At 28.6% G+C, this 72,089-nt stretch overlaps 4 protein-coding genes across 7 annotated transcripts in view; 3 read left to right on the top strand and 1 right to left on the bottom strand.

Annotated features, from left to right (window-relative positions):
- Window positions 1-31,418: 31,418 nt before the first annotated feature.
- LOC124918231 (protein FLX-like 3) lies at window positions 31,419-35,266 on the top strand. The gene is made up of 4 exons (XM_047458433.1): window positions 31,419-31,509; window positions 33,440-34,014; window positions 34,645-34,787; window positions 34,878-35,266. The coding sequence occupies exons 2-4, from the start codon at window positions 33,482-33,484 to the stop codon at window positions 34,982-34,984; spliced, it is 783 nt and encodes a 260-aa protein (XP_047314389.1). The 5' UTR covers window positions 31,419-31,509; window positions 33,440-33,481; the 3' UTR covers window positions 34,985-35,266.
- An 885-nt stretch (window positions 35,267-36,151) lies between these two features.
- Window positions 36,152-37,017, bottom strand: LOC124918240 (ethylene-responsive transcription factor ERF118-like). Its single transcript, XM_047458445.1, has one exon. It carries the CDS (start codon window positions 36,897-36,899, stop codon window positions 36,468-36,470), a length of 432 nt encoding a protein of 143 aa, XP_047314401.1. The 5' UTR covers window positions 36,900-37,017; the 3' UTR covers window positions 36,152-36,467.
- A 13,120-nt stretch (window positions 37,018-50,137) lies between these two features.
- LOC124918227 (ubiquitin receptor RAD23c-like) lies at window positions 50,138-55,515 on the top strand. Its single transcript, XM_047458430.1, has 12 exons — window positions 50,138-50,333; window positions 50,866-51,027; window positions 51,314-51,367; window positions 51,522-51,571; window positions 51,974-52,036; window positions 52,119-52,293; window positions 52,702-52,851; window positions 53,709-53,777; window positions 53,884-53,931; window positions 54,355-54,464; window positions 54,546-54,624; window positions 55,108-55,515. The coding sequence occupies exons 1-12, from the start codon at window positions 50,268-50,270 to the stop codon at window positions 55,222-55,224; spliced, it is 1,143 nt and encodes a 380-aa protein (XP_047314386.1). The 5' UTR covers window positions 50,138-50,267; the 3' UTR covers window positions 55,225-55,515.
- Window positions 55,516-69,656: 14,141 nt separating this feature from the next.
- LOC124918237 overlaps window positions 69,657-72,089 on the top strand; it is a 4,844-nt gene continuing 2,411 nt past the window's right edge. The window contains exons 1-4 of one of the 4 annotated variants that reach the window (XM_047458443.1): window positions 69,847-69,970; window positions 71,178-71,243; window positions 71,473-71,543; window positions 71,659-71,751. In XM_047458443.1, coding sequence (XP_047314399.1) covers window positions 71,481-71,543; window positions 71,659-71,751 — 156 coding nt within the window. In that variant the 5' untranslated portion in view covers window positions 69,847-69,970; window positions 71,178-71,243; window positions 71,473-71,480. Of the gene's footprint in view, window positions 69,971-71,177; window positions 71,244-71,472; window positions 71,544-71,646; window positions 71,752-72,089 lie in introns of all 4 variants that reach the window. The other 3 variants (XM_047458442.1, XM_047458441.1, XM_047458440.1) reach the window with 3 other exon arrangements.

The raw sequence follows: 72,089 nt of genomic DNA, 5'->3' as shown, positions 1-72,089 counted from the left end.
TTATCCCGTCATGAGGCACAAATCAATTGTAAGAAGAAGACAGTAGAACTAACCGATCAGGATGGGAAGGCCTTTCTATTCCAAGCAACACCCCAATTTGATCGTTCGCATGGAACCAGATAAGAGTTACAGGTGTGTTTGCTACTGTTCATGCAATGATAGGTGGGCAGCAACCAAAAATGGAGGATATCACGGTGGGGAGGGATTACCATAGTGGAATTCAACATAACGTTGAAGGTTGGTACTTTGACAATTTCAAAAGCACCTTACTATTTAGCACCCACAAAAATGAAAGAATTAAAAGACCAGTTGGAGGACTATTTAAGCAAAGGCTTCATCCGCCCAAGTGTGTCACCATGGGGAATGCCAATACTTCTTGTAAAGAAGAAGAATGGATCGAGACGGTTATGCATCCACTATCGTGAGTTGAACAAGGTAACCATCAAGAACAAATACCCTCTCCCAAGAATTGACGATATGTTCGACCAACTACAAGGGGCTTTGGTCTTCTCCAAGATTGATCTAAAATCAGGATATCATCAAATTCAGGTTAAGAATGAAGATGTAAAGAAAACGACATTCAGAACTCGTTATGGGCACTATGTGTTTCTTGTGATTCCTTTTGGGTTAACAAATGTACCAGTTGTATTTATGGAGTTGATGAATTGGATATTCCACTCCTACTTAGATCAATTTGTTGTAGTCTTTATAGACGACATTTTGATTTATTCTCGTACAGAGGAAGAACATCAACATCACTTGGCATTAGTTTTGCAAATCTTGAAAAAGAACTATCATTTTGCAAAACAAAGCAAGTGTGAATTTTGGCTCACTAAAATTTCTTTCTTGGGTTATATTATTTCAGCAAACGGTATAGAAGTTGATCATTCTAAAGTAGAAGCAGTGAAGGACTGAGAAACACCAACCAACATATTTCTAGGACTAGCTGGTTATTACAGAAGATTCATCAATGAATTCTCCAAGATTGCACTGCCTCTTATAACTTTGACACGCAAGGATGCAAAATTCATGTGGACTGATCAATGTGCTAAAAGCTTTGAAGAATTGAAAAGGAGCTTGATAAATGCCCATGTGCTTACAATTCCAGCTGAGTTAGGAAATTTTATAGTTTCCACAGATGCTTCAAAGAATGGCTTGGAAGTTGTACTCATGCAAAATGGGAAGGTGGTGGCTTATGCTTCAAGGCAATTAAAGACCCATGAGAAGAATTATCTCACTCGCGGCTTGGAGTTAGTAGTTGTGGTATTTGCCTTAAGAATATAGCGCCATTATCTATATGGAGAAAAGTGTCAAATCTTCATAGATCACCAAAGTCTAAAGTATCTATTCACCTTGAAGAAGCTCAACATGAGGCATAGGCGCTGGTTGGAGTTAGTAAAAGACTATGATTGCGAAATTATTTATCAACCAAGGAAAGACAATGTCGTACCAGACACTTTGAGTTATAAATCAAGCACCCTAAATCAACTAACTACTTAGTCAAGCTTGATTCTGGAATTTGAAAGGCTTAACCTTGTGGTGTTAGAGCAGCAACATAAATGTATTCTTGTAACCTTAGCAATTATTCCGGACCTGATAGAAAGAATTCGGTTGGAACAGGCTCAAGATCCCCAACTATCCCTATGGAGGCAAAGAGATGAGAAGAAATGTACTTCTTTATATACAACCAAGAACAACATGGTGTAACACAAGAACAGATTATAGGTACCTTCAGTGGACTCTTGAGACATGAATTATTGACTGAGGCACATACAGCTTCTTACTCTATTCATCCAGGAAGTACCAAAATGTTTAAAGACCTGCAAATGTTATATTGGTGTGGTCATGAATGAAGGACATTATGAAGTTTTTTAGTGAGTGCTTAACTTTCCAACAAGTAAAGATTGAGCATTAAAGGACCTCTAGACTTCTATGCCCTTTACCCATACCTACTTGGAAATGAGAGGATATTGCAATGGACTTTGTAGTTGGGTTACCCCAGACCCTACCAAAAATTAAGGCCATATGGGTTATAGTGGACCACCTCACCAAATCTGCTCATTTTCTACTAGTTCGAACAACCTTTTCAATGATACTGCAGAGTTATACCTACAAGAAATTGTTTGACTGCATGGCATACCAATAAGGATAGTTTCAGATAGAGATCCACGTTTCACTTCACACTTTTGGGAAATTCAACACAAGAGTCTAGGCACAAAATTGTCCTTCAATATTGTATTTCACCCACAAATAGATGACCAATTTGAACGTGTGATCCAAACTCTAGAAGATCTGCTACGAGCTTGTCTAATTGACTTTGGAGGCAACTAGAACCCATAATGTCTTTGATAGAATTCGCCTACAAAAATAACTTTCGGTCTTCAATTGGAATGAAACCCTTCAAAGCTTTATATGGGAATAAATTTAGGACTCCCCTACATTGGGATGAAGTAGGGGAGAGAGTTGTTATTGGGCTAGAGATAGTGACTAACAATATGGCACTAGTAAGCAAGATTAGAGAAAGGTTGCTAGCAGTTCAAAGTAGACAGAAAAGCTATGATGACAAGAAGCGCTGTGATCTGAATTCAACATAGGTGACCATGTTTTCCTTATGGTATCTCCTTGTAAATGTATTATCAAATTTGGAAAGAAATGCAAATTGAATCCTAGATACATTGGACCCTTTGAAATCTTGGAAGAAATAAGAGAGGTGGCTTATAGACTGGCCCTACCCCCCGAATCTTCGTACAGTCCACAATGTCTTCCATGTATCCAACTTGAGGAAATACATTCCAACCTAGATAATTCAAGAAGTTGAGGAATAAGGAGATTAAAATGGTGAAGGTTATATAGAGTAATAATTTTACCGAAGAGGCAACTTGGGAAGTAGAGAAGGACTTGCAAAGGGATTACCCCCAAATTATTTAGTAAATTTAATTTCGAGGTCTAAATTCTTCATTAGTAGGGTATAATTATCACACCCTAAAATTCATTTTTGACCAAATAACTTCGGTCCTGGCCAAGACCAAGGACCAGGAAAATCTGAGACACAGAACCAAAGAAATCTGAGTAAGACTAAGGGGTCCGACCGAGACTTCTGCCCATGCTTTGTCATTCCACCTCATGCTTAAACCACCACATTCTTAACCACCTCATGTTATGACCACCTCATACTATGACCATCTCATACTATGAACTGACCATGTTATGACCAACTATCTTAATTAGCAAGTTTATCTATCTCATGTTATGAACTTCCCATGCTATGACCAACTATCTTGACTAGTAAGTTACCCAGCCTATGCTACCTCAACCGACCATGACTGAAACTCTATATATACTTCACAAACTAATTCATTTCATTATATTCATTTCTCTCTTCACTAAGAAACATAACCATCCATATTTTAGAAATAATTGAAGAGCATCCATCCTTATAGCAAAGATCATCCTAAAGTTAAGCAAGTATTTTCTAAAACAATCTTTAAAACCCACATAGGGCTATATAGTTCATATAGTTTCTATAAGTGATGCATACTTTTTTTTAAACATGGTTTTATTACATATTCATATTTTTAATGATGAACTGAGTTGAAAATCATGTTTTCCAAAGTATGATATGTTTTCTAAAGTATGAAATGTTTTTATGGAATCATAGTGAATACTGATGAAGGAATTGACGGATATAGAAGAAGGGCTAACCAAGATGAGCTTTGGTAGTCTGATTCCAAAATACGGGTTGGGTTCTATAGAACTTGACTTCTGAGATGAGCTCTAGAAGATCTTACTCATACAGAAAAGAGTCTAAACAGGTTGTGGGCTTTAGAGATTCACTCCGAAAAGTTTCATTCTAAATATGTGCTCAAAAGGATTCCTCACCTTCAAGATCAGCTCTAAAGATCTATGGTCAAAATATGTGCTCAAGATATAACTGTACCTTCATTATGGATGAAAACTCTCAAAACCCACATATGGAAACAAAAAAGTTTTGAATATCTTTTATATAATCTTTTCATGCATAATTAAAACATCACAGCATTATTTTAAACTCTTAAATGTTTGTTGAGTCTTTAGACTCACTATGCTTGTGTGGTGTATGTACACATCTATAGTTTTCATGTGACAGGTGAAGGGAGAGACCAATACTGAAGACCGAGTACTTTGTAGGAACTAATACTGAAAGACTGTATTTTGTAGTAAAAGGATTGTATTTTGTTGTAGAAGACCGAATTTTGTAGCACCATTTGTTTATTAATGATAAAAGGAACCCTAACGCTTCCGCATATGTGACTGATTTATGTGTATGTATGTTCATGTTTTACCTATCCCTAACACGGTCTAGGAAATAGGATTAGGGAATGTTTCAAGATGGCTCATCAATCAACTTCTAGGACGAGTTTTGGTGTAGTGTCAAAAGTCTTGTCTTGTCATTCACAATCTTTGCTTCGACCAAGATATGTAGAAATGATTTGATCAAGGACATGTTCGATCAACATTTGAATAGTTTTACGATTAGAATTAAATACAAGAGAATACTTAATGATAAAGTGGTAACCTTACATGAAAGGATGTTGCTCTTTGTCGGGCATAAGACGACAATTTCTTCTTTGTGTGATATCTTACGTTGACATAATATTATTTCTTTTAAGGTTGATCATTATTACACATTATATGCAGAGATTTCCCATATGACTTCCTATGGGAGAAGTTGTGAGATTCTAAATTTCCTTCAAACATTTCGTTTTTTAGATTGAGTGTCATGTATTGAAGGTTCTTGATTGATGATAGATACATGATAAAATTGTGCATTATGGTTAGTTGCTACAAAATGTATTGTGAAAAGGTGGAAACGACACCTCACTTGTTTTTGCATTGCAAAGAAGTAACTGTGATTTGAAGCCTACTTTGGAATATAATTGGCATTGAATGGGTGATGCCTTAGTGAATCGTTGGTAGTTAGGATATTAGGATATAAACTACAAGCTCGGTTGGATTGAGTCATGGGACCCTATCCTGATTATTTTCTAGTGGACTATTAGGCTCAAAAGAATTGTAGGATAATTAGTGATCGTAGTCGATCGATGTGTTTATTTCATTACGCTATTATTAATACGATAGATGAGATCTTTTCTGGAAAATCAGTAGAGACGGTCGGTAAACTCATTGATTTTCTTGAGAATTTTCGCTAGATTTTATGTTATTGTTGTTTGTTGTTGATGAGCATTTTTTACTTGTGTTTTTAATATTGTTGCTCTCAAATGGTTATCTCATTGTGTTTTGAGTGTATCTTGTGACATGTTGAACATTTGTGTTTTTGTATTGTTTTTATTATTATGCTTAAACGACTATTATTTATTTTATATTGCATTAAACGTTTTAAAAAAAGTTCTACACAATACAATGAGTCTGATAAGAGACGTCATTCTTGATAAACCAAAATAACGAAATGATCATGAAATTATAGAAATTGTTAGCTACATGAGATAATTGTGGATCCTAAAAGTAGGAGCTTTTGGAAAACATCATATTTTTTTAAATACGTTTTTTTTTATATGTCCACTAACTCTTATTTGGTTTCCCTCAAATTACATTCACTTTTCGTCGTCCTAAAATATTTTTTGATAATTTCATTTTATGTTGTAACATTCACTTTTCGTTATGTTTGGTTAGAGTGAAGAACCTATGTAACAGTGGTCGGGAGTGCCTATCCATCGAAGATCGTGTACTCGGATTAAGCTAGCTAAAGCTTATTAGATAAAACGACTACACTTTCTTCACCTATGACACGATACCACCACCTCTTTCATCTTGCCCTCGCTAGAAGAATACATCTTTCTCTCTACCTAGATGCAGCCTCTGCATCCAGATCGAAGAGACTATTTTATGATCGACTTAGGTAGGCCCAAAGGATGTATCTCATCTGACCATACGCCCCCATTCCAGGGGGAAGATATCTTGTTGCGTAATGACCGTACCCTTAATGTACATCTTAACTGAACAAGGACTAAGATTAAGAGAGTCAATTGTGCTCAAACAAAGGTAAAAGGACGTTATTTGGTTGCTCGCAAATTACGTTAAGCAATTTGTGAGATATATTCATCTTTCGGAGATAGAAAAAATTTAAGTTCCTTAAGCCACAAGTATGAAAGTGTTATAATAACGGAGAAATTGATGTTCCTTAAGTCATAAGTGTGAAAGTGCTTTAATAACGGAATTAGATATTGTTGAATTATATAAAGATAAAAAAATGTCTTGTTACATTATCATTGTTAAAGGTTAAAGAGTGGTATTCACCTAAGAGAGTTCTTCCTGAACTTTCTCATGATTTGATTTGCATTCCATTATGATACAACAAGTTATCAAGCCCAAACTTTCTAAATTAGTTAAAAAAAAATATACCATAGTTCTCAAATGTGAGAGGACTGGGTTAATTTCACCTCTTGCCTAAGAGATCAAAAGTGGTCTTGGGTTCCATAATTAATAAAAATGTTTTAAGTCGAATAAGAAATCATAATTGTGTAGAATAATGTGAGATTCACCTCATATTGTTATAGACACTACCTAAGAATTGGTTTATAAAATCTAAAATTAAAATAATAATGAAAATATCAGTAATATTCATGAGATTGTCCCATGTATAATCTCATCCCAATAACTATCAAACTAATAGAAGCCAACATGTATGAGCAAGGGATGTTCTAAAAAATATCGCCACTAAAAGCTTAAAATGTAAGTAGAAACTATAAATGACAACATCGAAAAATGTTTCTTAACAACAAAACTTGTAGTGACGGTTAATAAAGCCACTAAACCTTTTAATGTAAATATCCAAAATATTTATAAATGCGGTAAATAATAACCGTCGTTAAAAATGGTTTTAACAACTTCAACTTGACACTTTTAACAACATAAACTACCGTTATTAAAAGTAATTTTTAAAGCAAAATACCATTCATTAATATATTTAACGAATGTAATATATATTTATTGTTAAAATTGGTTTAATATTATCTAGATGAGATCTTTATGGACGAAACATATTGACGCTAAAGGTGGCGTAACAACTTCAAAATAAGAATTTTAATGACAAGAATAACATTGTTAAAGTCATTCTACTAAAAATGACGAATAACAACAGTAAATCCATTAAGGGCGGTATATATTTACCATCATAATTGTAAAAAAATGCACTAACAACAATATTACAGTCATTAAAACATTTTAACGATAAATTATTTTCCCCAATTTTTACTAAACTTTTTATCCAGATTTGTTTCAACATTTTCATTATCTACAAGATTTTCCTTAAATTTGTTAAGAATTAACATATTTTAATGATATTTAACAGTATTTATACAAATTATTTTTCAAGAAAAAGATCAATACATTGGGAGAAACAAAAATCCACAAGCTAAGCTAAAGATCAGGTCGACCCAGTGCAAGGCAATTTATGCAGCCGATTACGTCCTCCTTTTAGAGCCCAAAAGGATTTAATAAAAATACTTTATCAATGTGTTAAGCTTGAAACTATAACTTAACTTTCTGAGTTCTTGATTCAAGAAACGTGTTCTTAATTAATAGGAGCCAGTATAGAATTCTTTAATCAAGCGCAGCGGATGTAATGTGATAAGAGAATTCGAGGTTAAAGAGAGAAGAAACCGGGGTGAAAAGAGAATACTACTAGAATACACCTAGTAGTCCAAGAAACAGGTTCAAGGCCGAGAGAATAACTTAGAGTAACAACTTTCACAAGCTTCAATTCATAAGCCAAAAAGTAGGGTGGGCATCAGCATTTAAAGCGGTTGAATTACCCAAGAGTATTCGGTTACAACTTGTTACAACAACTTTAAAAAATAACAGAATTCGGTTTGAGAGAAATATAAGAGAAGGGAAACAAAACAGAATTATTCAACAAAAAACATAAACTGGCCCATGTGCACCATAGGACCGAGAAAAAGGGTGCCGGAAATGATGCGTAGACCTAACATAATCTCCCCCTTCAAAGTTCGTCGCCCTCGACGAAAAAGAACGTGGACTAGTCACCCTCTAATGCGCATCCTCAAAACTTCAAAAAAGACTATTGCTTCGGTCGGGCTTTAGAATGTTCAGCAAGGGTCGTAGTATAGGACCGGATTTCTTAAAAAACTTTCGGCAGAATCGTTTTAATAGTGGAGCTGGTCGGGTCCTCGCAGTCTTTTGCGCTGCCGGGTCACTCACCTCTCCGCCCATGTAAGGAATTTCTGTGCACCCGGGGTCGAGTTTTTCATTATTTAGAGCTCACCTTTGTTGCTGCAATGTCTCCAGTGCCTGGTGCAAAAATAATTTCTTCCAACTTCGATTAAACTCTATAGTGTTATCAAAAATCCAGGCCAAGTCTTTTTCCCGAACCAGCATAACAGGGGCAGCGAAAGAGCCATAGCTTATAATTATTCTCCTAACTTGTGGTCGGTCTTCGGGTTGCTGGAATAGAGCATTGAACACTTCAAATAGTTGTTGAAGATCTTCAGGAATATCTTCTAAGGTCATTGCCGCGAGGGAAATAGTTTGGCCTTCAGACTTACTTTTTATTTGCACTTTGGCAGCAATACTACATTCTTCTGAAGTCTTTTCCAGCTGGTTTCCATGCATCAAGGTGACCCGCGACCGAGGAATCCCCTTTAGGACTGTGGTTATGCCTTGCTTCTCATAAGATAGGGTCAACTTTTCGAAGTTCCAAGATGAGGGACCTAAAGTAATCAGTCATTCAATGCCCAGCACAATTCATTGCCTTCTATCGACCACTTTAAGTCTTTGCAAACACTAGAGCATAACACATTGGACCCATCGACCACTCTAACCAATTGCACCCGGGTTTCTATGCTTTTGTGGTCTATTTTCACCAAAATCCTGCTATTGATAAAATTGTGGGTGCTACCTGTATCGATCAAGATCACTACCGATAGGTTCCCAACTTTGCCAAGAACCTGGAGCGTTTGAAAAGCTTTAGAAGCGGTCAATGCATGTAGGGATATGGTTGGTTCTTCCCTTGCCCCGAGCAACGAAGGTAGATCATCCAAAACAGGTTCTTGATCGGGTTCTTGGTCTTCTTGATTGGTCGAGACCATGAATAACTTTGATTTGCATTTATGGTTTGGTTGCCTTTTTTCATTGCAAGTGTAGCATAGGTCTTTCTTTCTCTTTTTATTTATTGAGACCGGGTCTAATTGCTTAACATGGTCCTGGTTTGCACTTGAAGAGGACTCATATGATGAATTCTTGAAGTTGGTATTGGTGCTCGGCCAGGCTGTGTTGATATTCGATGGCTTGGGCAGCAATGGTGCTTCGGCGCTGTACAAGTGCCCGCTGCACATTAGGGACCGATACGTTGCTTCTTGGACTTTAACCATGGCCATGGCTTCATTTAGAGAATCCGGGAATCGCAACTTGATGCAATTTGAAATCTCCTCCCTTAGACCGGACAAGTAGCAATCTATGACGTATTCCTTTGGCATGTTGTAGAGTTTTTGAGAGATCGACATGTATCGCAGATTATATTCTTGAACCGAACCAACCTGTTTCAAATTTATTAGTTGCCTCATTAGAGTGTCGTGTATAGAGGGTCCAAATTGTGCCAAGAGGTCTCTCTTGAACACATCCCATGACAATGCTTCCCTTTGGTTGCGGTTCTGAAGGTATGACCCGTACCACATTCTTGCTTCGCCAGAAAAGTGAATGGGAGCGATATCTAATTTAATGGCATTCTTTGTCTTGTACACCCTGAAGAATTGCTCGGCGGATATCAGCCAGCCCTCGACATCGGGTCCATCAAACCGAGGAAAATCGACCTTGGTTAGCTGAGTGGGAGGAACATAATGTTGGTCGCGGTTCTGGCCAGGGTGATAGGGACGATATGGACCGTGGCAAGAAGGCTCTTCATCATCATAGGGGCCGGCGCGGGGATCTTGGGCCTTACCCGACGCACCACTTTCAATTGCTGCAAGTCTTTCTTCAGCGATATTGAATCTTCCGTCAATGTTATTGCTTAGTTCGGCCATCTGTTGTTTAAGAGCGGCATGCATAGCAGCCGATTCAGTCATGTGTTGGTGCAAAATGGCCTACGTAGCGGCTGATTGTTGGGACAATCCTTCGATTGGGAACTTTAGCGCTTCCATTTCTGTCTGCTAGCGGGTTTCTACCATTTGGAGAATCGCCCAGCTCTGATACCAATATGTTAAGCTTGAAACTATAACTTAACTTTCTGAGTTCTTGATTCAAGAAACGTGTTCTTGATTGATGGGGCCGAGTATAGAATTTTTTAATCAAGCGCAGCAAATGTAATGTGATAAGAGAATTTGAGGTTAAAGAGAGAAGAAACCGGGGTGAGAAGAGAATACTATTAGAATACACCTAGTAGTCCAAGAAAGAGGTTCAAGGCCGAAAGAATAACTTAGAGTAACAACTTTCACAAGCTTCAATTCATAAGCCAAAAAGTGGGATGGGCATCAACATTTAAAGCGGCTGAATTACCCAAGAGTATTCGGTTACAACTTGTTACAACAACTTTAAAAAATAACAGAATTCGGTTTGAGAGAAATATAAGAGAAGGGAAACAAAACAGAATTATTCAACAAAAAAACATAAACTAGTCCATGTACACCATAGGACCGAAAAAAAAGGTGCCGGAAATATTCTAAGACCCGAAGCCTTGATGCGTAGGCCTAACACAATGTTTTAACCTAATAAAAACTATTATAACATTTAACTAACTAAAAATCTACTTATATTAAATACAATAAAAAATTAATATTTTCAATATAACATGTTAAATAAAATATAAGAACAATCAATTTTTCGACTAGGTCTAGAAATTTCGCTATATTTAATTATTCTCGTTGGAAATTAAAAAAAAAAAAAAATGGTTGAATGAATTATAAAGAAATTGACGTTCTGATTCAGCCACCCATGCACAAGTCATATTCCCATTAATGTTATTTATAGCAGCAATTTAAAAATTATTGACCAAGCCATACCCTGCGGGGAATGGCGTTCTCCCGTAAATTGCGTCACAAATGTACACCTAAAAATGACATAACTATAAAAATTAATAATTATTTTTAAAATAGTATTTTAAATTAATCTAAATGTTTTATTTTTGTGCATATACATTACTGCTATCTATTCTTAATTATCAAGCTCTTTATAAGTTTCCTTCTTCTTTTCAATATTTGTGTTGACAATTTAATTTAATATGTTTTTAAGTAAGAATTGAAATAAAATTTTAATAAATTACAAATAGGGACAATAATATGATGGTTGAAAAGTTGAGGTAATTATGTTTGAATTTGGAAATTTTCTTTTCACAACCATTATTTGAGAAATCCTGGGGAACTGTTTATTTGTCAGGAGTTACTTTTTATATTAGAAATCATTTTAGATTAAATTATTTATAATATAAAAAAAATATTCAAATAGCTAAAAATTTAAGATATCAAATGTATTAAATTTATTTTCCAGCATTAATATATTTATTTCTAAAATAAATTTGAAAATATATTTAAGTTAATCACTAATACAATAAGATGTGGAGAAAAAAATTCATATATTTTTAAGTTTTAATTTATAAGTTTTTTCTCTGTTATTATTTTATTACTTTTTTTCTCAAATTATAAAAATTCTCATGTTTTCTTTAAATAGTTTCATAATTCGATTAATTACTAATAATAATTATATATAATTAATTAGTCACATTTTATATTAAACACAAACATATTTATTTAGGCTAGCTCCCTTGGAAACACTATTTTTATTTCTATTTGGGTCAATAATGAGTTTAAAGAAAATAAATCAATAAATTTATATTTATTTAAGTTATTCTAAAAATCTTATATCATCTAAATTCATATCTTAATAAACTATTTAACTTGATATTTTAAAAATATATATATAAAGGTAGTTTCGTATCTAAACACATATTCAAACTCAAATAAAAAATTGTAGTGTGAAAATAGTGACATTCTCGCAACTATACCTTATTTGTAAGTGATTTATACCGTCCAATTTAAGTTTGAATTAAGACGGAAAATGTAAGAAAAAAATCTTTTTGCATTTTTACTTGTATTTTATTGTTGGTGGTGTAATTTTCACGGCGATTTAATACCATCTGAATTCCCTAGACGTCTTAATTTTATTTTCATTTAAACTATTATGTTTGAAGTACCGTCTCACTTCGCTTATAAAATCGAGATAATTTACTCTTTTTTAAAAATATTTTAAAATGTTATTTTATTAAATTCAAATCAAAATATATTTTTTAGTAAAAAATAATTTTTCTAATATAAATTAATTTAATTCAATTTACTATAGTTTAAAATGGGCCAATATTTGTATTAAAATAAACTTTTAGAAAGATTGTAATTAGATGGTATAAATTTGGTTATTTTTATCTAATGATATCTAATATGAGACTTGAATTATTTCATTAGTCATTTAAAACTCTTTTCAAATAGAAAAAAAAAAAACATTAGTCTTTTCTTTTAAAAAAAAAATGTCACAACAATAGAATTATATTATAGATGTTTTAACATATTTTTTAAAATTGAGCTTTTTTTTAAGTTTAACCTGTTTTAAATTGCTGAAAATAGTTTGAGGGGCTAAAAATGTGTGAATACTAAGAAAGATTAGGAAAATTCGATTAAAGATAGATTTGTATTTATTTTCAGAAAACTTCATAAAACCATAATTTTGTGTACAGTTTATCATTTTGAACGTATTTATTTATTAAATTAAGGATTTTTTCAAAAATTACACGTGTATAAATATACTTTAGAAAAATCAGTAAAATATATGTGTATAAATGTACTTTATAGCAGAGTTTCTATACGGGTTCGGTTTTTTGTTACGCTCGGGAAAGGGCTTTCACGCTATATCATTTGCGTCCGTCAAATGACAGTTTTATTTTTTTAAGCAAAAGTGTGGCTATTTCAAAATTTATATATAACATTTATTTTTTTTAATTAGTAGTCCGGGGTCTTAAACAAGAATATGTTTAGATTACGTAAATAATTGTACAGAATTATTTAAAAGGGCGTACTACGATTGCGTTGATATAAAACTGAGTAAAAACTCTGAAAAATATCAGAAAAGTGTTAGAATTTAAAAATAAATTCCAAACAGGGCCTTAGCCAAAATAATTGTTTAGAAAATATCCCGAAAATATTTAAATATCACTTTTTGACCTTTCAAGATTATTTAAAAATGGATTGAGGTTCCAAAATTACAAAAATAATTTTGGATTTTGAAAAGTGGAACCAAATAAGTCTTAGGACCGGAGTCCTAGGGTCTGGGTCCGGTTTTTCCGATCTAGACTCGGACTAGACCTAGGTGGTCTATATCAGGGCTCGGGATCGTGGGTCCATGAATCCAGAAGAATCGGTCTTGGGTTCGAGAGACTTGGTCTCGAACTCGGACTACTCGGTTAGGGGATTGAAGAGCTTGGTCCTAAGGTTTAGAAGGCTCGATCCTAAACTCAAGCTATTCGGTTCTAGGCCTGGGAGGCTTAGTCCCAGGTCTAGCTTTCTCGATCGTGGACTTGGGAGGCTCGGTCTTAGGTTAGAAACCTCGGTTGGATTCCTCGGTTCTTGCTTAAGAACACCAGTCTTAATTCTCGGTCCTAATTCAAGAATATCGGTCTTAAGTCTCGGTTTGGACTCAAGAACATCGGTCTTTGGTCTCGATCTTGGCTCAGATTCTTGGTCCTCATCCTCGGTCCCAAGAGGACCGAGTGTTCTTGAATTGGTCAAGAATTGTAGGTCTTTTATATTTTGATATAGATCATAGAATTATGATATGTAAGTTGCAATCAACTCATATGATTGTATGGATTAAAAGCCCTAACCCTAATCACGATCGATCGATTTCTACAAAGATCAATTTCTAAAAAAACGTCTTAGGTCAAAAATGGGATCTTTTGAATTAGGTCGTCTTAAAGTCTAATTCTTGTTTTATTAGTTTTGAAATGATGAACATAGTCGAACAGAACCAAAACAAGAACATCATTCAGGTTCTATAAAAACTTTTGAAAACGAAATTTAAATTCATTTTTTCAAAAATTTTAGTTTGATCAAACATAATTGAGATGTTGTTATAATATCTAGAAGTCATCATAACATGTTTACAAACATGTTTAGCAGCTATTTAAATCAAAAATTCATGATTAAAGGTCATGAACATGAATTTCAAAAAAATCCAGATTTTCAATTCAATTTTTCGTTTTTTTAGTTTTAGGTTGATTTGATCAAAACTCTTTTAATAGAAAGTTCATATAACATCTAAGGAATGATTCTAAACAAAGAAATCATACAATTGAACCCTAGAACAGATCAAACCGATCAAACTTAGAAAAATCTAATTTTCAATCACAAATCTAAATACAAAGGTTATGGATGCTTACAAATAGTTGGAGAACACTCCAAGGATGTTTTAGAAGCTTTCTAGAAGCATGGATCAAAGCTTTGATCGTGCGGAGATGATTTTCACAAAAATCAGTTTGGCCGGAATCTTTGATTCTTTCATTCTATTTGTAATATGTGATAATTGTTTGATGGATTGGAAGAGAATAACTTAAAGACTATTTATACTAATCTAGGTTGGTCGAGGAGTATGAACTCAAATCCAATTTGATCACCGGAGTTTTTATCCCTAAATCGAGCATATCTTCGGCAACCTAGTTTTAGGATAAGGTGGAGATTCTAGGTATAGGGCTAATGATGGCGAGGATAAGGCGATCACATGGGAAAAAATGGGAGGATAAGGATGGTTGACAGATGAGTTGGAGCTTCTAGAAGGATCACTGGCAATCCCCTACAACAGCATAGAAGAATGGTCAAAACAACGTCGTTTTGTTTAAAAAACAAAACACGTCGTTGGAGATCCGATCACGTTTGGGCATTTCGGCTAATGGGCTTGATGTCCTGTTAGTTGCTTCCGTGTGGACCAGGCTTGCGTGTGCCTCCACTACAGCGGGGTGTGTGGCGGCGTCTTTCTGGGCGTTGGATGATGCACAGGCGCTCATCTGATGCCCTAGGATTTTGCTGCAATTTAATTTCTCATTTTCAACTACACTCGATTATCAATTTTATTTTAAATAAAATGTTATTTGAAATCGAATTTTAACCTCTTCTTTGTGTTATTCTTCAACAAAAATTCCACAAAAATTATTTCTGGAAAAATAAAAAAAAAAATTATATTCGTTATTTTTTTGGGAGTATTTTGGGGTATTTATTTAATTGTTTTAAACCATAAATTAAACATAATTTATGTTTAGAATTATAATTAAATAATTTCAATTCTTTTTTAGTTTAGTTTGGGTAAAATAAATATAATATTTTAACTTCAAATTATTTTGATTTTATTATTTAATTTTTTTTTAACTTGAGTTTAATTATCACAATACTCTAATTTGATCTTTAATCTCTTTTTGAATTATTGTAAATTTTAAATTTTAAAATTTATTTTAATATTAATATAAATAATAATATTATTTGTAAATTAGAGTAGGTCAAATTTTCATGTTTATAAATACCTTAATTAATAGATGAGGTTTGAAAATAATTTAGAAAATTAGAGGAAAGAAAAAAATGTTTTATTTTTTTTAATTAAAATAAAAAATGTAGTTTAATCATTTGGGACAAAATATCGATTTGTTCAAATTTTAATAATTTAGAATTAAAATTTTATTTTTTGAAATATTCCAGTTGAGGTCATGTTTGGTTAGAATTTTTTAAGAATTCAATCATAATTAAAAATTATTTAATACATTATCTCAATAATTAATTAATTAACTAAAATATTAAAATAATTTTATTTTAAAAACAAAAAAAAAAATATTTCAGAATTTTTATTAAAAAAATTCCACCTTTTCAAAATCAACCAATTTTTTTTAATAAAAGAGATTTATTTAAATAAACCACTACCCAACCAGCTCTAAAATAATAATTTCATCATTGTGACTTCTATGTTTGAAAATAAGTATTCATAAAATTTAGAGAAATTTCCTTCCCCATTAATTAAATAAAATAATTATTTAAAAAAATAACTATTCGACTGTCAAGTCTGCTACATGTTCTCATCACGTGGGCCCACACATGCATGTCTCTCTCTATCTTTCTGTACCCTATCTTTCTCTCTCCTCCCCCTTCTCTCTCATTTAAACCTATTCTAGCCGTCAACCTCTCATTTTAGCCTTCATTTCCATCCCTTTTAGAGAGAGAAAATCACTCATCAAAGAAAAAGAAAAACAGAGTCGTTTCGTTTTCATGCCAAAATATCCAGAAAGTGTTCAATCAAACACCAGATTTACATGTGGGTAGTGATCGTTCACTATAATCATGTGTTTTTTCCGGTGGAAAAAAATAAACTACTGTTGTCTTGTTCTTGTTCTGTCACTTCTGTTTACAATCTCTGTTCTACACATTTGGGCTGAAGAATCCACTTTAGGAAGAAATCAGAAAACCAAACAAACCCTAACCCAAGAAGATCTTCTCAAAAAGTACTTTAATGGCGGATCAAGAAGATTAGGGCGTCATCATGGTCTCAATATTACTACTTCTAATGGAGGATTCAAGAACAGCAAAAGAAGAGTACCCAGTTGCCCAGATCCTCTTCATAATTGATCAGTAACTGTGCCTGTGGGCTGTGCCTATTCAATTTTTTTTTTTTTAATATCCATGTTTATCCTCTTCCCCGGAATACCCACATTTTTCTCATCAAAGTTTTATTATCAGCTTGAGGATGTTACATGAGAAAAATGGTGGTATTCTGATTATATATATATATATGAGACTATCTCTCTTTCTATCTCTCTAGATTCATGAGCTTATTGTTTAGTTTACAAAGATTTGTCTAATATTGGTCATTGATGCTTAATTTTGTCATATATTTGTATTTGGCATTGATAAAAAAAAATAATAATAATAATAATTTGTTGTATCTTTGTTTGTTGTTACAAATCTTTAATATGAGAGAAGAAGAATTGGCATTGGTTTGTTACATTTATTTCATACTTCAATATATTCAAGCAGATAAAATAATTAATTCTCTTATTTTGAAATTTTAGCCTCTTAATTTACTTGTTATTTTTAGCTTAGATTTGTCAATTGTTTATATAAATTTTGTTTTAATATTCTCTTATGTTACCTGAAGAGATACTTCAAAATATTAAATATTTACTACACCGTTATCTATCTTTCAAATATCGCAAATTTGATAACACACCATTGTCTAGATTATTTTTTTCATTGTTATTTTACTTTGTTCTACCTGTACCTTTAAATGGGTTTCTTTTTATTGATTTTTTACCTTTGTAATAATATTTTGAAATATTTTTATAAAAAAATAAAATTAAATAAATCTTTTGCAGATATTGAGCTTTCCTTGTCATGGGTTTACATATATAGTTGATTAACTTTATAATTTATTATTCATTAATTACTTATAAAATTTTAAACAAAGTGAAATCAGATCTAAAGAGAAACCTAAGAAAATATACAATCACATAAAGAAATGCTAATATGGCTCAACCTGTGACAAAATTTTGTTGTTGGGTTATTTGGGATTTTTATTGAGTTTTTTGAAATAAGTAATAATAATAATTAAATCAAATGAGCTCTTTATTCTGTTACCATATATATTGTAGATTGGAGTTTGTTCATTGTTATAACCTTTTTTTAGTAATGAATTTTGCTAACTTTTATATACACTCTACAGTCTCTACTTTGAAAACACCTTTGCAATTGTACCTCAAAACAGATTCCCTATTCAGAATCAATGTTTTTTTAGTGTACGAACAATAAATACCACATTTTCCAAGCCCTTTTTCACTCTTTTCATTGTGCTAATTAAATTAATAACCCCTCTTTTATTTCAAAAAAAAATGGTGATGGGTAGGACAGGCACATTGATTAAATGAAGATTCATTTTGATTTGGATTTTATTATTGACAATTAATTAGATAATATAGTAAAAAAATAGTGATAAGAAGTTTTGGATTGTTAGATTAATATTGAAAAGGCATATGGTTAATTGGGAATTTCTCTTGAGTGTATTGAAGAAGAGGGGAATGGGGACAAATGGATGAGATAGATCAAATGGCGAGTAGGCCGACTTGTTGGTTTGCAATCGAAATATAGCCTAGAGCTAGACAAGTAACAAGTATATATTGTGTGAAAATGAGTGCTTTAGCGATGGACTCAGCCGATTTGTTTGTTAGTGAAGGATGATGGAAGATTTGATTGGAAAAACCTTAGCGGAGTAAATTATGTGACCAACCAATAAGGCGGAGTTAAAATTTGATAAAGGAAATAGAATTCAGATCCACGCCACACCGACTTTAGTTCTGTAAAGAATCTCGACCATTTGGATTAGCTTATCACATTTGACCTATCCGGCCTTCTTAGATCCATTTACCTATATGATTGATGATTATTTTTTTTCACTTCTTTGATTACTATTGTTCTTGACTCATTGATAGATTATGGGTCTAGAAAGTTCATTAAGAAGGTGGAAGGTGGGGCAGAACATTAGTCTGACAGGTTCGGAAATTTATGCAGGTTAGTGTTGGGAAATGGGAAATCTATTAGGTTTTGGAACCATGTGTTGTAGGATAAGTTGAGGCTAAATCGATCATTTGTGATATGAATGAGAAATTTTGAGCTTAATTTGTAGAATCCTTAGCTTAAGTAATTGGTCACAATTGTTAGTAACTTAATGTTTAATATTTTATTTAATAATTTGATTAATGAGATTAATGTTAGTTTGATTCAGTTAATTCGCTCTAATTTATTATATATTTGACAGTATTCAACTTGTTTAAAACTTTATCGTTTTGGTGTGTTTGTTACGCTTAATCGCATTCACGACGGTTTATTTATTAAAATTACTTTAATAATTTATTACGCAATCAAACTTATTTAAGCATATAAATAAAATGAGAGTAGACATAATTAAAGAATAAGTAATGACTAATTTGATAAATCTTATAAACATAAATAAGTTGTATACGTCAACGACTAAGCTACCACAAATAAATAAAATTAAACATACTTGAACCTCCTATGCTACTACAAATAAATAAAATCAAACATACTTGAAAATAAATAAGGATGATAAGTTAGAACAATTAATAACTCGTTTGATGTGTTTTTTTAACTCAAAATCTAACAATCCTATCATATATCTTTCAAATTACTAAATTTATTAATCAAAATATTTTTTTTCAAATAATACATTCAATTAAAATAAAAGTCGTTTAAAAACAACGAAAAAATATAAAATAAAAAAAAAATACAGTTAATTGGCTCGAAAATTTTCAAGAAGAGCGATGAGGTCCCCAAATTAATCAACAAGTTTTTCGGATTTAATCTCCGACTTCGTCATGATAATGTCATTATGAATTTCTTAACTGTCTATACTTTGGTTGTTAAATGTTCTCCGTTTTCTTTCAATCAAATAATTCACACAAAATTATATGGACAAATATACATCGTGTAAGCCTCGCTCTTTTAACCGTCTCGATTCATTTCTCTCAATAAACATTAACAGTCTCTGACATAAATCATTAGATTTCGGTCAAATTCCACAAAATACTTTAAATATTTGTTACAACATGACAATATAAAAGATGAGAAGTCGTCTTCACCCTTTTATAACACATACATTAATAACGACTCACAATAATAATGTTCTTCCGCATACATCTATTATCGATAAAAAAATTCCTCGTGAATAACACTATAATCAAAAAACTAGATATTGATAGACATTTTAGACTTCCACATACTAAAATATCATTACTTTATTTTTATAAATTTAAATTTTAAATAAAAATACATTATAATGATGTAATCATTAAAAAATCAAGTAACTTATTTTTTTCATCCAACAAAGTTTCTAATAAAACACACTAAAACCCTCAAATAATCAACATTAAACAAGTTTTAAGAGTATTACATGACTTAACATTAGCGATTCAAATAAACTAAATATTATCATATACGAGCATTTTAACAAGCCTAAATGTATGATATTATTGAAATAAACCTAACAAGCCTACATCTAGAATTAGAGCTTGTTTGATTTTTTTTTTAATTTTATTCAAAATCTAATATTTTCATTCATTTTATTTCATCTATCACATCACTCATTAATTTTATCTACTAAAATATTAAAATATTTTTTATTTAATATTTTCACTCTCATCTATTAATTTTTTTAAAAAAAAAGGTCAAACCCAAAATTCACAACACAAATAAACACAAACAAACAAAATATTATCACTATCTCTATATTTCATCAAATTATTGAATTTATTAGACAAAATATTAAAATACTATATATTTTAAATTATTATTTTTTATTTAATCAGTATAAAAACCGGACAACGGATTAAGTATGTAGCCCGCAAACACACTCATTTAATCAAGCTCAGAACTTGTCGTCTGACGGGCTCAAACCCAGGAACTTAGGGTAAAAGAGGAGATTTAATCATTATATATTAATACATTTAAAGTGTTTTTACCAAAAATATGTCTACCTTAAAATTATTACTAATTATTGAAATAACCAACCAAAAAATTCGAAGAAAGCCCAAGACCTTGTTCGGTTATGGGTTTTTAAAAAAATTAAGAGAGAGAAAAATTTAATGATGGGTGATAATTTTGAGGAGGTAATAATTATTTTTATTAAAAAGATTTAAATGGTATTGATATATATAAATAAAATATAAAATAATAATTTAAATTAGAGAGTATTTTAGTATTTTAATTAATTAAATGAGTTATATAATTGGTAAGATGTGATTGATTAAAAAATTGCCTTGATAAAAATTAAAATTAAAACTTGTTGAGAACAAGCCAAGATAAACCACTTAGATCAATCACTTAATATAACAAAGATAATATTTTGCCAATACACTTGACATGTCAATTCATAAACGATCTATCACTATTTGATTTTCTTTGTATAAATAACTAGGGTAAAAAGAAGTTAAATCTCATGAGACACATCTTCATCAATGGTAGCCCATATTATGTGCAAGAGAGTCAGAGAGATGATCTTCTTATAAATAGATTGATATGATATGATTGATTGATATATAATTTTATACGGGACAATAATGAATTCAACGAGACAGTCAATGATTTTGTCTGGTTGTAAGTATAAATAATATGGTAATTAGCTAGTAAAATCAATTTTACTTTTTTTTTTATTATTATTATTGTAACATCTTGTCTTGTTAATCTAAAAAGTGCGTCCAGACAAATCCCCAAATTTGTTTAATTTTGGCTGACACAACACACCCACGTGTTTTCTTTACTATCTTGTTTAGAAAAGAAAGGTTACATTTCTTATTTGGGTAATAAACATTTCTAAATTTCTTTTTTATTTTGACAATTATTGAATCATAATCATTAAAACTATATGAAAGTTTCATTCATCTTATTCATTCCACTTTATTTGCTTTAAGTAATCATTTACATATATAGTATTTAATTGATTTTCATTGTAAAAATTATATAAAAACATGTTGTTTTTTTCAATTTGGGTTATTTAAATAACTAAAACCAAGGCGGTCAAAATTGAGAGTTTACGTAAAATCGATGGCCAATTGTAAACTCGTAAAATTTAGAGTTTACTTGAAATCGTAAAAGTTTAATTTGAAAAAATATTAGTTATATATTATTATTACTTACATATATAATTAATTATTTTATATCTAACTAATTTTAAAAATTTATATATATAAATATAAAATTAATAATAAAAAATAATGAGTAAATAACACTATAAAAAAATTATATTTACAAAATTAATTATATTAATTAATTTAAATAAATAATAACTTTTTTTAATTTATAAATATAAATTTATTTATTTTAACGTAAAATCGTAAAATCGAAATTATTTATAAACTCGTAAAATCGTAAAATCTAATTATCATAAATTTAAAATCGTAAGAGTTTACTTATTTAAGAGTTTACTTAAAATCAAACTCATTAAGCTTATCTAAAGTCGTAAAATCGTAAGATTTTAAGAGTTAACTCGAGATTTTGACAGCCTAGACTCAAACCAATTAAATATCATTTCATTATTTTTCTCATAATCACATCAATAAATTCATTATCCAAACTAGCTATTATTTTAAATTATTGTTTTTTATTTTATTATTATATATTAATATGTACCATTTAAATTATTACCAAAAATATTTCTAATCTCTTTAAAATCTTCATCAAAAATGATTATTTATTTTCTCTTTTTATATTATTAAAATAACTTCAATCCAAACAAACAATGTCTAGTGTGTGATACATTTAATTTCTCAAGTGTATATTTTTTATTCATTTTAAATTATTAAACATATATGTGTGTTTGATTTTATTTAAACGTGATAACTTATTTGTTAAAATTATTGTAACAAATTGATTATGCAGACACAATTTATTCACATTTCCATGTCGGGTGATTATATAAATTATCGTAACTAGGGCTTGTGTCCATATTGGTTTTTGTAGGGTTTTGGGGAATTTTGTTCAAAATGTCTTCTTCGATAAAAAAAAAAAAACATTATTTTTATTTTTAATTTGTAAAATTATTATAATGCTTTTTTATATTTAAAATTTTTAAAGTTATAGTAATTATATTTTAATATTTTAACTGATAAAATAAGTTATCTAATTGTTAAAATGTTAGTGATGCCATAATTTATAAATTATAAAGATATAATTTATAAAAATGAGATATAATTTAAAAAAGAAATCAACATCAAACGAGCTCAAGATGTAAGAACAGAATCAAAATAGCTACCTAAAATCTGAAAGTTTGAATCATGTGATCCATTAATCTTATCTAATCCAAAAGTCAACATATATATTTTTATATCAATATTGATCCGGCACTCAATCACACAATTCTCATAAATATTCTCAAAAGTGTTTGATGTTGAGTTATTTGAATTAATATTTACTCTGATTACATTTTTTTCGTTGAACTTAAGCAATTTTTTCAATTAAATGGATATTTAAAAAAGTATGCCTTATTTATTTTTAATAATTTAATTACTTAATTCATTAAATTAAATATTAAAGATTTTAAATTTATTTTTATAAAAATTAAATATAAACAAAAAATTATTAATAATTTAACAAATTACAAACCTAAATGACACTTTTTTTTATCAAATATCTTTTTTTAAGCAAATAAGCTTGGTAACATCAATCATAATAAATTTGTGTAGTAGTAATGAGATCATTTAGTTGAGCATAGAGCATATATATGTGTCTATAGCGTGTTTGATTTTGAGTTATTTGGGGGAAATTTACTTATGAATTTAAAAGTGGATTATTTGGATTAATTATTAGAATATCACTATGTATTAGAAAAATTGAAAGGTTAAATTTAATTTCTTGATCTACTTTTGGCAAAAAAAAAATATATTATTACAAGAGAGCAATATCGATTTTAAATATTTTCATTGTTGCTCAATTTTTCGTCCCTCAAAATTTGGGGCCAATGCAAATTTAAATTTTGGGTCCTTAAAATAGTAAAATAAAATAATAATTTTAATAATATAAATTAAATATAAATGATTAATATTATAATACGGAAATAAGAGATTAAAAAGAGATAAAAAAAAGTTATTTATATATGTTGTATAATATATATTTAATATTAAATGAGAAAAAAATAAAATTAATCATATAATATTATTAAATATTAGAAAATGGGACCTATAAAAATTGGGGCCTATGCAACTACATAAGTTGTCAGGGTCCCTAATAGATATTTGGATCCGTTTCTAGGCATTAATATTGCTTTGTGGTCTTTTATTGCTCTATTAATACATATTACTTTTATTTTAGGACCAATAGTAACATAAGAAAAAAATGTTTGCTATTGCTCAATTTTCTTGTGGGTATTTTGACTTTTTGCTTGATAATTTAATTATTTTTATTTCTATTAAGATATGTGATGTGATCAATCATTATTAGAAAATATTCTAAATAACCTAAAATCAAACAAGGCTTGTAATTTAGTTTTTCTTGATTAGAGTGTTAACTAATGGTAAAAATTCACAATTTTTTAAATAAAATTAGTTAAAATATTAAAAAATATATGTTATTATCTCTTTGTTTAAAAGGGGTCTTAATTAGTATTAAAGATCCAAACGTTGTTATCTTTTGTTTAATAAGTTTCTTAATTAGCATTACTTATGATCGTTTAATTAGTTGCTTTCTTTTGTTTCTGTAATTGTTTGGTGTTGTTGTTTTTCTTGTATTAAGGGATACTTTATCTTTTGGTATTCCAATAAGTGGTATCAGAGCGAGATTGTTCGAGAGGAGAGAAAGTTGAAGAGCTTGGATGATCCTTGGAGGGTTCTTGATAAGTTCTGTGGAGGTTTCCAAAAGATGTCCAAGTTGTAATTCTTGTTGGTACGAATTAATGTTAAGTTTGAGGTAGAAAAAGTACGAGTTACTTGATATCCAAAGAACGAACTAAGAGGGAAAATTGTAGACAAGAAGACAATGGGGAAGACATATTTGTAAGAGGTAAACAAATCATGAGAAAGAAGGCAAAATAGTCAGAGTTCTAAGTCTATGTTGAATATAAAGAAAAGGTGAAGTGATTCAGGTGTTAAGAGAAATGACACTTCAAAAGAGACTGCATAGAACTAAAGAAGCATACTAGAAAAGGTTATCTTGAAAGGTAAGAGATGGATCATTGCTGGTGAGCAATGTATTTTAGTTGTTATGGAAGGAGTAAATAAAAATAATGCGTATTCTCTATAAGGTAACTCACATGTATATTTAGTTATTATCTCCGAGGTCACTCAATATACATCAATGTTCTATAATTGGAGACTTTGCCTCAAAGGATTGCAAGAGTTGGGTAAGAAATGAGTTCTTGATACAAGAACTTAACTCATGGTAATGTAGGGGAAACTGAATCCAAAGGAAAAGAAATTTTTTTTATTGGATATTCATAGAATGTCAAAAGGTATAGAGTTTGGCTAGAAGAAGGTGGAGATAATGTTATGCTAAGACGAAATGTGAAGTTTGACAAAGTTTGAGCACACACAATGAAGACACGAGTAGTGATTCAAGAGGAATCACGACTCGATGGAGATATGTCATCAAAAAGGCACACTCTCAATGGAGAATTGTCATGGGACCATTGAGATTTCTTTTAATGTTAGGGAGGAGGATGACCTTGGTGAAGAGGTATCATTGTCCATGGATGAAGAAAAGAATGGTACACAATAAATCTTATCAAAAATGCATTTAGTGATGACAACATTTTCGACTAGTTGACAAGGCAATCCTTCGGGTCAAACTGTAAAATTGTATTGAGTTGGCAGGTGATTAAGAATTTATATATTGCTAGTTAACACTCAATATGAATGAAAGACCAAAAAGAGGAAGATTATTGGAGGAAACTTATAAGGTTAGGTGAAGACATCCTGAAACAACTCTTAAACGAACCAAGAAGAAATCATTACAATATTTTTCAATGTGAAAATATGAATAAGACCTTAAGTAAGATTCCTAGTTATGAAAATGGGGATATATGAGAGGCTCAGTTAATTTAAAAGTAATAATTTGAGAACTTCTTTTATTCTATCTTAATTGTTCATACATTGTGGATCATAGTTAAAATTAATGAGATGATTAATTTGTCATCTTATTGAGAAGAGGATTACGACCTTGAATGATATTTCTAGTCAAGAAAAAGGGGCTAGATGAGAGGCTCAGTTATTCGAAGATAGATGAGATCAATGAATTGTCATCTAATACCATAAGATGAATGAGACCTTAAATGTGATTCCTGGTCATGAAAAATAGGCTATTTAGGAGGCTCGGTCAATTCAAATGAAAGGATATTCGCGATTTCTTTCGAAGAAACTATGAAGAATGGTGAAAACAATTGAAGATAGTTAGTGAATCTTGAAAGGATATTTTTGAATTTCTAGCTTTTTTGACATTATTAAAAATCTAGTATATTGCAAGTTAATTTGTTCAAGGAGAAGTATGTGTCTCAAGTTGGTTGAGTGTGCAAAGTTCAAGTCAATATGTGTGTCAATTGTTTTTCTAGATATTGAGCTTGAGTAAATAGATGTCTTTAGATACTTAATCATTTATTATGAAGTAGACAATGAAAGTTTGTCTTGAGTCTTCTCGACTTTCGATCGGTATTTAACTTTTATGAAGGAAGTAGTCTTCTCTTTTAGTCACCTTCCATGCACTATTTTCGCAACTAAAACTCCAACCTTTTTCATTAAGTTCTGTAGCATAAATCAAATTGTGCATTAGACCCAGAATGTGTCTCGCCTAATTAATCTTCCAAATAAAAACATTTGTCATCTTTAATTTAATATCTCACATGCTTACAATATTTAATGGTTCACCATCAGCGAGATAAACTTTCCCATAATTTCTAGCCACATAGTTCTCCATTAATTCTTTGTGAGTAGTGGTGTGAAAAGATACTACAGATTCTAAAAATCATGAGTCTATCGCACTATCAACTAACAGAAGTGACACATCAATTTCTGTAACTACGTTGATTGCATCAGTTTTACCATCACCATTTCGCTTTGGTACTTTGTAGTTTCTTTCAAGTGTCTCTACTTAGCACAATTACAACAATCAAATGTCCACCCAGACTTAGACTGACTCCTCAAGTTCCTCGACATAGATTTTCTCTTACATTGGTTGAAGTTTCTATCATTACCTCTGCCCATATTTTCAACATTTAGGGCAAAACTTTTGAACGTTTTACCAGAATCAATTTTACGAACATTTTCAACAAATATACAATTTTTAACTTAAAAAAAACAATTTAAAATTTCTAAAAAAGTTACTAATTACTACCATCATAGGTTATTAGTTATTTGATAGAAATGTTGATAAAAGCAAGGCACTAACTTTGTCCCCAAAATCAACCTCAACAGATATCAATTTATTCACAATTTATTAAATTCGTTCAAATGAGTAGTGACAAAAGTATCATCAACCATTTTAAAATTAAAAAGTTTTTTCATTAAATGTACATTGTTGTTAGTAGATGATTTCTCATATATATCAGAAAGAGTTTTTATCAAACACATGGTGCTCTTCTCCTTTACTATGTTGTAGGCCACGGTCTTGGTTAGCGTCATGGACAACTCCCAAAACTTGTCTATCAAGGAATTTTCATTCATCATCCTCTATCTTCTCTAGTTTCTCACTCAAAGGAACATGAAGTTTTTTTTCGTAGAGGTAATATTCAATTTGTATCCTCTAAAACGCATAATGTGTTCCATCGAATCTTTCAATGCAATGTCTCTATAATAAATTTATGTCTTAATTGTTCTCGCCTTCCATCGTTTCAAATGCTCCGATCTATCATATCAGTTATGATATCAGTTATTAGGATTTGGATCTCCAAATCTAACATGCTTGAAATGATCTATAAAAACGTAAGAAAATAAGAACACAATAAGACATAAATTTATTATAGTGGTTCACTCAAAATAGTTACGTTCACTTCAACCGCCACCTAATTTTACTATGATGAAGAAAGAATACTTAGTTTTGTCTCACACTATTTATCTCTCTAAAATTATTTTTTACCATGTAAATCCTTAATAATTATATATTTATAGAGTAAACATTAATGTAACAAAACTTAAATAACTCTTAGTCATGCTTTCAGCCAAATTCCAAATACAAATTCAATAAACTTTAATTAACTTCTGCAAAGTTTATTATAAGCGTAGACATCGTAACCCAACACTTATTTCATTCTCGCCTAAGTTGACAATACAACATAACTGTGTATACTGTGGAATCAAATATAATGCATAGTAGTTGACATGTTTGAAATACCTACAAGTAAAACTTTCCATCAACTGTTCTACAATGCCAGCATATCTAGGACCCAAATAAAATACACACAATGTTAATCCTCACTTCAACTCAAATTTTTAAATAGTAATCAAACTTAAAATCTTTAGTCACTTAAGTAAGATATTTACCACTTGAATCTACTACCATAATAGATTAGATTTAAAAAAATATATGAATGAGCACAAAGAACTAGATAAAGTCACATGAAATGTGAGAGTTCTAATTTAACTAGAAGGAGAAGCATAGTATCAAATTTTCATTCCATTTTAAATGTTTCCTTACATTTTTTCCTATAAGTTTGTTAAGCCTAATATATTGCCATTAAAATTGACAAACAAACATAAACATTTAACCATCTTGCCATGTTAATGATTTAGAAAATCGATTTAAATACAAGCTAAGGAATGAATGTTTAGGAGAAAGATTATTGAATAACCTATTAAAGAGCTTAATTATACATGATTAAGTAGTAAAAATGTAACATTTAAAATATAGAATAAATTAATAGCATGTAAAAATCATTGGTAGTATGATCATGTGTTTGCTGTAGTTTCTCGATTTCTGAATGGGAAGACTTCAAAGTTCAAATCCGTATTGTGCGGCCGAAGAGGTTAAAAAGCCTCTGTTTGTGGATCTTTCCTAGCCTAGCCTTTTTTTGTCCTTTTGCTGTTTGTATTTCGAATCAATTTTGACTCTTATCTATCTCTCTCACACACACAGTTTCGTATAACTTAATTTCTGATGAAGATTAGAAATGACTCAAAAATGCTAAAATATCTAAATGACTTTTCATTAATTCATTCATAATATAAAATACAATATAAGTTATTATATAATTTGTATATATGAATTTCAAAATGATGTAAAATGAAACATCCAACCATTTAAGAATATACAACGCTTAGATCTCAAAGAATCCACGAATTCGGTATGTTTTCTTTTCTGACTATGTTTTTTAGTCGTTAGTCCATTTTCGATTCATTTGATTTGATCATCAATCTACTTTTTTGAATGAACTCCCGGATTGTTTGTCGAGAATCATGTTTTTGTTTTTAAAACGCTGGGTTCCGCTTTTTCTTTGGAGTGCGACTAATCCCCGCGGATTAAGCATATAATCCGCAGACACATTTATTCATTAAATCAGACGCAAAACTTGTCGTCTAACGGGCTTGAACTCAAAACCTTAAAAAGGTTAGGGATATTCACCTCTTGTTACCGTTAGGTTAGAAGAGGAAATGTTAGGAATCAAGGAACACGTTAGATAAGGATGTTCAAAATTGTATTGACACCTATTGTGAAAACATTTTTTTAATTAGAATGAGTTGAAATCCATAATGGATTAATAGTATAAAAGTGTTTTTTTTATAGGATCATAAAAGTATGCAACTTTTATATTATATAAGATTCATATTAAAATAATTTATAGAAACATCGTTAAATCGATAAGTTCATTTGTTGCACGAAACTAATATCTTTTTTGTAGACTATATATTCGCGGTACATTGTTGCCTTCGATAATCTTTGGTTAATCGTATCATTACATGCTCGTACAAATGCATCCACATATCTTTATTGATCTCCTTTGATTGTGGATACGAGCCATCGATGAAGAATCCATCTTAATCTTGGCTTACATGGCAAATTGGACACTTAGGATCCATCCAATCCATCCAAAGTACATTCCTCCTAGAATCTTTGTTGTAATGTTGAGTCGAGAATGATATGATGAATGTGAATGACTAGTGAATCATTGTTGTATTCTTCTAACTTGTTGATAGGTGATTACAATCGAAGTCAGTGTCTAAACTAGAATCTCGACAGGATTTGTTGAAATCGGAATCAAAACTATAGTAGTCGAAGGGATTTGCATCGGATTTATGTTATGGCTAGGGCTAGAGTTAGAGTTAGGACTTGCTAGAGTTAGAGTTAGGACTTGCTTGTGGATTTGAGGAACTAAAAGTCATTTCTTAAATTATTTTTCGGATGGATCTTTTTCTTCACGGACCTTACTATAATATCATGAGCAATAATTTGATCCAATTCAATTAAGTAACCAGTCAAATTAAAAAATAGGTAGTTATAAGTTAGAGAGAAGCTTGAGAATACAAGTGAAATAAAGAAAAAAAAAATGATTAGGGGTTTATCCTATTTCTTCAAACTAGTCTACAAATTTAGCATTGGGTATTTTAATTGATTTTAAGCTGAAGCACAGCCTCGGTTATTTTAGTGAGGTATTGGATATTTTTCTTTATTTTTTTCTTTCAAAATGTTATAGTTAAAAAGTGATTAAATTTGACGCAAATAAAATGTTAAATTTACTTGAAAAATCTACTCTAGTTAAAAAAAATTGAAAATATTGTTGCAAAATACCTAAACACATTGGAACATCCGGCCCTAACTAAGATGTCTTATTTATTTTGAAGATTAAAATACTTAAAACTTTTATTTAACTTTAAGCATTTCAATTTTTTTATTTTTTTTTTTAAAAAAGTTCATTTATATTAAAATTGATAAAAAAAATCTTTTAAACACAAAACGACAAAAGAATGACATGAAAAGTGAATAAATAAAAATTAAAAATTAAAAATAAAAAATTAAAACGTTACTCAATAGGTTATTGAACTCATAAGTTCTCGAGAATAACGATTTAACTCTCTGACGGACTCTACCGAATTTTTGAATAGATCTCAAAAAACATCAAAATAATAGCATTATGAATGATACGTATACGACTAGGGTCAGGAACAGACGTCTTAGTTATTGTTGAGCATAAATTCACTAATAGCTCAAGTAATATAAATGATTCCTAATTTTGGGTATTCATCGGTTCAGTTTTCGGGTTATTCAAATTCCTCCATTCGAGTTCTACGGATTTATTTTTATTAACCAATTCGAAAGCGAACCGAATTTGAATTTTAATTTGATTTTCAAATCGAAAGATTTCAATTTTTTATTTTATTTTATTGTCAATTCAAAACAAATTTTGTTGCCAATTCAACTGTGAATGAGTGATTATGTAGCAGACCGACCTAAATTTAATTTAATATATAATTATTTAATTTTATATAATAAATTATATAATATATATAATTAAATATATAATTAAAATAAATATTAAAAAATAAATTCGATTTTCGGTTTGTTTTGAGTTGAAACCCAACTCAAAAATTGTACTTATATTTGAATTTGTTTAAAATTTGATTCGAAAACCGAAAATAAAATTTGAATTCGGTTTATCATAGAATATTGAACACCCTTAATACATTAAAAATCTGCATTCATTCTGACCTACAAAATGAACAAAATAAATAAATCTTATTGAGCATATAAAGAAATATATTAAAAACAAATTTTAATTCCTGAAGATATGTTAGAGGCCCAAATAAACAAAATTACGTTTCTGGACTAGACATATGTTATTCAGCCCAAATAAACTCGAGTTTTTCAGCCCAAAATATGTCCTGGACTGAAAATTTTTCAGCCCACGTAAGAATCCGTTGTTGTTTTTGGATGATTCAACATCAACGAAAGAGACGTTTCCCTTTGCCGCCGGCGATCGCTAAATCTTTCCGGTCTCGCAATCTTTAAGGTATTCTCTCTCATTCTCCTCTATCAATCTTGATTGCATTCATGATTGTATGTTCATATATTTGTTTGATTCTATAATGATTGAGAGTTGCCGTCCGTTGACGATTTTAGGCAAGAAACAATAATCAAGTTCTTTAGCAAATTTTCATGAGTGAATTACAGCGCAGTATCATTCTTGATGTTGAATTTCAAGATGACGAGTTCCGATAGTGTGGAAATTACAGAAACTTTTGAATGAGGAGCTTATAAATGTTATTTAATCTTGACATTGAATATTATATGATTTCTTTATAATACTTCTCAGGATAGAATTCAATCCTTGGAGTTTGATATGGTTTAAATTTCTACAGTAGATTCCTATTTTACATGATTTCAGGAGTTTGGTACTTGAATGTTATGAAACAAAAAGAATGGAGAAATGGTTTGTCTTTAGTACTATTAAGTTCAGTTATGGGTGCTGATGGTCATCTTGATGTATTAGGAACTTAAAATTGTTTTGATCTTTGATATAATCTATTTGATTGACTTTCCCAATTTTGTGAATAGATTAGTGTTTATCAAACTGGATAACATCAATCCCCTTTGTTTCCTTATTTTCGGTCGAGATAGTGGGGGAAAGGGAACAGGGTTGGTGGGGTTTCCGTGAATTGTCTTTCGCAACTTCTATGTATAGAAGTGGCAATAGGTGTGGACTAAGGGCTTACTACCCTTAAAGTCTCAAGTTCTATTCTGATTGAAAGCATCAGATTGAACTGAGAGGTTATGGTGATGGGTTGTGTGCTAGCCTCCCTTCAAAGATTAGTTGAGATGTGCGAAAAACCTCCATGAATATTGGATACCCTAGTTATAAGGAAAAAACTGTAGAAGTGGCATTTCAAACTTGATACATGCACTCAACGTTTTCTTTCAAAGCAGGAAAATGTGTGATATATAGAAATGGTTAAGTAGCTTTTGCTTAGAGTCTCTTTACTATGCTGCAAAAAGAGAAACACATTCTAAATAAACCGGTCATAACCAGTATGAAATAGGTTACGAGAGAAGGAGCTAGATTCAAGTCAAGATATACAAGGGGTCCATAGCATTTTTCCAAGGATAACATTAAACTAGTCACCATGTAGACCTGTCAAGTAAATTCCAATTTGCATGAAGTAGAATAGGTCTGCAATTGTTCCTTTTGAGTTGGATTCATAATTTGAATTATTAGAATTGTGTTGAAAGATGAAAGACAATAGAAACTTTTTCCTCATATAATGCCCTGCCTGTGTTTGTTATAGTCTACTCCTTAACTATTCAAGCTAAGGTGATTCTTAGTTCTGGTAATTAAGTGAAAATGGGTAAGCTTATATGTTGTTCGATGCTTACAGGCTTGTAAAATAGAAGAAGAAAATCAAATCAAAGATTTGTTCAAACATAGGAATTGCAATTCAATGCCAATTCTTATAAACATAAAAATGAAATTCTAATTCCAATTTCGTCATCCATACATAGCCTTAGAAAAATCCTCTTGATTTTAAAATAACAAAGGACAGAAGTCACAGATAAACCCTTGCCATTTTTATAGTTTTTGCCAAACTGGGAGATGCATATCTAGAAACAGGATTGTCTTGTTGGCATTTAGGTTTATGTCAGGGTTTTGAGTTCCACATTGATGTTGCAGACATGGATTTAGTTGAAGCTGGAAAAGAACCCATTTCAGTATAGGGCTTGTTTGGTAACCTTAAATGCATCTATGAAGTTATTATGGTGAATGAGTTCTCCTAAGCCTTTTATGCCTAACTCTTAGAAGAGAATGTCTGATAATGATTCATGAAACGGAAATTGATGAACTGTACAGATTATTCTTCTCAGGATGAGAGGAGAATCATTTAGTTCTTGTTTTATTCCTGTTGGGAATAGAAATATATAAAAGAAAATGGTTCCATTATTTGTAGGTAAGGAGGGGTTTATAAGGCTCTTTCAGTATCATCTTGAACATGACAGGTAGAAACCGTATGACACGTCAGCCTCATGTTTACAGAGGGGGCGTCCATAGAGATTCTCGACATGGTTTGCATCATGGACCAGGACCTATTCCTGTTCATCATCCCTCTTCATTAGAAGAAGAACTTGAAATCCGACAAAGAGAACTTCAAAGGATTGTAGCTGAGAATAGACATTTAATTGACGCAAATGTTATTATTCAGAGGGAACTAGCAGCTGATAAGGATGAGATCCATGCATTGAGTCACGTGATTCCAAAAATCAGAGCAGATGGTGAGGCTCAGGCTAGGGAGTTGATAGAGAGAAGAATAAAGCTTGAAGCTCAACTTCGTGCTGTTGAACCTCTTCGTAGTGATGTTATGCAGCTTAGGGCAGAAGCCCAGAATTTAAATGGAATTCGACGAGAACTGACTAATCAAATTGATACACTTACTAAGGACTTGAATCATTTAAAATCCGAGAGTAAACAAGTGTCTGCTCTTAATTCTCATTACGATGAGCTGCAGAAAGAGCTGATGGAAGCCAGGTCTGAACAATTCTTTGTCCTTGGCAAAAATAAATAAATTCAGCTTGTTTGATGTAGGTTTTTTCTTAAAATATCTCTAGGACTTATTAGATCTTGGGTTATTTTGAATAACTAAGTTGTTATTTCAAAATAACCTTGTTTGATGTAAGTTATTGAAAATGAGTTTATTTATATTTAAAAAAAAAAACATTAGGTTATAAATATTTGATAAATTAAAAAGTGGGTATTTTGGTTTTTTTTTTTTTTGATAATTTAAATAATCTAATTAGTATATTATTAATTGGATAGAAATTGGATCGACTAAATATCTTTTTTATTTAATATTTTAAAATGTTATACAAAAATGTACATGGATTTGATATATGATAGGATAAAGGGTTATTTGATTTTGGGTTATTTGATCTTATTTGAATAACCAAGTGGTTATTTCCAAATACCCTTGTTTGATGTGGTTTATAGAAAATCGGGTTATTTGAACAAAAAGACATTAGGGTATGAATATATATTGAAGAAATAATGTTTAAAAATAATTATAAAAGGGTGATGATTTGAATATTGTAATTGATGAGTAGATAGTGGATTTAATTTCAAATAAGCCATGTCTAAAAGTTGGTTATTGAACTGAAACAGGAGAGCACATGAATATGAAAAGAAGGCAAATGAGGAGCAAATGAACCAAAAGCAAGCAATGGAGAAAAACATCATCTCCATGTCTCGTGAAATAGAAAGGCTTCGAGCAGAGCAACTAAACGCTGAAAATAAGCTTCGACTTGGTTCGACAAATTTCCCATTTATTAGAAAGAAATTACTTATCATTTTGGTTTCGGAAATCGAATTTGTTTGTAAAATGCTCCTCCTTACAGGTGCTGGTGGTTATGGAAATTTCAATGGAAGCTCTTATGGTGACATGTATGGTTCGAGCAGCAGCAGGGCTGGTTTATATGAGAAGTATGGTATTGACCGTCGCTAATGTCCTTGGTATGTGTCTTGTTTTCACTTTAAAGCTTCTTTCTTTTCTTTTGGGGTTAAAGCTTTAGTCGAATTTTGAACTAAGATGTTCGATGTTCTTGTCATATATTTTGTAAAACAGTTAACTATTGTATGCCCAGGAAAAGTTGGGAACTGTTTATATAGAGACTTGTTTAAACTTGGTAGATTTCTTTTCATTTTTCTCGAATAAATCGAGAGCATTTTGTAGAACACCTTGCAGTCATGTATGTATAGAGTTCGAAAGATAACTTTTAGTTCTAATGATACAGATAATGTTAATCTTTTTGAAGTTTTAAATGTTGAATTTTCTTATTGGTATTTGATATGCTTTAAGAATAGACATGTTGGTTAGAGTATATAATATATAATATATTCTTGACAATCTTAATTAGTGGCTTGTTTATATTTTGATAGACCCTGTTTGGTTCATGTTAGATTAAGATCAAGATGTGCTAATAAATAAAGTTTTCTCATTTGGTTCAAGGGCTGCAAACGAGACAAGCCATCTTAAGCTCGACTCAATTAAGTATTTATTAATTCGGTTTGAAAGTTCAAACTCGAGTTCGAACGAGTTTATAAATTGGAGTTCGAGTTTAATTTGACTATTTTACACAAGCTCGACTCGACTATTTGTGAAGAAAAAATATTTGTTTTAGGTTTTAATATTAAAATAAATAAAAATATATATTATATTATCATGCTCAAAAAAGTTCGACAAGTCATCGAACAAGTATTATATGAGTTCGACTTGGATATTAAACAAGTCGACTCGAACTTGATCAAAGTCAAACTTAAGTTGAACTTTGACCGAGCGGCTCACGAGACTGGATTCATTTGTAACAATTAAACAGTACATTGACCATAAGAAGAAAAAAAAATGGAGTTTGAATCAAAATAAGAAATTTTCTTAAATTTGTGTTATTTGGCATTATTCTTAAAAAAAACATTTACATAAGATAAGTTAAAATGTATGCAATAATAATAAAACTTATGATTTATTATAAATGTTTTTTCAAGCATTTTGCTTAATTTTAGGAAGTTTCTCAGGTCAATTGTTGTTTTAATTATAGTTAATTGGTTGAGTAGACCAATTGGTTTTCAAATAATCTTGAGATCAAACAAGATCTATGAGAAATGAAAGGAATTATTTGAAAATAAACATCTCTAGTTATTTAACTAAACCAAGATCAGACAAACAAACAAACCTACATCACTCAAGTTTAAAAAACTTAAGGAGGACAAAGTGTTTCTTATTCTCCATCTTCTTCATCATCATCTTCATCAATGAAAATGAAACAAAAAGATGAAATGAAACTAACTTGTTGCAGAAAGATCCAACATATATTGGTTCTTTTTTCATTTCCCTACATCTATAACTAAAACACTCATATATACATACACAAACACAAAATCTTCAAAAGATTAACCAAATTGCAGAAATGAAAACACACTTCATACTATTTCTAATCAATCACACATCCAATTTCATTTTCGAGAACCGAAAATGGAGAAACCACAACATTATGAGCAGTAGATTCAGCTGCCTTACGTCTAGCTGCAAACTCAAGAGTCTTAGCAATATATGCACTGTGAGCTTCTTCACCAGTAGCAAAAGTACCCAACCAAACCCTTACCTTTTTGAACGGATCACGAATCTCAGCAGCCCATTTACCCCATGGACGACGACGGACGCCTCTAAATCTCTTGAACTGGGTCTGGGTCTGATTCTGATTCTGATTCTCAGTCTTTGGTTGTTGAGTTGTTGGGGGATGGAGATTGAGGAGATGAACTATGCGTTTGGGTAATTTAGGGTTTTTGTTGTTGCAATCTTCTTCGTCTGAAGATGAATCTGTGGCGTAGGGATCAGTGCAAATGACTCGAATTCTCTTGCTCATGTTTGTTTAACTTGGAAAAGTTGGATCTTTGATTATCTTTGATGATGTTGATGGAGAAGATAAGAGAGAGAAAGGGATGATACTCTTCAACCCTTGAGTATCCACACACTCTTCAGTCCCCTAGGGTTTTGTAAACTAGAAAGATTGAAAAGGCAAATAAGGCATAGTGAATTGATTCCATAGTTTATTCTTTTCAATTTAAATTTTTACAAAAAGAAAATATATATTATGATTTAAGGGTGCATAATTCAAAATAAGAAAATTGGATGAATAAATATAGAAAATGAGAATGAATATCATTATAGGAGTGTAGTATTGTCTTAATCTCATATTTTATTATATTTTATTTAATTAAAAATATAAAATATTATTATTAGTTACATAATAATTTTTTTAAATATATCATAATTTAATAAAATAATATAATATCACTACATACTAATTACATCTAAAAAAAACTTTAAACAAAAACAAAATTGGATGGTTCAAACTATTTACACTACAAGATTATATATATATATTAGAATTAAAAATAAAAATTTATGCATGAGATACAAAATTTAAAATATTATATACTAATAATTAAACACAACTATATTAAATATATCATACAATATATTTTTTATATAACAAATTTTATTAAAACATTTTTTATTTAAAAATTATTATATATATATATAATTATTATTATTTTTTTATTTTAAAGTTTTGTATATTTTTTATTTTAATTAATTTATTATAATTTTATTATTAATATATAATATTTAAAATTAATTATAAAAAATGACTATATTATTATTAATTATTGTAATTATTATTAAAATATATATTTTATTAAAGTTAGTATTATTAAATATATTTTATTTAAAATAATTGAAATAAATTTTTTTAATAAATAAATTAAAATTATTATTATTTTAATTATAAAATATGAGTAATTTAATTATAAAACTATATATATATAATATATAATTATAATTATAATTATAATTATGAGATAAAAATTGTATCTCGTGTTATCAAATAATATCGAGGAATCAAAACTCATTAATCAAATACCTATATTCTCTTACCAACCAACTTAATTTATTCATAACAATTTATTAACTTATTTCTTTCTTAATGATAGAATAATCTAAATTAAGGACTCATAAATTTTGATAGTCAGTTTAATAATTAATTCTCTTGAAAATTCTGCAAAAGAATTAGATCAATGTAACGGTAACAATGTATGTATTAAGTGAAATAAAAATAAATTTTAGAATTCTCTCTCTAAATTTCAAATTTTAAACGTGAAATTCCCTCTAAAATTTTAAAATTTAAATAACAAAGTTTCCTTCAAGGGTTTTAGAACGAATTGTCAGACTATATTTCTCTTCTTTTTTTTAAGTTTCATTCTACCTTTTAAAAGAATAAAAATTCAATTATAATTTAATTTTAATTTTAGTTAAATACACCAAACATAGCCTAAAAAGGTTTGTGCTCTACAATTGGATTTTATTTCTAATAATTTCAAGTAACCCATTATCTTATTATTTATTTTTTATTATTTATTTTTGCATCAATATGTTTAGTTGTTATAATAGATTTGATATATCATTCATAATATATATAAAAAATTATATATAAAAAATAAAAAATTATACTAAAATATATAATAAATTAAAAAAATATGGTCAAGTTTAGAACAAAAATCTTTCAAACATTAGGAGGACAAAAATTTTTCAAACATAAAAAGTAGAGAGAAAAGAAAAAATGAACATGAAGAGGTAGGAAAAATAAAAAATTAATTTTATTCTTTCTCCTGCACATTCGTGGCATTACTTTTCATATAACTAGTTGCGCAAATCATTTCTCTTTATATATTTATTATTATTATATATTAATACTTTATTATTTTTACTCAAATAATTCACCTCTTATAACTAAATAACTCAATTTCAAACAAGGTATTATCCATTCCAAACAAGACCTAAAGTTTATGTGGGAGGTAAACAAATTATTTTGTGCAGGAATCTCATTATTTAACGAGAGTTCATCTGAAAAATAGACTCTTTTTTTTCTGTAATTTCAGTTGTGGCTAGATCCCAATATAAACCCTTCAATCTATTTTTAAAAAACATATATATATGTGTTATTGATCTAATTTATCAGTTCATACATTATTAATATACAATATCCGGCTCTACATAAACAGAAATGATCAATCAAACAAGAGTGTTACAAAATCATATAAAATAATGATAGGTTCCAAATTTCATTTAATTTTCTTGTTTTTTTTAAGAGAAATTCTCAATGTTAGAACAATTTCACTTAAGATATGAGGTCTCAATTGGTCTTCTTATTGAATATTCCATTAATTATACACTTACATATGCATAATCATTTTTTAGTTCTTATCATTTGAATATTCTTTTCTTACTTTGTCTCGGTTTGTAATTTTTTGTATCTTCAATTGAATATAATTTATTGATTAATACATCTAATATAATTCTGGAATATTATCATTGTCCACTAGAAAAATCAGTTAGAACTGGTTCATATTGGTTATTTGAGGGTTTTTTTAAAAAAATTTGTTATATGAAAAAATAGATTATTTAAGTTTTTAATTTGTTAAATTATTATAATATATTTTTTTGTTTAAATTTTATAAAAATAAAATAAGAATATTTTAGTATTTTAGCCTATAAAATTAATGATTTGATATTAAAATGACCGTGATTCAATAAAGAAATAATTTATAAAAAAATCGAATATAAAGTATTAATAAAAAAAATTGGCCAGTATTAAAATGGTATATTTTCATTTATTAATCCATCAATTTTACAATGAGTATTATTTTTTTTTAACTGTTGCTTTAAAATTAAAAAGTTGTAGTTTAGATAGAAATTTATCATTAAATTTAAATTAAAAGTGTATTGTTTAAATAAATAATATATAGACAATTTATTAAGGCCTCTATTTGGTTAGATATACAACATTGTACATATATGATACTAATATCTAAAAATAATTTTGTATAAACACTGTAGTTATAGTTAAGATCATTTTCAACTCACAAACTCATTTCTAAACCAAAATACAGTAAATGTCACTTCAAACAGTAATTTATCTTCAACCCAAAACCCATTTTTAAACTCAAAAGAATATTCTTAGAATATTCATTTTTTATACTAACTTTTTAACCTTTTTAATATTATTTATATATTTATCAACTTTACATATTTAACCATAATCTTTTTTATTTTTAATAAAATTAAAATAAAATTAATTATATATCAATAATTCATACCTAACATATAATTTAATAATATATTTAAATAAATAAATATATTATACTAAAATTTAAGTTATACAATATAACATAAAAATATATAATAAAATAAAAAATAAAATAAATAAAATTTAAGTATAATAAAATTTAATATTTAATTATAGAGCATGTGAAATGTTTCAAATAATTCATATAAACAAGTTTAATATTTAAATTAAAAAATTGTATATATTTTAAGGACTTATTTGAAAATTTATAAAAAAAAATTGAGAAATGAATAGTAACAACGCATATATGGGTTTTTTTGTTTAGAGAGTGTAAATTCTCATTTTGGGTATGCGTTTGGTGACCGATTGGAGAAGAAAATGGGAATGTGTTTGCGTTTGGTGTCCGGTTGAAGAGGGCCTAAGGGTATATAACTTATATCTCAAATCGGGTATAATGTTGTAAAAGTACAATGAGATATAAATATTTTTAATTTATTCTTTCCCTTTTTAACCATGTTCTCAATAAAGTCTCTTTCTTTTATTTTTAATCTTTCATTTAAGTTTTTTTTTTTTTCATTTCTCAAACATTTGGTCATTCTTCTTATTTGTAACCTAAGTTTTTAGGACAACTTATCTTCTTATTTTTTCATCTTACAATGGTGGGAGTGAAAGGAGTTACTCTCTTGGTGAAAACCATCTCAACTCAATTCTAAAAATTCTAAAAGACAAATCGATTCTTTAGATTTTTTTTTTATTTTTTGCCAATATTATTTAAAGTCAAAATAAAAAGATTGATTTATTTAAAAAATGTTTTAACAAGTTAAAAGAATAAGAACAGTGGCTTATTTTCTGTTGGCTCCAGTCTTCTAGCTCTTCTTAGTATAGGTTTCAACAAATGATACTAGTTCAGTATTTATTTTTGTGATTTTGTTATTTTATATTTAACAATTTTAATTATTGATAAATAATATAAAAAACCATAAATATATATATATATATATATATATATATATATATATTATAGCATTATTATTTAATTACAGATATTTATACGATAATTACTTTTTTTTATTAATTTAAATATAAATAATAATAAAAACTAATTTAAGATAAGATAAATATTAAAATAATTTATATAAATACAAAAATAAAATAGTGTTTTTACTCTTTTTATTCTTTATTGTACCAACAACTAAACACAAAATTATAAAACCTATATAATTTATACCTTTTTATTTTTCAACCAAACATTAATAATCTATATAATTTATACATTATATACAAATTAAACTCCTTATAATTTATACTTATATAACTCGTACTAGGTAACAAACGCTTCCAAGATTTATAAGTCTACAAAATCTAACCAGGTTCATAAAACACATTGAAGGAGGGATTTATTAAGGGTTTGGCCCACTGAAACGGTTCAAAATTAACGATACTTATTAATTTCTTAAAATTTTTAATATAATTTTTTTTGTTTATTTATATAATTATTAAAAAAATAGTAAAACTTACATTTATCCATTCGTTTTATTCAGAATTTTTTCGTTATTTTTTTAAATTCACTCCAATTTTTTATGTTCACCCCAAACCCTAAATCCTAGGTTCGTCCATGTATTATGTTTAATGTTCTAAATGGCGGTAGACAGTTCTATACCGCTCTGTCTATACATGAGAGACGATCAGATAATTATTTATTATTTTTAATTAATTAACTTTCTAATATATATATATATATATATATATATATATAATAAAAAAAAAAGACTTTATACCTTCTACTCATTCACTGTTTATTTAAAATAACTCTTTACTTTTCAATTCATTTCTCTTCTTAATTTTCCGTTTATTATCTAGTTTCTTCTTCTGATTGTTTCTTATTCACCTCGTTTCTTTATATATGAATGATTTAGAAAATTAATTATGTTTATAGTCTTATTTTTGTCAAATGGTACTAGGTCAATGAATTATGAATATTAATTTAAATTTTTGATAAAATGATAATTATATAATATTTTAATTATATTTATATTTAAATTTATTTATATATACTTATATAATGAAAATATTTCAATCACTTAGGCACCGCCTAAGCAGTATGTAGTCACTTAATGCCTTATCACCCCGCCTTCGCCATTGAGAGCATTGATTACGTTCATAAAAAAATATTCAAAAATCTTCCAATTTGCAATCTTATTCACCAAATTACATATTACATTTTAGTCTATTTTGAAATCCAAACTGTAACTATTAAAATAACCAATTGATTCATCCCTTCCAGTTAGCAGTGAAATAACTAATTGATTCAAAACATGAACTGAAAAAATGCTTTTAACATATCAATAAATAAATGTAACCTAGAATAAAAATATATTCGTGTATCAATTCCAAATTAAAATGAAACTCAATTCTTAATTTCAATCTAGTCATTATTTACCAATCAATCAAATAAATTTATAAATCTCAATATATTCAAACAAAAATACAACATTTATCAACACATCAATACCGCTAAAATTTCCACTTTCACGTTTAGAAAATAAATCATAAACATGTATATAGAACAACACATTAAACAATCACATATATAAAACTCTTTACACAAATTTGAATGGTTTATAACAATTCAAATTCAAGAATTAAAGACAACTAAAACAAAATATCATAATCTATCATATTGTCCTTAAACCATAATTTAAAAAAAAAATACTATGTTGTTGCATCGCAAAAGAAGCATTCAAAGAATGATATATGTTCCTAAAGATTAAATAAAAAATATAATTCAATTTATATTTCTTCTACAAATTATGAAACAAGCCTATATATATATATGTATAATTTTTATTTGTTGAAATAGAGGAATTAATAAGTAACCGGATTTCATCCAATGAGTATTCGCTCCCTTTCTGTAAAATATTTTTTCTTTTAATATTTGTTTTTTTAATTTAGTATTGAATTAAATGTAGAAATATGTGATTTATAACAATTTAATTAAATAGTATAATTATAACATGTATATTCTTTAAATTTAAAATCATATTACACAAACTAAAAATAATATATCCACGTTATACATAGTTACTTTAATTTTAGATATTATTTAATTAATTAATTATAAGATAGAATTAATAAGAAAAAATTAATCATATAAATTACATATTTATTATCTACCATGTATATAATATATAAAATTGAATTCATATAAAAATAATATATATAACAATTTCATATGGGGATAAGCGGTTCGATTTAGACAATTTATGGACCTTTATGGACCGAAATGCACATCAATATCGTTGACGTCCGTTTGTCGGTTTGAACGATTAGAAAATCGATTCGATCGATATAATCGGTTTGATTTATTGATAAATTTGTTAAATTAGATTAAATATATATCAATAACAACTCATGCCTATTTTTATTTATATGAACAAATACAAATAATATGAATAAGACCCTATAACATAATTCATGAATCATTAGTGTTAGATTAAGTTAAATAAAGAAAAATGAAAATTAATTAAAAGAGAAATAATTAATTAAGGAAAAATGTCTTAATAAACTTAGGTGAATAAGTTTAAATTAATACGACATAGTTTTAATGATGTGTTCATGAACAAAACTAAGTTGTGTAAATTGTCTATGTGCACAGGGACGAACCCGGCTTGGGGCTGAGGTGGGCTTAAGCCCACTCCTAGCTCATTCATAATTTTATATATATATATATATATAATTTAGAGAATGTGACGACGGTTAAGTATTCAATGAGTTTCTTAGGTATTGTTTGAGAGATAGAAGAAAAAGAGGTTAAATATATTTATTTTATTTTATTTTGTTTGATTTGAATGATTATTTAGATTTTAATTATGTTTTAGATTTTGTTTTGATATGATTTATAGTATTTTTATAATTTATGGGTGTTTTTTAACTTTCAATTTATTTATTTTCTTTATATTTCAATCTTATTTTTATAATAAATAATTATTTTATTTAAATAATTATATTAAATTAGTATATTTCAATCTTTCAAAAATAATAATATTATTATTATTTGCATAATAGTTATTTTGACCCATTTTTTTAATTATATTTTATGATTATTTTTAGTTACATATTATTTATTTTTTTAATTTTTTTTGGAATTAATCCCAAATAATAATGTTCAATAAAAATATATATAAGAAAGTCTTTTAATAAAAATTAATTATTTTTATGATAATTAATTATTATTTTATTCATTTATATTTAATAACAAATGTAAGCTATAATTATATTTAAATGTTGGTATGTAATCAGTAATAAATATGATAAATTATTTGGTTGGACAGTTTTCTTTTATTATTTTATCAGTTAAAATTGAGTTTAAAGTATTTTTATTACATTTAATTATATAAAAACTTAATTAAAATTTTGCTTTATTAAATTTATTTCGATTTCATAACATATATTTTTTTAATATTCTCTTATATATAAGAATAACTCTCTCTTGGTGTGAATTTAGGTTAGGACTGAGAATGAGCTTTAACAAAAAAAAAAAAAATTATAGTAGGAGATGGACATGACTCATTAATATTTTTTTTTTTATTTTTATTCATAATTTTCTTTGTATAAATCTAAAAAAAATGTTAAATTCATATACATCCCCTCGTTAAATTTATAATTTTATTATTATTTTATTCAACTCCATCCAATTTTTTTTTTAACCCATTATAATTTATTTTCAAGCCCACCCTAACTGTAATTCCTAGATCTGTCCCTGTATGTGCAGGTACATCTCAAGAGACGCGTGCCTTCATTAGACTTGTAGTCTGAAGAAGCGCGAGTAGATGTCTCACTTAATCAGACATGTAGTCTAAAGAAGCGCGAGCATACGTCTAACTTCTACAAACGTGCAGTCTGAAAAAGTGCACGAGCAGGCGTCTAATTTCTACAGACGCGCAGTCTGAAGCAGTGCGCGAGTAGACGTCTAACTTCTACAAACGTGTTAGTCTGAAGAGGTGCGCGAACAGACGTCTAACATCTACAGACGTACAGTCTGAAAAAGTTTACGAACAGACCTCTAACTTCATCAGACGTGTAGTCTGAAAAAGTGCGCGAGCAAACGTCTCACTTCAACAAACGCTCCGGTCTGAAGAAGTGTGAGCAGATGCCTTGCTTTAGTAGTCGTCTAAGGAAGCGTTCGCTTGTCTACTCAACTTATTAGCATATCGAACAACTATCAGACGTCTGCCTAGTCAGCTTCATACGTTTAACTGCCATGTACTCGAATATTTCTCCAACCAGTCTTGTACATTTTAGTACACCACGATCCAACAAATATTCTACAGTACAATCCGGTACGCCACAGATCCAACATATATATTCTCATGTACGATCTCGTACACCTAGCGTACGTCCAACGGATAACTAACACGTATTCAAGAGGAAGATTCGTCCGTTGCTACGACTTCATTATAAAAGGCGATCAGAGTACAACGACGAATCACTTGAATCACTCGCTTCCCAAACTTCTGCAATTATGAATTACCAAGTGTTGTGATTACTCTTGCTTTAAGTCTATTCTGTAATTCACCTATTGTTCTACCTGAGAGTATTATCAGTATTATAAGTTGAACAGAGGTTTTTTGTTCAACAGAGTGTTAGCTAGAAGTTCAGAAACAGACAGTTGTTAAGTTCTATGTGTCTGAATGGGTTTGTGTAGTGTCTATATGAATCAAAGTCTTCTAGTGAAAATCCTTTTGGAAACAGAAGAAGGGGTGACGTATGAGTTTTATCTCCGAACATCTATAAAACTACGTGTGTTATTTCCTTTCCACATTTTCCGTGTTGTATCTGCCATTTCAAATCGAGCAAACATTTCCGCACTTGAATCCGTTCAAGAGTTTGCGAAGATTTGTGAAGAATAGAAACAGTTTTTCATCTCTAACAAGATTAAAATCGAATTGAATGTGTCTTAAGTTCAACAATATCCAATCCCCTGTGATTGTTGTACCCTATCCTAACAACTAGCATAAAATTTAAAACACAAATAAATTATATTAATAAATTTTACTAAACGTTACATTATAAATGAATCAATAATTTTAAAATTAAATTTGTACTAATTATAGTTAATATCTTTGATAGTCTATCAAAATAAGTTTTTATGAGTTTATGATATTCTCTCATTATTATCATTTTAAATTTGTGTTAGGACCTAATAGTTATAATAGGTTACTTATCATTATCAGTTTAATGTTAAATTTTTGTTCCCGTCTTATTTAAATATTATTTTCTAAACATTTGATAGATTTGAATGATTTGAGCGGTTTTAATGACACTAAACCGACACACCGAATTGTTGAGATATGTTTGGTAAAAAAAGAAACCATAATGAATTCGGTTTGACCTGCTTGGTCGGAAACACTTACCCTTTTAATTTCATCATCATACTTAACAATTTTCGGTTGTAAAGGAAGTATTTTACAAATGCGTCGCCAAGACTCAAGCCACAACCATACCCGACAATAAAAACTGCTAATGAAATCAACTTCGCGCGTAAATTTGGCGCTAAAAAAACACCGACATAATATATACCCGCCAATATTTAATAGATAAATACCAAATTTGATAGATTTGAATTTGATAAATTCGACACAACCATACCCGACAATACATTTGATAGATTTGAATGATTTGAGCGGTTTCAATGACGCTAAACTGACACACTGAATTGTTGAGATATGTTTGGTAAAAAAAGAAACCATAATGAATTCGGTTTGACCTGTTTGGTCGGAAACACTTACCCTTTTAATTTCATCCTCATACTTAACAATTTCGGTCGTAAAGCAAAGAGAAGTATTTTACAAATGCGTCGCCAAGACTCAAGCCACAACCATACCCGACAATAAAAACTGCTAATGAAATTCAACTTCGCGCGTAAATTTGGCGCTAAAAAAAATACCGACATAATATATACCCGCCAATATTTAATAGATAAATACCAAATTTGATATATTTGAATTTGATAAATTCGACACAACCATACCCGACAATACATTTGATAGATTTGAATGATTTGAGCGGTTTCAATGACGCTAAACCGACACAGTGAATTGTTGAGATATGTTTGGTAAAAAAAGAAACCATAATGAATTCGGTTTGACCTGTTTGGTCGGAAACACTTACCCTTTTAATTTCATCCTCATACTTAACAATTTTCGGTCGTAAAGCAAAGAGAAGTATTTTACAAATGCGTCGCCAAAACTCAAGCCACAACCATACCCGACAATAAAAACTGCTAATGAAATTTAACTTCGCGCGTAAATTTGGCGCTTAAAAAAATACCGACATAATATATACCCGCCAATATTTAATAGATAAATACAAAATTTGATAGATTTGAATTTGATAAATTCGACACAGCCATACCCGACAATACATTTGATAGATTTGAATGATTTGAGCGGTTTCAATGACGCTAAACCGACACACCGAATTGTTGAGATATGTTTGGTAAAAAAAGAAACCATAATGAATTCGGTTTGACCTGTTTAGTCGGAAACACTTACCCTTTTAATTTCATCCTCATACTTAACCATTTTCGGTCGTAAAGCAAAGAGAAGTATTTTACAAATGTGTCGCCAAGACTCAAGCCACAACCATACCCGACATTAAAAACTGCTAATGAAATTCAACTTCGCGCGTAAATTTGGCGCTAAAAAAACACCGACATAATATATACTCGCAAATATTTAATAGATAAATACCAAATTTGATAGATTTAAATTTGATAATTTCGACACAACTATACCCGACAATACATTTGATAAATTTGAATGATTTAAGCGGTTTCAATGACGCTAAACCGACACACCGAATTGTTGAGATATGTTTGGTAAAAAAAGAAACCTAATGAATTCAGTTTGACCTGTTTGGTTGGAAACACTTACCCTTTTAATTTCATCCTCATACTTAACAATTTTCGGTCGTAAAGCAAAGAGAAGTATTTTACAAATGCGTCGCCAAGACTCAATCCACAACCATACCCGGCAATAAAAACTGCTAATGAAATTCAACTTCGCGCATAAATTTGGCGCTAAAAAAACACCGACATAATATATACCCGCCAATATTTAATAGATAAATACCAAATTTGATATATTTGAATTTGATAAATTCGACACAACCATACCCGACAATACATTTGATAGATTTGAATGATTTGAGCGGTTTCAATGACGCTAAACCGACACAGTGAATTGTTGAGATATGTTTGGTAAAAAAAGAAACCATAATGAATTCGGTTTGACCTGTTTGGTCGGAAACACTTACCCTTTTAATTTCATCCTCATACTTAACAATTTTCGGTCGTAAAGCAAAGAGAAGTATTTTACAAATGCGTCGCCAAAACTCAAGCCACAACCATACCCGACAATAAAAACTGCTAATGAAATTTAACTTCGCGCGTAAATTTGGCGCTTAAAAAAATACCGACATAATATATACCCGCCAATATTTAATAGATAAATACAAAATTTGATAGATTTGAATTTGATAAATTCGACACAGCCATACCCGACAATACATTTGATAGATTTGAATGATTTGAGCGGTTTCAATGACGCTAAACCGACACACCGAATTGTTGAGATATGTTTGGTAAAAAAAGAAACCATAATGAATTCGGTTTGACCTGTTTAGTCGGAAACACTTACCCTTTTAATTTCATCCTCATACTTAACCATTTTCGGTCGTAAAGCAAAGAGAAGTATTTTACAAATGTGTCGCCAAGACTCAAGCCACAACCATACCCGACATTAAAAACTGCTAATGAAATTCAACTTCGCGCGTAAATTTGGCGCTAAAAAAAACACCGACATAATATATACTCGCAAATATTTAATAGATAAATACCAAATTTGATAGATTTAAATTTGATAATTTCGACACAACTATACCCGACAATACATTTGATAAATTTGAATGATTTAAGCGGTTTCAATGACGCTAAACCGACACACCGAATTGTTGAGATATGTTTGGTAAAAAAAGAAACCTAATGAATTCAGTTTGACCTGTTTGGTTGGAAACACTTACCCTTTTAATTTCATCCTCATACTTAACAATTTTCGGTCGTAAAGCAAAGAGAAGTATTTTACAAATGCGTCGCCAAGACTCAATCCACAACCATACCCGGCAATAAAAACTGCTAATGAAATTCAACTTCGCGCATAAATTTGGCGCTAAAAAAACACCGACATAATATATACCCGCCAATATTTAATAGATAAATACCAAATTTGATAGATTTAAATTTGATAGATTCGACACAACCATACCCGACAATACATTTGATAGTTATGAATAATTTGAGCGGTTTCAATGACGCTAAACCGACACACCGAATTGTTGAGATATGTTTGGTAAAAAAAGAAACCATAATGAATTCGGTTTGACCTGTTTGGTTGGAAACACTTACCCTCTTAATTTCATCCTCATACTTAACAATTTTTTGTCGTAAAGCAAAGAGAAGTATTTTACAAATGTGTCGCCAAGACTCAAGCCACAACCATGCCCGACAATAAAAACTGCTAAAGAAACTCAACTTCGCGCGTATATTTGGTGCTAAAAAAAAGAAAACGCCGACATAATATATACGCCAGTATTTAATAGGTAAATACCAAACTGATTTTTTTTTATTTAATACATAATTTTTTTCTAATTCAAAATTATGGCATAAAAAGTTTAAATTGTCACAAACTTTTGATTAAATCACATTTAAAAATAAAATTTAGTAGATATATATTAAAAATATTATTCCATTTTCCTTTTATAGTTACAAAATTCCCATTCCTCCACTAAAATTGGCCAACCCTAAAAATTTGATAGAAATGTGCTGTTACTCTACATACGGCGTCGTTTCACACGCGTGTTAGAAGTTCGGCAGTGATTAACACAGCTAAAGCCTAATGCTTGAGCCTTTCGGTTTTCTCTTCATTCATTCTTCTCAGTATTTCCGCTCTCTCTAGGGTGTAGACTAAGACCCATCGACGGCGGATTAAAAGTCGATTTTCTGCCCAAAAGTCGAGTCTTGATCGAGGATCTAACAGAGACGTTGAACAAATGAAGATTTTTGTCAAGACTTTGAAGGGTACCCACTTCGAAATCGAAGTGAAGCCTGAAGATACGGTTCGTTCGTTTATCTTCTTCACTTTCTTTTCTTTTATGTTTTCTGATTGATGTAGATATGTTTAGTTTTCATTCATTGCGAATGCATGAAATTGAAACTTACGTTTTAGTTAGAATTTCGACTCTTTAACTGTTCATATTCTATCGGAAGCATCAGAAGCAGCTTATTCATGTTTGCCATTGATTTTGATATGAAATCTTACGTTTTCTGATATCTGACAGTTTGTTAAATAGTTTTATCTGAATACAATAAGAAAAACAACAATTTGGAAGCAGCATTTGAAAATTGATGTTGATTATACGCTTGAGAATATTATGTCAAATCAAAATAGCCCACAAAACCATTTGACTGTTTCTAAATAGTACTTCTACTTTGTTTCTTCCTGGAAATGACAGAAAAATCTCATCTCATTGCTAATTTAGTTATACAACAAGGCTTTCTTTTCATTCCCCATCTATTTTTCATTATAATCTTTCTGCAAGTTATTGTCAAATCTTTGTTTACATCTTAGTCTGACAAGTGCTTCTGTAGATTGTCGATGTCAAGCAATATATAGAATCTGCACAAGGAGCAGGGGTGTATCCTGCAGCCCAGCAGATGCTTATTCATCAAGGGAAGGTTCTTAAGGATGGGACAACTTTGGAAGAAAATAAGGTTGCTGAAAACAGTTTTGTTGTTATCATGTTGTCAAAGGTAAATGTCTTGTCTCGGAGGAAGAAAATTTGTTTATCCCTTAACCAATGATATTTTTTTTCAAATAAATTGTCTTTAGTAACTCTTAGTTCTAGTTTACTAAGACCTTGTTTGATGAAGGGTTATCTCATCATCAATCAAAATACCAAATTACACTTATTTTATTTTTCATAGCTGTTTAAATGTTAAGTTCAAAGGATATTTTAGACATTTAACCCAAATATCCCCAATAATCTACATTTTCATTAAACAAGCTCTAACTATTTTCTGTCACAACTATTGTCAGACAAAGAGCTCCTCTAGTGGAAGTTCAGCACCATCTACCAATTCCACAGTTACGGTGAGAGCCGAATACTTCCACCCTATTAATGTGGTTGTTATAGTTACTTAACTTCCTCTACATCTACATCTCTTTACTCGTATGGTCAAGTAGATGGAACTTTTGTATACAGTACTTTATTTATTTGAAGCATCTTGTGTTATTTGACATGCAGGCACCACCTGCTCCTGCAGCTTCACAACCTCCTGCAGTATCTGTCACTCCGTGAGTTCAATCTTCCGTGCATATACTGTTTTGGTATCAATTTTTTTCATTTTCATCGTGATCTAGAAAAATCTATATTTGTTTTGTTTGTCAAAATCACAAATAATCTCGATCATGATGAAAAGAAATTTTTTTATATACCAAATGAAGCAACAAAACTGGCATATGGAGGCACTTATGGAAGAACGGAACAATTTGTTTTTTTCACAATAAAGCGTCTAAATAGATGGAACTGCCATGAAAAGACTCACACTAATGAGAAAAATCTTATACCAAACGAAAAAGAAAATCATTTTCAATGTTAACTTTTGTGATTTTCCAATGTGATATAAGAGATTGTTTACAAAATACTAGTTTCCAAATGGGGTCTATATCTTCTTGGTACTTTTTTTTGCTTCACAGGCCTGTTTCCAATGATTCTGCTCCACTGTCTATAATACCTACCAATTCTGTTCCTGCTGTGGGGTGGGTTTTCTTCTCGTATAAATGATTTATACCATTCCATATGGTTCCTTCAATGATTCTAGTACTCATTTTCTTCACTCAGGTCAGAGTCTGACGTTTATGGTCAGGCAACATCAAATCATGCTGCGAATGCCCTTGAGGGAACAGTCCAGCAAATTCTTGACATGGGTGGTGGGACTTGGGACAGAGATACTGTTCTTCGAGCTCTTCGTGCTGCTTTTAATAACCCTGAAAGGGCTGTTGAATATTTGTATGCTGTATGTCCCCTCATTTTAGAAGATCTCCTTTTTTCTTATATTAGGGCTTGTTTGTTGGAGGGTTATTTGGATTTAATCTACATAACCCCTTATCCCATCATCATTCAAATCATGAACTAAAATACGCTTATTTTATAATTTATAATTTTTCAAATATTAAATGCAAAGGATATTTTAGTCATTTAATCTAAATAATCCAATTTTCCATCCAACAAGGTTTTCCTTTTTCAGAAGAATCAGATTGTTTTTTGTTTTTTAAACCTTCATCAATCAAGCAATTAGTGTCTTCATTTCTGAGTAGACTATGGATGTACCGTTATCACTTACATAATAATTCATTTTCCTTAAAGTCATTCTAAAAGATGTATTCTTCTATCCTTACGTTGTTGATTGCTTGACAATTTTCAGGGTATTCCGGAGCAAGCTGAGATCCCACCTCTGGCTCAAGACCCAGCCACTGGAGCTGCTGCAAATCCTTCTGTTCAGCCTCCACTAGAAGCAGCAGCACCAGTTTTCTCGAGTGGGCCGAATGCAAATCCATTAGACCTATTTCCTCAGGTAATTGCTTCCGTTTCAAGGTGTGTTAGTTATTTGCAACATATAAACAATTATTACCCGTCATATTAAAGTGGGATGTTCTCGTGGTGGGTTGTTATGCTAGTCTCTTCTGGGAATTAGTTTGTATGCGCGGAAATTTGGCATGTACACCCTAGTTACAAAATAAAAAACCAGGGAAAATGTTAAAAAAAATGGCTTAATTCGGTAGGTTATTTGCAACTTAACTTGGTAATAATTCTTTAATGATTTTTATGGGCCCATTTGAAAACATTTCTTGGGTCTGGGTTTAGATGTGAAATCATGGACACATTTATTTGGAAACACTTATTTTGTGAAGAATCTCATGCATATGTGAATTTAAATGCAATAACTTTTGAAATATTAATTTCATTAGGCATATATTTATAAGTTTATTAACGTTTCTTATCCAAACCCAAATGCAAAAAGTATTTTCAAATCTGCCCTTATCAAGTCAACTTATATTTTCATCTGGCTTAACAGTCTCAAGGAATAATACATCTCTTATTTACATAACTATTACTCATTCGTCACTTAAAGTTATTCAAAATTCAACACATATTTTTAGTTTTATCAAATCCACTTCAACAATGAAGAATGAACCTCAAATGACCATCCGAAATGCAACCTCATTAGCTCAACTAGAAAACCAATAATTATGTCATTTTATTCCTTTCTATATTTTTCACGTAACTGTACATATATATGCACATTTATGCATTATTAAATCTTTCAATTTGAAAAATGAAAAGATTCTTCTTCCTGTAAATATCTAATTACATAATTTATATTCCATGCCACCCGTCTTCTAGTGTTCACTTTGTTAATTCTCTCAACAGGGTCTGCCGAACATTGGATCCAATACAGCTGGTGCTGGCTCTCTGGATTTCCTAAGTAACAGTCAACAAGTATGTATCTGTTCGGTCTTCTTCCAATCTCCCAAAAAAGAATGATAAAGAATACAAGAGTTCTCGCGACTTCTCGCTTTTATATGCATCTGTTTTTCTGTCTCAGTTCCAAGCTTTACGAGCAATGGTGCAGGCGAATCCACAAATATTGCAGGTTTGCTTCTTATTAAGACATGTTAAAAGTTTCTTATTATGTGACTATAAGAAGATATTCATTTGTCTGTTTTATTACTAACTTTTTTTCATGTTGATCATTATGTTAAAAATATATATTTGTTATGTTTGAGAAAAGTTTAATGATTCAAAAATTAATTAGATCATAATTGAGATAAAATTCTCTTTCCTAAATAAAGCAAAAATTTTACACAATTATTTAGATCATGATTAAGAAAATATTTTGTATATCAAATCAAGTAACAAAAATGAGATTGTTATAATCTGGGATTGCATCCAAAAAATAATCTGAGCATGATAAAAAAAATCTTATACCAAACTGAAAACAATTACCATCAATTTTAACTACGGTGATTTTCAAATGAGATTGTGACAAAATACTATTTGTTTTTTTGGTTGACAGCCAATGCTTCAAGAGCTAGGGAAGCAAAATCCACATTTGATGAGACTTATTGAGGAGCATCAGGGTGATTTTCTTCGTTTGATCAATGAACCCATTGAAGGAGGAGAAGGGTATACGAAGTAGAATAATTCATGCGGTTCAGCTACTTGATAATATTATCATCCAATACTAACATTGAAATAATTTCTCAGGAATATGCTGAACCAGCTTGCTGGAGCTGAGCCTGAGGGCGTAACTGTTACTCCTGAGGAACGTGAAGCCATTGAACGTGTAAGTATCTATTTTCTTATTATTGTTATTCATTGGAGACCTCAAACAGTTGTAAAAATGCATGTTCTGAATTTTATTTTTTGTATTTTTTTTGGAAAGGAAATTTTCATGAAAACCACTGTTAGCGCCATATGAGATCATATTTGGAAATATATGTGAATTAGGGTTGAAGTTTAGACAATTCAACTAATTGCATACAAACTGTTTCCTTATTAGACATTGGCTTCATTGTGAAACACTTTCCTGTTCGATGATATGTATTTGGATCAAGATAAGATCGAATTTGAAAACAGAATTTTATTGGGAAATTTATTGATCGTTTCTCATTAGAATTCGGGTCCAAAGACATAAATAAAAACATAAAGTGTTTCCCAATAATTTTCATTAAAAATAAGGTGGGGGTGAAAGTCTTTCTATTGGATCTAGTTTTTCATTTATAATTTGAACGTTTTATGATACTTTTTTTTCTCTCTTTTTATTCAGCTTGAAGCTATGGGTTTTGATAGTGCGCTTGTGCTAGAGGTGTTCTTTGCATGCAATAAGAACGAGGAACTTGCTGCTAACTACCTTTTGGACCACATGCATGAGTTTGAAGATTAATAATTTATATTGAGAACATGGTTCGGAGTACCACTCTCCTTCCATATTCTTTTTTATATATGCAATACTTCCCGAATGTTTAGACTATCTGGATCTGAGTTTGGGTCTGGATCTCTAATTTATCGACTCTTCTGGTATTTGCATGTATACTCCTTCCTTCAATCCATAGAGAGATTTTGGATTTCTAAAATGTTGAATATTGCAGGAAGAAAAGACATTCAGTATTGCCTTTTCAGAAATGTTGGTTTTAGTTGGCTTTTATTTAATTATAAATGGGTTCTTATTTAGTGATCTGTGGGTGGGGGATAATAGAAAGTTAGTTCTTATTTTATCTGCAAATCAAACCATATTTCCTATGTTTGAGATGTTTAATCTCTTATTTTTTTGGCATTTATTGTTTTGTTTTTGCTGTGAAGGTAGGTAAAATTAGATTGGGCCTATTTAAAATCAAGTATTTGTCACCATTTGTCTCAAGAGTCTCAACCACAGTCTGAATTTATTTTTGCTTTGCATAAGATTTTTCAAATATTGAAGCAAAAGTTCATTGATTCCATTTTCAAATTTATCTGTTTTGATATTTACAGATAAATTTGTATGGAATTTGAGCTTTTACAATCCTTAATGGTGTATCTCCTAAAATAAAGCAGTCCTTGTTATTTGGTTTGGTTCTTCAATTGGAATTTTGAGTTTGGTTTGTTCAAAATTTGGTTGAAAGAGTTTTTGAATGATGAGATGGTCCTAATTTTTATTTTAAGGAAATGTATTAGGATAAATGGTTTATCTTGATATGAAATTCATGGTTCAGACCAAATGTGGATATTTGCTCCATTACTAGTTTTGTAAAAAAAAACTGAACAATTGATCATTGATTTTGATGATATTGTTTCAAAAAGGAAATTGATTTTGCTTAGCTTTTGTTGAGTTTAGCTGGTTTTTGATTCGGTTGTGAATTGTTGACATTAATCAAAAGTTCCACGCAAAAGTCTATATTTTGAGTCCAATTTTTATGAATTTTTGGAAGAAATGTTCTAAAAGAGAAGGGGTGGAATTTGATTTTTTAACTTTGAAGTTTTTCCTTTATTCGATTGACGATAAAGTCTCATTTTTTGTTTTGTTCCTTGCAATCGATAGTAGGGAGAGCAAGGTATTTGTCAAATTTTGGTACTTTTTTTTAAGTGAGTGATTTGTAGTTACCTTGTTGATTCTACTTTTGTAGTCTTTTGAAGAATATAATGATATTGTTGTCGCGATTAATATTAAGTCTATATAATTCACCGAATTTATTAAAGATATCGAAGAATGTCATATTGGAATTTTCGGCTTTTATAAATTTTCTTACGAAGAAATTCCATAACAATGAGGAACATGTGTTTAGTGGATGATATTGAAGTTTTAGAAACATTACTTCGATGATGCAATCAAATGCGCTGGTGATAAATATACCATTTATCGTTTACGAGTGATTTGTTTTTGATTTGGAATAGGATTTTTTTAGTAAAGGTTTAATTATTCTATACATTCCTAGCTTTTAAAAATTCCTTATACTAAATAGTGGATCTTTTATTTGATTGCCCAATAGGATAAGGATCTAAGGGACATTATCTTCATTTGGAAATGAAGATGGAATAGATTCAAAAGTTGGGATTATTTGTCGAGTTTTGGTTCGATAAGAGATGATGGTAATGGTTGTTGAACTTACAAGAGATATTCTTCCAAGTTAAAATTTGCGTACCATTAGTGTTTTTTATATGAGATTAATTATGTTTGTAGGGTGCATCATCATAGTTAATCAAGTTCAGCCTACACTTTTGCCACCATTTAATGGAAACCATTTTTTTTTATGTGATTTATAGAGGTTTTGCATTCTTTTTACATAACTAAAATATCAATTAATTTTGGAGGGAGACTAGTTTCATTCTTTATTTATTTTTTTTTGGGAATTTAAGGCTTGATTTTAGTTTTGAATTCAACATGAATGGTCGGGATTCCTAAATTTGTTTCATTCATTTTTTTTACAACAATTTTATAAGATTATTGATTTGTCTTGCAACCCTCAAATTTAGGAGGTTTAGTGAGGGTATAAAATTAAGACGTTTAAAATATAGAACTAACTTTAAAATCTTATAAAACTTAAGGGCATTTGTAACAGAATCCTTAAAATGTGTTCTATCTCTATTATAAAGATAAATAACATAAAAGTTGTAAAAAAATGCTTTATCAAATTCTCTATCCTTATAATTTTTTAGGGATGATGAACCCTAAATCCTTATATTTAGGGATTACTGTAACATCCCTAAATAATAAAATAATATATTTTCTCTTTTATGGCTAACAATAAATATTTAAATATATATGAATAAGTAATTAAGTGGTTGAGGTGGTTGAAAAATTGGTTGTTTTAATGAATATTTAAATGATATATGGATAAAGATAAGGAAGCTGATGTAGAATAATTTATATTTTGATTCTCTAAAATATGGATATTATTATTTTATATTAATTTTAGGGATACAAAATAAGGAAGCTGGTACAAATGCCCTAACAAGTCATTTTTACTAAACTCTTAAATAGGTTAAGATAATAAAATGATAAGATTTTACGAATTTATAAATAATTTTGATTTTACTTTCACATTATTTTATATTAAAAAAACAAATTTATATTTATAAATTAAAAATATATATATATTCAAAAATATTAATTAATATAATTAATTTTGTAAATTTAATTTTGTTTTATAGTGTTATTTACTTATTATTTTTTAATTCATTTTATATTTAAATAAAAAATTTTAAAATTGAATATATATATATATAATATTTAATTATATATAAATAATAATAATATAACTAATATTTATCAAATTAAACCATTACGATTTCAGATTTTACGAGTTAACAATCCGTTAACGATTTTATATAAATTCTTAATTTTGATAAATTTAAGTGAAATTTAACCGAAAATTTGATGGAAGGTCTCTTGTAATTTGATAGATGAGAGAGTATATAAGTGAGCGACTTTAAAATTTGGGGGTGAGGCAAAAAAACTTAAAATTTGTTATTGTTTTTTATTTAATTAGGAAAAAATTTTGTGTGATACACACGGATAAGAATAAAATTAAAATAAATTAAAAAAATTATAATAATATTTTTATAACGCTCACAATCCACATTTTATTTACTTCGATAAAACAACTTATTTTCTCACATTTTTCATCACATATTTTTTCCGAATAAATCTCTAATCTCGTGACTTTACACTTTCATTTTGTCAATCAAATATTTGATTCAGATTTTTTAATAATTAGCATCGTAACATCACACTTTGGTCAATCAAATATTTGAGACATACTTCATTAACCACTTTCAAATGATATCGATCTATTATCCCTCGGCAAACTTTATCTCAATCACACTTGGTTAAAGGTTTTACTTGTTTTGTTAGGTTGCAAGTTCGAAACATACAAATAACATTTTTAATTTTATTTTTAACCGTGTTAAGTTTATGGGCGGTCAATCCACAATCCGACCCAAGTATCCATTTACTCTCACATAAATATTCAAATTAACCACAGCTCTCGGTCCGACAATCCGGACACTTTAAAAATTAAGCATCATTATATATATATATATATATATTAGTTAGTTAAAAATTTGAACTTTTATTGTTAAAATGTCTTGTGTTTATCAAATTTGGCGTTGAATCTTAAATATAAAGTGTTGTTAGTCTACTTGGTTAAATGGTTGTACTTGTTTTGTTATGTTGCAAGTTCGAAACATTACCAATATCATTTTTAATTTTATTTTTACAATAATTTTATAAGATTATTGATTTGTCTGGCAACCCTCAAATTTAAGAGGTTTATTGAGGGTGTGAAATTAAGACGGTTAAAATATAGAACTAACTTTAAAATCTTATAAAACTTAACGAGTCTGATTTTTAGTACTCTTAAATATGTTAGGATAATAAGATTATAAGATTTTACGAATTTATAAATAATTTTAAAAAAATCTTATAAAACTTAACAAGTCTGATTTTTACTAAACTCTTAAATATATTAGGATAATAAGATTATAAGATATTATAAATTTATAAATAATTTTGAATTTATTTTCACATTATTTTATATTAAAAAAAACAAAATTATATTTATAAATTAAAAAATAATATTCAAAAATAATAATTAATATAATTAATTTTGTAAATTTAATTTTATTTTATAGTGTTATTTACTTATTATTATTTTTAATTAATTTTATATTTAAATATAAAATTTTAAAATTGGATATATATATATATATATATATAATATTTAATTATATATAAATAATAATAATAATTTAACTAATATTTTTCAAATTAAACCATTACGATTTCAGATTTTACGAGTTAACAATCCGTTAACGATTTTATATAAATTCTTAATTTTTACAAATTAAAGTGAAATTTAACCGAAAATTTGATGGAAGGTCTCTTGTAATTTGATAGATGAGAAAGTATATAAGTGGGCAACTTTGAAATTTGGGAGTGAGGCAAAAAAAACTTAAAAATTGTTATTATTTTTTATTTAATTAGGAAAATTTTTGTGCGATGAACATTGATCGCACATGAATAAGAATAAAAATAAAATAAATTAAAAAAATTATAATAATATTTTTATTATGCTCACATTTCACATTTTATTCACTTCGATAAAACAACTTATTTTCTCACATTTTTCATTACATATTTTTTCCGAATAAATCTCTCATATCTCGTGACTTTACATTTTCACTTTATCAATCAAATATTTGATTCATATTTTTTAATAATTAGCATCGTGACATCACACTTTGGTCAATCAAATATTTGATTCATATTTATTTAACCACTTTCAAATGATACCGGTCTATTATCCCTCGACAAACCACATCTCAATCACACATGGTTAAAGGTTTTACTTGTTTTGTTAGGTTGCAAGTTTGAAACATACAAATAACATTTTTAATTTTATTTTTAACTGTCTTAAGTTTATGGGCGATCAGCCCACAATACGACCCAAGTATCCATTTACTCTCACATAAATATCCAAATTAACCACAGCTCTCGGCCCGACAATCCGGACACTTTAAAAATTAAGCATCATTATATATATATAGATTAGTTAGTTGAAAATTTGAACTTTTATTGTAAAAATGTCTTGGGTTCATCAAATTTGGTGTTGAATCTTAAATATAATATGTTGTTAGTCTAGTTGGTTAAAGGATTGTACTTGTTTTGTTAGGTTGCAAGTTCGAAACATACAAATAGCATTTTTAATTTTATTTTTAACCGTTTAAAGTTTATGGGCGGGTCAACCCACAATTCGACCCAAATATCCATTTACTCTCACATAAATATTCAAATTAACCACAGCTCTCTACCCAGTAATTCGGACACTTTAAAAATTAAGCATCATTATATATATATAGATTAGTTAGTTAAAAATTTGAACTTTTATTGTTAAAATGTTTTGCGTTTATCAAATTTGGTGTTGAATCGTAAATATAAAGTGTTGTTAGCCTAGTTGGTTAAAAAGTTGTACTTGTTTTTATTAAGTTGTAAGTTCGAAACATACAAATAACATTTTTAATTTTAATTTTAACCGTTTTAAGTTTATATGCGGGTCAACCCACAATCCGACTCAAGTATTCATTACTCTCACATAAATATCCAAATTAATCACAGCTCTAAACTCGACAATCCGAACACTTTAAAAATTAAGTATTAATATATATATATATATATATATATATATTTATTACACTGAAAAATATTAATAATTTTGTATTAAATTTAATCTAATTGATTTAGTTGGTTAAATTATTTAAATATTATATTAATTTTAATTATGATTTAAAATTCAAACATTAGTAAAGTAGTCTTTTCAATTTTTTGTTTTGTAAGGGTCCGGGTGTGAACACCTTATTTATGAAGCTGCTGCATTTTATAAAATAGGAACCAAATTAATTATTTTATAGACTTTTTTTTGGGTATGTTGAAATTATTTGAATAATTTTGAGAATGAAAAAATTAATGATAGATAATGATTTTAAGAAGATAAAATATTTTTGGATAAAAATATTTACAAGAGTTTTGATATATATAAATAAAATAAAAAATAATAATTTTAAATACAATATTTTTATATTTTTATTAATGAATGGATCGATTTAAAAAATAAAAAAGAATATAATAATATTTAATTTTTTGAGTTATTTAAATATTTCAAATTGAACAAAGTCTTATCCTATGTGTAGTTCTAGACATGGTATCCTATGTATAGAGCTTGAATGAATTATGAAATACTCAAATTAAAAAAAAAAAAATATTAAATATTATTTTATTTTATAGATGTGACAAATTAATTAGAAAAACAAAAATAATACATTAAAATAAAAAAAACATAATATTTTGTACATTTAAAAAAAATGCTAAATTAGTGATAGTTCGAATTTTATAAGACACCATTTAAATTTCGAACCATAAAAACGCCATAAATTAGCATAATAAATTAACATATTTTAAAAATAAATTTTTGTTTGTTTAAAAATAAAATTAATTGATAAATCAGAAAGTTGTATTTCGGTGGTGTTTGGCAGGATGTATTAGACTATGCGTTTGTTACATGGTATTAGTTATATAGATATTAATTATAAGGGGTATAAGTTATAAAGGTATATTAAGAGATATAAGTTATATATGTTATTTATATTTGGTTGGAAGTATAAGAGGGTTATAAATTGTATATATTTTATAATTTTGTGTTTGGTTTGTAGTATAAAAATGTTGTATAAAATGTAAAAGACATTTTTGTCCTTTATATTTATATAAATTTAATTCAATTGTTAAATTAATATTTATTTAATTTTACTTTTTTTTTATTATTTCTCTCCATACATGTGTTTTTTTTATTATTGCTTTTAATTTCTAAACACATTTTGTTTTATGTTATAAAATGTTATTAACAAATGTGCATTTGAAACTTTGCTATTCACCTATAGTTATTTTACCTATTTGTTCATAATAAATCTTTAAATTCTTTATATCTCATTTAAAAATCAAGTTTCTTACTACCAAATTATTACTTTATTAATTAGTAATTTTTTTTACTTCATTTAAGAATATATATATATAGATAAAATAAAGATTAAAAATGAAACTGCTGACACTCACATAATTAATAAGATTATCAAAATATATTAATTTCATTGATAACATAATTATATAGATTTAACAAATTATATATAATTACAGGAAAAATGGTGTAATTAAAATAACATGCATGTTAAATAAAGCTTTTAAAGAAAAAAATATAATCAAAATATAAGAATATATATGAAAATAGGGCTTTTAAGAAGAAAAAAAACATAATCAAAATAAGGGTAAATATGGAAATAAGAAAAAATATTGTCAAAATATAAGGATAATTATGGAAATAATTTTTTTTATACATGCTTATAACTGATTCTACTAGGTACAACTTGTACCTAGTTTAAAGGATAAATTATATAAATACTGTTTATATAAAATAATTAACCAAACATTAAATCAAATTTAATGTTAGTATAATTATTTTATACCCAAAATCTAATCCTATGTAACAAACACCACCTTAGGATAGTATACTTATACTAACAGTGAAATTATAAAAGTGTTTGATTTGATTAATTTTATATGTACAGAAAAACCAATGGTATAACTTATACTTTGGATGAGGTAAAAATTAGTAACACATCTATTACAAGATAGTATTAAAATTTTAATTTCTTCTTACTATTATTTTTTCTAATTTTTTTTTTAATATTAACATTTATTTAATTAATAAATAGAAATAATATTTTAATTTCAACATATATTACTTACTTTTTTTTATATAAATAAACTTATTTTATAAATTTTATTATTTAAGAATTTTAATAATTAAAAAGTTAATTTATTTTTAATAAAAAAAATTTAACGTTAATTTTAAAATTAGTAGTATAAAATAATAATAATAATATGAATATTAATTATAATTATAATTATTTATTTTTATATAATATTACTAATTATTTATTTTTATATAATATTATTAATTTAATAACAACACAATTATATTATTATCTATTTATTTGATATAATATTTAAACTAATTAAAATAAAATATAAATATTTAAAATATCAATAAATTTGACTAAGAATAATATTAAAGAAACAATTACCAAAAATAAAAATAATATTTTATTTTTTTACTAAATTTTATAGTATCTACCCAACACAAATTATAAACTTATACAATTTATATTATATCTTATACTTCCAACCAAACAATAATAGTATATATAACTTATACTTTCTTACAATTTATACCTATATATAATTATACTTTATATATTATTTCTCGTAACAAATATAACCCTAAGTTAGGGCCATTTTAAATTATTTTATGTGCTTGTTTAATGAAAGGATTATTTGAATAAATTCTAAATTTGATCCAAATAACTTTTTTGTGATGAAATTGGTAAAAAAGTCCAGGTTATTTTAATTAATATTTTTTGAAATGAAATAATTTAATTTATATTAAATTAAATTAAATTTTAAAATATTAAAAAATTATACATATATTAAAATTAAATTTTATTAATAAAAAACTCTCTTTATTTATATATATATATATATATATATTATAATTGATAGTACTTTTTTTAAATGAAATAATTTAATTTATATTAAATTAAAATTTGAAATATAATAAAATAAATATATATATATATATAAATAAAGAGAGTTTTTGCATAATTTGCTCCCTATCTTTCTTCTGAATTTCATTTTGCATAATTTGCTCCTCTCTCAAAAGATGGAGATATGTTTTTAATGTTACATTCACTATTTATTATTTTTAAATATTATAAGAAACTAAATGCATTTAAATATATTAATTAATAATTTAATAAAATATTAATTTGTTTTGATTTAATTTAATTTCGAATCAAACAAGGTAGTTGAAGTATTTATAACATTTTTAAAAATAACTTTATTTAGATACTGTACATCTCTCTCGAAATTTGAACTGTCAAGTCACATTTCCACGTTGGATGGGACCCAACATTTTGAACGACGAGAAGAAATTCAAAAAATCTCTAAACCGAATAAATTATTTCTTCAATTTTAAATTTATTTAATTTTCCAATGTACCAATTTCCTATGCTCATTCAATTGCTTTGTTTGAAAATATAAACTCATTTTTTATTTTAAAATAAGTTAACCGGATTTGTAATTCAACTTAAGAAATCATTTGAATTTTTTTTTTTAATATGGAGAACTAATCTGACAATCCACCAACATGATCGTTCACTTTTATTTAAAATTGAAACCGTGATATTTTAATCTCTTAAATCGAATTTTTCTAATGAATTATCATTGTAAATAAAATAAACACTAAAAATGATTAAGAGAGGACACCTTATTTATTTAAAACTAATTGGATTGGAGTTTATTTAAATAAATTTATAATTGGTAATATAATTTAGTTAGTCGGAACAAAGTTAAATGACAAAGAGATCTAGATATTTGAGACTTTGTTTAATTGAATAAAGTTCTTTTATCGAAATGTTGTAATAGATTTGCAATAGAGACGTTCTTTAGACATTGATGATCAGATTTAATTATGATTAAAATTGGTTTAATTGGTTCACCAATTTTTTTAATTATTCAACGGGGTGTAGCATTTAGAGAAAAAATCATTTTATTTAGAAAAAAATTCACAAATAATCCATATTAATTGTGTTTATAAATATTTGATTAGTTTTTTTGACGACATTTGATGTAGTGTCAAAACTCTAGTTGTGACGTATCATGAATTTGTTTTCATTGATATATGTGTAAATATCACATTTAAAGACATGTTTAATCATAGTCTAGTGGTTTCGCTAATCGAATTACAAATATAAGGAGATTAAACATTATGAGAGTTTTTAGAGTTTTCTTTTGGTTGGACATAAGTGTCTCAATATAAATAAGACGTTATGCATTGAAAAAACATTGATATTTTTTATATGAAAAATTGCTTCAATTTGTTTGTTAAGATGATTTGATATAATTTTTATTGGCCAGAGAAGTTTTGAGAGTCAAATATTAAATCAAATGTCTCGTTCTTTGGATGAAACATTATTTACAGTAAAATTCTTAGAAATGAAAAAAGTTGTATTATGGTTAGGGGTGAGCATTGGGTGGTTTAATCCAAAATCCAATCCAATCCGAATCCGAATCCTAAATACTAATTCGGATCGGATATTTCGGATTGGACTGAGATCGGATCGGATTGAGTTCTGATTGAATTAAATCGGATTGGATTAGGATTATCTAAATCATCCAAACTATCTAAATAAAAATATATTTTTTAATTATTTTTTTTAAATTAAATTTTATCTCAATATAATATATATTTTAGTTATCATCACTTGACAACGATATTTATTTTTATTTTTTGTTATTATTATTTTTATTTTATTTTTCAGATTCAAATTTAATAATAATAAAACTTTGAATTTTTTAAAAAAAAATTAAAAACAAAATTAAAAACAAAATTGTTGACTAATTTTAAGCTGATATATATAAATATTTTTTAGTTTGGATTATCCAAACCATTTTCAATCCAATTCGTATCTGATCCGTATTAATTAGTAAAATGGTTTGGATTACGGATTGGATAAACTTAATTTGGATTTAATACGGATCGGATAAAACAGATTGGTTTTACCAATTTGCTCACCCCTAATTATAGTAATTAAGTAGTATCTATCACGAGAAAATTGAATCGGCAACTCACTTACTTTTACATTATCGAATGATGACTAATATTTAGAGTCTTTTGTGTAGTACTAATTGGATTCACTAGTGATGTCTGAGTCTTTGAATAGTTGCTGATAAATTTTAATTAATACAGTTGATATGACAAACCTAGATATTTGAGTTAACATTCAAATTATTTTATATTAGACTATATAGTTGGAGAAAAATGGTTGAATTTTTAATGGCTATAGACTCATAGTCTTCCTAGACTCATAATCTTCTTATGCATATAATTCATAAGGTTATTATTACGATGTTTTATAAGTTTTGTTTTAAAAAGTTAGTGAAATTGGTTGGAGTTAATCGTTCTTCTCGAATACCTACGAACTCGATAACTTATTGGGTAACGTGATTTTATTATATATTTTTTTCATGTCATTCTTTGTTATTGTGTTTAAACGATTCTTATCATTTTTAATATTAATGGTTTTAAATATGTGATTTTTTTTATATATCGATTTAATATAATTATATATAATAAATAAAAAAATATGTTAATATTTTTATTAATGACTTAAATGATGTGATTGATGAGAGATTAAATGAAAAGGATGTTTGATTATTGTAGACATCCACATTTTACAGCATAAATTTATAATTTTAAATAAAATTATATATATTTACTAACTAATGTTGTGTGTTGGTTTTGAAGAAAAAAAATATAATGAGCAGGTCATAGTAAGGTACTTAGACCCCTTAATCAAATTGACACTAAGCCAAATGCCATTCAAAGGCATATCTTGAGCCCAAAGCTCCTAAGTGAGTTTGATTTTGGAATTTGGTCAAGGCTCCAAGCGTAAAAGTCAACGGAGCCATAGACCTAGTCAATAAACGCCTAGGACGTTCACCCACAATCGAGGAGGACGCTTAGGAGTGACCCGCTTTTTCTCCTTATTTTCCGAAAGACCAATGACTATAGTAGGTTTAGATGCCATTTTCGAAAGAGTTAGAATCTCCATTTCTCAACCGTTTTTAGTGAATCAAAAAGAGAAATAATTAAAAAAGGTCTGATAATTTTTCTCAAACCTTTGCACAAAACTAGCAACCGATTTAGGATGATTTGTTTGATGGATTATATTTTGGAAATCCAAAAAATTGAGACTGTTAATTGTTCGGGTTGAAATTGGGCTATCTTTAACACCTTGATTCATTTGGGGAGGGGCATGTAGAGTTAGAGAGGAGGAAGTGAAACATTGTTATTCTTGGAGTTTTTATTCTAGAGGCCTCCATTTGACGGGATCGATTGTAAATCGATTTTGGAGTGATTTACAAGCCTACATGGTTTTTCCAATCTTCACTTACCTCGATTATTCTTAAATCTTAAAAAAATATTTGATGAAAAGTGATAGTTGTTGGAATTATTTTCAATATTTATGTATATATATTATTTAGTAATTGTGTATTAGTTGTTATCATATAAAGATTGATGCCTAATTAAAATAATGTATTAAAGTATATAAATTATATATTTATTTAAACATCTGTAATAAATATGGAAATATATTTGTGTATAAACATAAATATTATTTATTATTTCGTTGATGAGACGAATAATAAATGTGTATATTAGAGTTAGATCCCCAACTCATATAGATATCTTACTTATTATATTTCTCTAATAAAACAAAATGTTTATGTTCATCTCTCATTTTAAATAATAAGAGTTTAAAATAAAGAGCGTCGTTCGATAGACACATGAAACACGTATTGTTGATGCCCTTTCTGAGTATCAAACACCGAACCAAAATATAATTTCTAAAATGTTTTTTAACAGGTAAAACATTATTCTTTCTTAATATTTCAAAAAGTAAATTAAGTGGCGACAGTAACAAAAATAATAAAAAGTAAAAATAAATAAATAAATAAAAAGTCAAAAACTGGTTTAAATTGACAATTTAAAGTGCATCTAGTGAAACATATCATTATATTTTTTATTTTATCTCGAGATTTGAGAAAAATTTAAGTTATGATACACGATTATAGAGGTCGAAATTATTATTATTATTTGATTTTTTTATTTTTACTTTTTTAGGATAGACTTTTGACTATACAAATTATGGTTTGATTTAAAAAGAAAATTAAATTCAAAGTGTAAATTTAATTCTAAATAAGAAATATAGTTATAATTTATTTGTTAAAATAATTTTAGAGTAAAACAATATTTTTTTTTATCTATTAGCTTATTTTATCTTTTTGGCTCGTTTTTTTTAGTTTGATAATTTGAATTGCCCCCTCATAATATATATATATATATAATAACAAATAAATGTTAACTATATATTTTTTATTAGTATATTATGTTTATTTAGTTATTTTAGATAAATTTTTTTTCAAATTTATGTTTTTTTTTGAAAATTTTGATTGTATTCAATTGTGGTTATAATATAGTATTAAAGTACTTTTTGTTATGTCTCACATTTTTTTTTAATAGAGAGACGGGTTGTTTAACCTATCCAAAATATATGTTTTGCTTATTTAAATATCTTGAAGGGATTATAAGATTGTCTCTTGTAAGACTAAACATGAATTTGATTCTTACTTAAAATGTCTTAAATATAAATAAAAATCATAATTACAAGGTTATGTTAATTTTTTACGTTAAAAATAAACTTTTATTAGTTACACTAATGAGTTGTCGACATAAGAGTCAAAAATGTCACGAATTCGATTACATCTGGAAGCGATCATTAAGTTTAAGCGGAGAGTCATGGCTTGAGATGTCATACTAGCTCTCTTTTATTAAAAAAAATAATAAAAATTAGTTACACTAATGAGTTTTAATATTAATGAGATTGCGTGACAAATCAATCCAAAACGATTTTATTATAATCTAATCCGTAGGTTTAAAAATGTTATTAGCAATAAAATATCTTTGACCAAATTCAATTTAAGATAAATTTGGTAAAATCTGAAGCAATTTATATTTCAGAAATCTACACTTACAAAATTTATGGTAAGAAAACAATTAGTCTTGAAAGATAAATATTTCTATATACTCTAGTAAGTCCTTATCAAAATTGAGCTTATTTTTCATATTTTAATTTTATAAAAATTCAAAACAAAATTATTATATTTTCATCAAATTCAATCACATATTTTTTTTATCAAATAATATATATTTTTTAATTATATTAATTTTTAAAAGTGATTATTATTATCATGTCAAATATGAAATATGGTTTCAAATAACTTTTTTTTATTAAGATTATGAAAATTTAAGTTATTTAGTAAAAAAACAAAAAGAAAAGTAAAAAAAAAAGATTATCAAAATATTCCACGTGGTCAAAGACAAAAGAAAAAACGCTCAACGTGGTAAGCGGTAATTACGTAAATTAATAAAGGACAATTCTGGAAACGTATATTAATTAAGCGCCTTTATGAAACCTCCTACGACTTTCCCTCGTCGTGCAATGAATCCTGACCGTCGATTCGAAATCTCAAATCTCAATCTTCAAAACCCTAGAAAACCCTAGGTTCTTCCCCCTTTTGATTTTTCCTATATATCTATCTATCCATTCTTCATTGTCAAAGTTGGTCTTCTAAAAATCACTGTCGGAATCTCAAAACTTCGCGGCGAGGAGTTTTCAAAAGAAAATTTGATCTAGATTTGTTGATATGGAGACGACAACCTCGGTAACATCGACTTCATCTTGTTTTGTGAGCTGGGAAGAGTTTTATGTATCAAACGAACAAGATAAGAGGAAGAAGGTTTATTATTATCTCAAATGCATGGATGGTTCATCGGATCTAGCGGTTGTTGGCCGAGAAAGAAGCTTACCGGATATGCCATATCATTATTCTATACGGAATTCTTCTCTCTTGTCAAATTTGTCTTCTAAATTGAAACTCAGATCTCGGAAGGATGTTGTCAAATGGTTAGATTCTATCGTTTCAGGTATATAAAGTGAAATCATTATACAAATTTTCTTCTCCTGGTTTGTTCTTAGAGGAAAAAACATATCTTTTGGTGTTTATTCAAATCTTGGTTTGCCCTTTTTTTCGATTTAGTTAACAGGGTTTGAACTTACACACCAAGATCCAATATTTCGCTTCTAAACTTGTTGTCTGTTATTCCTTGAGCCTCTTTTACCTTTGATCTCAACCCCCTTTTCCCATTTTCTTCAAATAGTTTTTGGGTTTTTTTTTGGATGTTTGCATGGTGTACAAATCTAGGAAATTCTTTAGATTTCATGTCTTCTTCTATATATCTAGCTTAATTTTCCTTTGTGTATATTTTACTATCATACCATTTTGTTTATTTTTGTTAATTTCTTGTTCATATATGATTTTCTAATGTTCCTACTAGCTTCTTATCTAAGGAGTTCAATAACATGTGCATTTCTGTTCCATCTATCCTTATTTTACCATTACTGATTTCTCCTTATTTTTCTTTTATATTATTAAACTGGCTTGAATTTCACCTTTCTGTAGGAGCAGTAGATAAATTATTAGCACATGTTTTTGAAGCTACTTTTCAATGTTACCCAGATCCCCCCTTATATTTGATATCATCTAGAGTTTAATAATGGATACATTTTTGAAGGCTCTTACCATGAAATTTGTATGATTCTCAATGCTAGAGTAATTTAGTTTCACAGAATGTGTTGATACAATGTCTTACTTCTATTGAAATATTTAGATGCTTCAAGAAACTGAAGGTTTTTCTCCAGTTTTGTTGTTGTTAAACAGGCTAATATATACAATTTGGAAATTAGTATTTGTTTTGACGATATCGCAATCCAGTATCGAAAACCTCCAAAAGTCGAAAAGTTAAAATTTGAATTGATTTTTATGACTTGTATAAGGATTTGTCTGGATCATGATTTATGTTATTTTTGGATCTTGGTCCAAAATATAGTGATATACAAATTATAATCTAAATCATTATCCCGATTATAGTACTGAAGTTATTTGTTTCACATTTGTCGCTTGGAGTTTTATCTTCCTTTATTGTGTTAGAATGAAAATTTCCTTATGGAACTATATTACAATTCACAAGTGGCTTTGTGTGTACTGCCTTAGCCTTTTTTTCTCCGATAACTTATCAAATGAATATTTCATATCTAAATGTTATTGTCAACTGACTAAGATCTCGGTGGCAGGAATCTATATTATCAGATGTCTAAGAGCTGGTTGAGAGCTTCTGGATTCCTATGCCCTCAATCTAGGTTGAGCTCTCCGATGTCTTTTCATGGGATAGTTATATTTGTTTCGTATTCTTAGTTGATGTTTCCAGCCACCATAGTTGGCCTATATGTTGACATGATTTGTTCTTTTCCCCCCATCTTACCTTCTCAATATGCCTTCATTTGTTGTAGTCATCTCCTTCTATTTGTGGGTCTTGTATCCCTTTTTCTTGGCTAATCAACTTACCAGCAATGTTTATGGTAAATTCAGGTTCACATATGTTGGCTGATGCTTCATTGACTAATCGTTATTATCGAATCAGGTCCAATGAAAATCCAAAGGTATCCTTTATGGTTTTCCATTTTAAATAAATATTGTACATGTTGAATTGCTTTATTTTACTCCAAACCTAATTATCAATTTTTATTTGCCTGGACATTGAAGATTGGGCAACAGAGTGCAGATTTTTCGTGGTTTGGTGTTCCATGGACCTGCAAGAAAAGAAGAACACATTACCAGTCCTTTTGCAGTAATAATGTTAAAATCTCGGTGAGTATTCAACATTAGCATGGAAGAATCTATCTCCTTCATTGACATTTGATAGTATTTTATAACACAACTTATCACTTAGTGTAAATAAATAAGTACTTATTTGAATTAATTTCATTTGATATTTGTTGTTTAAAATGACTTAATTTTTTGGATTAGCTCAAATTAAGCTAACAGACTAGTTAAATTCTGTATGTTGTGAATTATGAATGAATTAACTTGTACTACCTTAAGTGTGTAGAAAGACAACATTAATTTGTGGAGATTAATCAAACCACTTCAATGTAATGGTAAACTAGTTTTAAGAAATTTCCTTACACTAGTTCCACATTTTATTT

The sequence above is a fragment of the Impatiens glandulifera genome, unplaced genomic scaffold (genome assembly GCF_907164915.1).
Source record: "Impatiens glandulifera unplaced genomic scaffold, dImpGla2.1, whole genome shotgun sequence".
NCBI classification, from domain to species: Eukaryota; Viridiplantae; Streptophyta; class Magnoliopsida; order Ericales; family Balsaminaceae; genus Impatiens; species Impatiens glandulifera.
The sequence above is the reverse complement of the archived record's forward strand: the minus strand, read 5'-3'. Positions and strand labels throughout refer to the sequence as shown.

What these genes read in the sequence shown, in the direction of transcription:
- LOC124918231 (XM_047458433.1), top strand. Translation starts at nt 33,482, where the DNA reads ATGACAGGTAGAAACCGTATGACACGTCAGCCTCATGTTTACAGAGGG. An exon ending in AAAGAGCTGATGGAAGCCAG is followed by an intron (nt 34,015 to 34,644) that starts GTCTGAACAATT and finishes GAACTGAAACAG; the next exon opens with GAGAGCACATGAATATGAAA. An exon ending in TGAAAATAAGCTTCGACTTG is followed by an intron (nt 34,788 to 34,877) that starts GTTCGACAAATT and finishes TCCTCCTTACAG; the next exon opens with GTGCTGGTGGTTATGGAAAT.
- LOC124918240 (XM_047458445.1), bottom strand. Translation starts at nt 36,899, where the DNA reads ATGAGCAAGAGAATTCGAGTCATTTGCACTGATCCCTACGCCACAGAT.
- LOC124918227 (XM_047458430.1), top strand. Translation starts at nt 50,268, where the DNA reads ATGAAGATTTTTGTCAAGACTTTGAAGGGTACCCACTTCGAAATCGAA. An exon ending in CTACCAATTCCACAGTTACG is followed by an intron (nt 51,368 to 51,521) that starts GTGAGAGCCGAA and finishes TTTGACATGCAG; the next exon opens with GCACCACCTGCTCCTGCAGC. An exon ending in CTGTTGAATATTTGTATGCT is followed by an intron (nt 52,294 to 52,701) that starts GTATGTCCCCTC and finishes GACAATTTTCAG; the next exon opens with GGTATTCCGGAGCAAGCTGA.